General features: G+C 42.0%; 2 protein-coding genes across 2 annotated transcripts in view; both read left to right on the forward strand.

Annotated features, from left to right (window-relative positions):
* The first annotated feature begins 10,058 nt into the window (after nucleotides 1–10,058).
* Nucleotides 10,059–42,899, forward strand: LOC133422260 (uncharacterized). Its single transcript, XM_061712210.1, has 12 exons — nucleotides 10,059–10,236; nucleotides 11,890–12,207; nucleotides 19,604–19,888; nucleotides 20,052–20,342; nucleotides 20,850–20,972; nucleotides 26,382–26,478; nucleotides 27,754–27,927; nucleotides 28,838–29,011; nucleotides 36,257–36,433; nucleotides 39,404–39,580; nucleotides 41,127–41,300; nucleotides 42,570–42,899. Exons 1-12 carry the CDS (start codon nucleotides 10,161–10,163, stop codon nucleotides 42,580–42,582), a joined length of 2,079 nt encoding a protein of 692 aa, XP_061568194.1. The 5' UTR covers nucleotides 10,059–10,160; the 3' UTR covers nucleotides 42,583–42,899.
* Nucleotides 42,900–71,980: 29,081 nt separating this feature from the next.
* Nucleotides 71,981–72,089, forward strand: part of LOC133421374 (sodium channel protein type 4 subunit alpha B-like) — an 82,022-nt gene continuing 81,913 nt past the window's right edge. The window contains exon 1 of the mRNA XM_061710919.1: nucleotides 71,981–72,064. The gene's annotated coding sequence lies outside the window, so the exon portion shown is untranslated. The remainder of the gene's footprint in view (nucleotides 72,065–72,089) is intronic.

Genomic DNA, 72,089 nt, shown 5'->3' on the forward strand with positions numbered 1-72,089 from the left:
TCAAAAGTTATAGCAGAAAATCGGGACAACCAATCAGAAGAAGGGGCGGGGCTAATTAAGGCCAACGAAGCTCAAAGACTCCATACAGAGTCCCATGACACCACCCACAACTTCCTATGTCAAACCATTCAAAAGTTATGACAGAGAAAAGTATTCTAGGGGGCGCTGTTGAGCTGTTAGGCCACGCCCATTAATGCAAACCATGAAATATCAAATTTATCGCCAAGTCTGTCTTGCATGCCAAATTTGGTGACTTTTGGAGAACTATCAAATATGGACCAATCAGATTTCAAAATGGCCGACTTCCTGTTCGGTTTCGGCCATGGCTCCAAGAGACTTTTCTTTAAGTTGTGCCATGATACAGGTGTGTAGCGATTTTCGTGCATGTACGTCAAACCGTATTGTGGGGCTTGAGGCACAAAGTTTTCCGGGGGGCGCTGTTGAGCCATTTTGCCACGGCCATTAATGCAAACCATGAAATATCAAATTTATCGCCAGGCCTGGCTTGCATGCCAATTTTGGTGCGTTTTGGGGAACTATCAAATATGGACCAATCAGATGAAGGGGGGGCACGCTTTTTGGCGTCTAGCGTCGCCACGGTAACACTTTTGAAAGAGAAAAGTAATGCGTGTAGTCGCAGGATGGAGACGCACATTTGTACGTATAACACATCTGGGTTCACGATACGGTTCGGGCCGTATTAATTCTCGAAGGAATGGCATATATTGCTCCAAAATTACGTGATTAATTCAGAATGTTCAAAATGGCCGACTTCCTGTTCGGTTTCGGCCATGGCGCCAAGAGACTTTTCTTTAAGTTGCGACATGATACAGGTGTGTACCGATTTTCGTTCATGTACATCACACCGTATTCTGGGGCTTGAGGCGCAAAGTTTTTTCGGTCTGAACCAACCAGATGAAGGGTGGGCGCGCTTTTTGGCGTCTAGCGTCGCCACGGTAACGCTTTTGAAAGAGAAAAGTAATGCGTGTTGTCGCAGGATGGAGACGCACATTTTGATGTATAACACACTTGGGGGCACGTTATGGTTCGGGCCGTATTAACTGCCAAAGGAATGGCATAAATTGCGCCAAAGTGACACGATTAATTCAAAATGGCCGACTTCCTGTTCGGTTTCCGGCATGACTCCAAGAGACTTTTCTTTAAGTTGCCCCATGATACAGGTGTGTACCGATTTTCGTGCATGTACGACAAACCGTATGGTGGGGCTTGAGGCACAAAATTTTCTAGGGGGCGCTGTTGAGCCATTTTGCCACTCCCATTAATGCAAACCATAAAATATCAAATTTTTCGCCAGGCCTGGTTTGCGTGCAAAATTTGGTGACTTTTTGGGCACGTTTAGGGGGGCAAAAAGGCCTTCCTTTTGTCAGAAAAATAATAATAATAATTAAAGCTGCAAGCAGCGATGAACGGGCCCTCGCACTCACGGCCACCGCCCCCCATAAGCATATCAGACATGACACCACCCACGACTTCCTATGTCAAACCATTCAAAAGTTATAGCAGAAAAAAGGGACAACCAATCAGAAGAAGGGGCGGGGCTAATTCAAGCCAATGAAGGTCAAGGACTCCATACAGAGTCTGATGACACCACCCACGACTCTCTATGTCAAACCATTCAAAAGTTATAGCAGGAAATAGGGACAACCAATCAAAAGAAGGGGTGGGGCTAATTTTCACTAATTATGGTCAAGGACTCAATACCGAGTCCCATGACACCACCCACGACTCTTTATGTCATACCATTCAAAAGTTATGGCAGAGAAAAGTTTTCCAGGTGGCGCTGTTGAGCAATTTTGCCACGCCCATTAATGCAAACCATGAAATATCAAATTTATCGCCAGGCCTGGCTTGCATGCCAAATTTGGTGCCTTTTGGGGAACTATCAAATATGGACCAATCAGATGAAAGGGGGGCGCGCTTTTTGGCATCTAGCGTCGCCACGGTAACACTTTTGAAAGAGAAAAGTAATGCGCGTAGTCGCAGGATGGAGACGCATATTTTGATGTATAACACACCTGGGTGCACGTTACGGTTCGGGCCGTATTAAGTCTCGAAGGAATGGCATATATTGCTCCAAAATTACGTGATTAATTCAGAATGTTCAAAATGGCCGACTTCCTGTTCAGTTTCGGCCATAGCGCCAAGAGACTTTTCTTTAAGTTGCGACATGATACAGGTGTGTACCGATTTTCGTTCATGTACGTCAAACCGTATTATGGGGCTTGAGGCGCCAAGTTTTTTCTGTCTGAACGAATCAGATGAAGGGTGGGCGCGCTTTTTGGCGTCTACCGTCGCCACGGTAACGCTTTTGAAAGAGAAAAGTAATGCGTGTTGTCGCAGGATGGAGACGCACATTTTGATGTATAACACACTTGGGGGCACATTACGGTTCGGGCCGTATTAACTGCCCAATGAATGGCATAAATTGCGCCAAAGTGACACGATTAATTCAAAATGGCCGACTTCCTGTTCGGTTTCGGCCATGTCGCCAAGAGACTTTTCTTTAAGTTGTGTACTGATACAGGCGTGTAGCGATTTTCGTGCATGTACGTCAAACCGTATTGTGGGGCTTGAGGCACAAAGTTTTCAAGGGGGCGCTGTTGAGCCATTTTGGCACGCCCATTAATGTAAACCATTAAATATCAAATTTTTCGCCAGGCCTGACTTGCATGCAAAATTTGGTGACTTTTTGGGCACGTTTAGGGGGGCAAAAAGGCCCTCCTTTCGTCAGAAGAAAGAAAGAAAGAAAGAAAGAAAGAAAGAAAGAAAGAAAGAAAGAAAGAAAGAAAGAAAGAAAGAAAAATTCCTACAGATACAATAGGGCCTTCGCACTGAAGGTGCTCGGGCCCTAATAATGAAAAAAATAATACAAAGAATTCCTGCAAATACAATAGGGCCTTCGCACTGAAGGTGCTCGGGCCCTAATAATAAAAAAAATAATACAAAGAATTCCTGCAAATACAATAGGGCCTTCGCACTGAAGGTGCTCGGGCCCTAATAAAAATTCCTGCAAATACAATAGGGCCTTCGCACTGCAAGTGCTCGGGCCCTAATAATTCCTACAGATACAATAGGGCCTTCGCACTGCAAGTGCTCGGGCCCTAATGAATAATAATAAAACATAATTTTCGAAAGAATAGAAATAAACTAATGGAAATTGTAAATTACCTTTAATATGAATATTTCTATAAATATGTTTTTATGTCTCATTAACGTTATTTAAAGCCAGGCTTTTATTTTATTTATTAAGGAGACCGATATTTAGTGCTTTTATTTTGAAGGCGTCTCGCCGAGACATTGTAAACATCCAGTGCTTCGGACTTTAATGGTAAAAGTTTACTTAACTTATATGAATGTAGAAAGACTAACTCTATTTTATTGTATTCCTTTATAGCTCTTACAGTGTGTTTGCAGTGTATTTATTGTACATCCAAGGAATAAAAACATCGTGAACCATCAGTTTGAGAGTCATCCATCATCAGTCAGGGCTACAGAAATTATTTTTTCTCTCTGTGCGGCCCGGTACCAGATGACCAACGGCCCGGTACCGGGTCGGGGCCCGGGGGTCGGGGACCACTGGTCTATAGGATCAAAATAGTCTAGAGTCAAGTCAGAGCGTAGGGAAGTCGCTAAGGCTGAAGAAACGCCCACAGCCAGCTGGTTGATTTCTTCTCTAATTCTCGTGATTTTACTGTTAAAGAAGCTCATAAAGTCTTTACTACTGAGAGCTGCAGGAATGCACGGCTCCACAGAGTTTTGACTCTTGTGAACGTGGGTTACTTTTGTCATCCTCTATTAACGTTGAATAATAAGCTGTTCTGGCTTTGCGAATGCCTTTTTTATATACTATTACAATATCTTTCCATTCACGATAGGAGTCTACAGACTTACAATAGTACCACTTCCTTTCTGTGGTAACTTCACATGAAAAAGGACCAAAACTCAGTCATCATATTTTGATTTTTTATCTCAAAAACTGGCAGGAACCAACCAAGTGGGCCTTTTCAACCTGGCCATAAAAGACCATAGGCACCTGCCCACAGCGCCATCTCCTGACATGATGCATCAAGGTCAAGGTTTACTTTATTAATCTCCCACGGGAGAAATTGGTCTCGGAGTAGTGCCCACAAGCTGCAGTACAGACAGACGCAGACGACACATTAACGACATCATCAACACCATTGTATAAAACAGCAAACAAGTCCAAATTGTTAAAAGACAATGCTAGCATCATCAGTATTTTTAGCTTCACTGTACAAGATCACATAATTAGTTCTTAATCAATCCACATGGGCCCGCTTCTCTCAGCCCCCTATCTTCCCCCCCAACCATTCGGGGGAGCTTATTAATAAGTTTGACTGATTGTGGAATGAAGGAGTGCTTGTACCTATTGTATTTACACAGGGGGAGCCTGTATCTCCTACCAGAGTTCATCAGCTCATACACAGGGTTCAGCACATGGGATGGGTCAGACAGGATCTTGTTGGCCTGCCGAATGGTAGGCCAACAGCGTACGATGGACTCTATCGTCGCTCTATAAAAAATCAGCATGATGTTTCTGCAGACCCCAAACACTCTGAGCCTGCGTAAAAAATGGAGGCGCTGGTGGATCCTAACACAGACATTTGTCACATGCGTGCTCCAGCTAAGATCCTTGTCAATATGGACGCCCAGGTATTTATAGGACGTGACCTGCTTGATGTTATCCTGTGATCCCCAATTGACTTTGGGTCCACCACAATCTCCTTGGTTTTCTTAATATTGATCTGCAGGTGGTGTTCATCACACCAGCCCACAAACCCGTCCACTCCAGCTGTATGACTGCTGATGTCAGAGCTGCTTGTGAGTAGACTGAGGATGGCAGTATCATCAGAGAATTTCACCACATACTGGTCGGGTTGGGAGCTAACACAGTCATTTGTGTACAGAGTAAACAGAAAGGAGGAACTGACAGATCCCTGGGGGGCCCCAGTACTGCTTACTGTTGTATCTGAAAGTGCAGAGTTGAATCTCACCTGTTGCGGCCTGTCAGATAAAAATGAGAAATACCACTTAATTAAAAAGGGATTTGCATTTAACTTAACTAGTTTTCTAAGAAGGATGTCTGGATGGATTGTGTTAAAAGCAGAGCTAAAATCAATGAAGAGCAGTCTGGCATATGCAGCTGGACTCTCAAGATGCTTCAACATAAAGTGCAATAAAGTAGAGGCCGCGTCACTGGTGCTGCGGTCTCTAGTATACGCAAACTGAAACTGATCTAGAGATGGCTCCACCTCCCTCCGGAGCTCCGGAGCTGTTACAATCCTCTCTAGTGACTTGACTACATTTGAGGTTAGGGCCACTGGCCTGTAATCATTATTCTCTAGGGGATGGGCTTTTTTGGGGACTGGGATTATGATCGACTTTTTCCAGAGCTCTGGCACAGTGTGTGTATCCATAGAGAGTTGGAAAAGACGATGCCAGGCTGGTGTGAGCTCCTCAGCAAAGGATTTTAAAAGAAAAGCACACATGCCGTCTGGTCCTGTCGCTTTATTAGTGCGTATGGTTTTAAAAACCTTAGTCACAGAGTCTTGGTCTATAACCATTCTGTCATCACCCCCAATATATATATATATATATATATATATATATATATATATATATATATATATATATATATATATATATATATATATATATATATATATATATATATATATATATATATATATATATATATATATATATATATATATAGCATATATAGCTAAACCTATAAAAATCCCACAGCAAGACCCTTACATAAATACATATAGGCTACCACACTTTCCATTTTACGTACGTTTTGTTTCAACATGCGGATATCTGAATTATACCAGGGAGTTAAGCTCCTGTGGCTAGAAACCCTCCTTTTCAAAGGAGAAGCTTCATCTAAAGCTTAATACAAGAAATCAGCAGTGTTACTAACAAGAAAATCAACATCAGAGGTAGAACCCAGGTCACTGGCCTCTACTGCTTCACTATTTTCCACTGTGGTAAGATGAGCAATGGCCTCTTTAAATTTAGTAATAGCTTCATCAGAGAAACATCTGCTAAAATAATACCTCCTATTTTGCACTTCAACATCGACAACATTAAATTCAAACGTTATTAAATAATGGTCGGATAAAAGGGAGTTTACAGGTGACACCAACAGATCATCAGTTTCAACACCGTAGGTGAGAACGAGATCGAGAGTATGATTAAAACAGTGCGTCGGTTTGTCCACTTTTTGTGAGATACCCATTGAATCTAGAAGAGAATCGAAAGCTAATTTAAGATTGTCGCTTTCAACATCCATATGACTATTAAAATCACCCACTATGATGAATTTATCTGTACTGATCAATAATCCAGAAAGTAAATCTGAAAATTCAGACAAAAACTCTAGATATGCACCAGCAGGGGGCCGGTACACTACCACTAACACAACTGGCTTCTCTGATTTCCAGCTTGGAAATTTCAGACCAAGCGTGAGGAGAAAAACATATGGAGTCCGACATGCTTTTGGCGTAGTTACACACCGAGACAATATTCATTTGGGTCACTTCCAACTGGCGAAGACGGGAGTCATTAGCTCCTACATGGATGATAACTTTACCATATTTACGATTACCCTTTGCCAGTAGCTTCAAATTTGCTTCTATGTCGCCCGCTCTGGCCCCCGGGATACACCTAACTTTGGTCGCTGGAGTCGGCCTCACATGTCTGACTATGGAGTCGCCAATCGCCAGGGTCGGCTTCTCAACGGGTGTGTCGCTGAGTGGGGAAAATCGGTTAGACACATGAAGCGGGTGGTGGTGTTTTGTGCGCCCTATAGGACTACGCTTCCTCCGAACCGTCACCCAGCCGCCCTGCCTGCCGGCTGCTCAGGAGCTGCAGGGGAGCGGCTGCTACAGGCTGGTCCGCCGCTAACTTAGCCTGGTTTGCTGACGTGTCTATCGGACTATGGTCAAATTGGCCCAACCAGACCTCTAACTGACTGAGCCTCGTCTCCAGCCCTGCAAATAAACTACACTTTAAGCACTTACCGTCTTCACTAAAGGAGGCAGAGGAATAGCTAAACATTTCACACACTGAGCAACAAAGAGGTGAAACGGTGGGAGAAGGAGAGTCAATGCTAAGATGCTAACAGAGGCTAATGGACAGAAAATGTATCGGTGATTGGTGACAGTGAAAGTTGCGGGAAAGAAAATGAGCGAGTGTTGAAAAAAAGACAGAGATTCACCAGATATAGCGCTTTTTTAACAGAAAACAATCTAAGTTTAGACAAAAAAGGGGCCTCATCTATAAAGCTTGCTTGCGCAGAAAAAGCGCCTGAAAGTTGCGGAAGCTGCCATCTACGCAAAGCCTCGGGTCTAAAAAGAAAAAACTAACCGAAAAATCTGCTTATCTTTACGGCAACTCGGACCCTCCCGTAAGAATTTACTTAAGACACGGGGAACTGGCGACGCAGGCTGTGAGGTGGTGAAATGAAGCCAGATTCATGTCATACTCTTAATAATGTCATCACATATCACAACATATATCAGACTTAAAATAATAAAATAATAAAATAAAATAGCGCTGATCGTGTCCCTCTGTGTGTGAAGCTCAGTCAGGACTCTGCTGCTGCTGGAGCTGCAGCCGCGGTGACACGCCGGGAACCTCCTCACACCCACCGCTTTAGGACAGAACAAATGAGGGGCTGCGTTTACGGAGCCCCACGGAGCCCCTAAAGGGACTCAGATTTTTTTTCATATATATGAGTTTTACGCGCGCGTGAAACCTTTACGTGCGGGTGTATGGTGCCTAAATTAGGGTCCCACGTTAAAACGACGCAGAGCCTACGGCGTAGGGTACGCGGCGACGCACACCTACGCCGTAGGCTCTGCGTTGGTGTAACGCGGAACCATAAACCCGCCCTGAGCAGCTCTGAGGGGAGGGAGGAGGAGGGGGAGCGGGGGGTGAAGCGGGGCTGCGGGGCCGTTTTCGTATCGCTTTCATACAGTGTCTTGATAATTTGCAATTTAAGGCTGAGCCTACCGTTAGTTTTTAAACTGTAAAAAGTCAGGGAAAAAAAAACATGATTTTGAAAAGACGGGGGGACGTGTGTCCCCCTGTTGCGCCGGGGAACTCACGGCGTTTAGCGCAGCAACGGCATGCTGCCACTCACTCGCTTTATTTTATTGTATACTATTTATATACTTATTCTAACTTTTACTGTGACCACCAAATAATGTGGTTTTCCTGTCCTCCACATCATCTACAACATCTAGGTCTCCGTGAAAGTCAGTGTCACGGTGGCTGACACCCTCTCATTCATTCTGACACCAAACAGGCTGCAGGAAGCCACTGCGCATGCTCAGTAGGCTCATCCATATGCATTTATGGGCGTGTGGAGGGCGGGATATGAGGCGGATTCAGCTGCGCAGCCTTCCAGCTGGACTGTGATTCATAAAGGAACGTTGCTTGCAAATCTGCGTGCACATGGTTTTATTGATCCGGATTTTTTTTTGCGCCCGGCATTTTCGGCTTTTGAGTGTACGTGCACTTTTAGTATGACTCCTACAGTGTTGTGCAAGTTCATACTTCTCATGAGCTAATTCAAAGTTCAGTTCACATAGTTTAAAAATGAACAGTTCACGTTCATAGTTCACCATTTTCATTTTGAACTAGTTCAAATTCAGTTCATTTCAATATTTTTAGGTGAGAAGTACAAATGAACCCCCCCCCGCCCCATCCTAAAAGTGTTCACCGTATACCAGTGGTCTTCAACCCTGCAACCCTGTCCTGCATGTTTTAGATATTTTCCCCCAGAACCCTGATATAAATGACTGTCATTACCAGACTTGTGCAGACCTGGATTACAACCTGATGACGGCCATTAATTAGAATCAGGTGTGATGATGCAAGGAAACATGTAAAACATGCAGGACAGGGGTCCCGAGGACCAGGGTTGGAGACCCCTGCTGAATACAATCATGTATTGTCCTAGTGGCGTTTCAACTTTATTCAGAGGCTGTAAATCTCCAACATTGTATTGCATTATCAATTTGTCTACCTGTTACTGGGAAATCAGACCTCTTGGTCTTTCTGGGAACTTTTTTGATTGTTAAGGACTCGCAGATATTTTCTCCCACTGGACTGATGCTTTAACTCCACATGACGTTTCAAATTTGAAGTTGACGAGGCAGACAACTTGTTTTCTCAGCGCAGGTGGACATAATTTGCACAGAAAGGTTAGTTTCCGTCAGATTCTTTGGGAGACGATGTGTAAAATTCCCGCAGATAAAGATAAGCGGATCATCATCTGACGGCTCGCTGACGCTGCGACTGCAACGTCTCTCTTCACCCGTCAAGGCTGATTTATGGTTCTGCGTTAAATCAACAGCAAAGACTACGGCGTAAGCTACGCAGCGACGCGAACCATACGGTCCGCACGCCGCGTACCCTACGCCGTAGGTTCCGCGTAGGTGTAACGCGGAACCATAAATCAGCCTACATTCGTAAAGACTGCACAGGGCTCGTCAAGTATTTTAAATGTGCGCGCTGGTGAAATGAGAAGGATTATTCCGTAATAATTGGACCTAAACAGTGAAGCTGAAACTCACATAATCTGAACAGTTCAAATTCCAGTTCATGATCTGCAGAATGAACAAGTTCACATTCAAGTTCTTTATGTGTAAATATGTTGCGTTCAGTTCAACGTTCTCACAGAAATGAACGTGTTCAATGAACGCGTTCATTTGAACGCGTTCATGCACAACACTGGACTCCTACGCAATCCATTTTAAATGAGGCCCCTGAGCCTGCAAACTATGTGCAGCGGCAAAAGACCGCAACACCAGGAAGTGACGCTATGCGTGACGGAGTACGTTACCCAATCAGCAAGCCAGCAAGAGCCAAGCTACAACAGCAGTTAATAATTAACTCTAGAGTCTCTCACGGCGGCAACAGCACATCTCAGGTGAGGCTCAATCTGATGAGTCGCCATGGCAACGGACACACCCACCGCTCAAAGTCCACAATGATAACGATAGAGACAAACTCTGTCCATCAGGAGTGTGAACTTACTGATCAAGCAGGCAATAATCAGAAATACTTTTGTCCAGAATGAACCGTCCAACTGAAGCAGAGAGATGAAGAACATGAACAGAATCATCAGTTTTATGCTTTATGGTCTGTTTTTGTGCTCCTCGGTTTTCTCTAATGATGGTGAGTAAGCAGTTAACTCCGATATCTTTTAAAGGACTAATATATAAAACGTCTAATATCCAACAATTGTCAGTTTGAATATAAAGTACGGGTAAACATCCGTTAAATCCATAAATGTGTCTACGGTGCAAGTAAGTTGAAACTTTAGTGACGGGATTCTTCAACCGTCGACAGCAGGAGGAAGAAGCTTCTCTGGACCTGAATCAAAGTCCAAAATAACCTACATATACGACGATGTTGGTTGGTTATTTTAAACAATTTAGCAAAAACATGGGCATAAAAATCAACAATACAAATTACAAAAAAACGTAGTACTAACAAAAATAATACTAAAATGTACCTTTTTATGTATTTAAGTATTTTTATTAGTGTTTTGATCAGAAGTCCTTCGTGTTGTTTTACTGATGTAGTGTTTGGTTTTCACCACAAGGTGGCGGTGAAGACGTCAACATGGAGCTTGTTTGTCACAAGGTTTGAATGTAGATTTATTTCAGTTTGGTCGGAAAAAAGGAGTCATTATACCTTTACTGGAAAAATGTGAATCCTGCTCATCACTTATTTATTTATTGTCAAGTACAAATTGGAAAAAAATGGGATGGGATGGAAAATGCAAAGTAATAATAATAATAATTATAACTGTCAAGATAAACAATTACAGTAAAGTTACGTTAACAGATACAATTGTAGTTATTTCCCTTCAGAATTAATAATTAACTCTAATTGCCAGACTTCTGTCAAGCTCCTCTTCAGAAAACTTATGAGAGCAAAGTGTTGTGTTAATAATTTAAATATGGAAGGGTTAAGTCTTTAAAGTCAGAAGGAGCTCGGCTCTTAAAGGTTTTATATGGAAGGAGAAAATGTTTATGATTTAAAGGAAACCACCAAAGGGAAGATGGTTGATTAAATATGAAGTCTTCTGCTGATCATCACAACTCTGGCTGCAGTAATTTACATCAGCTGGAGGTTGTTAAAAGTTATTTTAGGACAAACATTTAATAAGAACTAGAGTGGTCCAACCTTCAAATAACAAATGTGTTTTTCTGTTTCTATATTTTTAAACGTGTCTTCAGTCACCAGAGACGTCTGAACTCACCGGCCTGAAGAGAAGGATCTTAACAGAAATCAGTGATATTTTATGTTGAGTTCATGTTTGGTAGTCAGGACGATTTACTTGGATGTTCTGTTGAATGTTTTGATCTCTTCATCTATGTCGGTGATGATGCTGTTTTAAGTTCTGGATCACATTTGTTCCTGTGTGGCTTGTTTTTACGTTACACATCTGGATATTCTGAATTCACAGTGAAAACGTTTCACATGGAAGTCGTGTTTGTTCAGACGGGAAATATATTGTCACTGGCTGATGGATAAATGATTTCTCTCAGGGATGGATGGAAACAAACGTATAAATAAAAACAGAATATTTGATTTCATCAGTTGGACAAATAGTTGTTATGTTTATAACTGCATGACAATATTTTATGTAGGTAAAATAAAACCTTATTAAAGTTCATAATTATGACCGGTCATTTTTTATTCTATCAGCTTTTTTATATGCAGATATTTAATGAAGACATAACACAACTGCATCTTCCTCAAAGTGGCTGAGTTTCCTGTTAATGTCTTCTTCTGAGTCTTCCTCTGATGTTTCTGCAGATACACAGGTCTCCTGTCAGGTCAGCAAGACTTGTATCTTACCCTGCAGTTTCACAGCTCATGATGACGTTATCATCCACTGGATTGAAGAGACTCCACCAGAGTCCCGGGTTCACTCCTACTATCACAAACAAGACCAACTAGGAGAGCAGCACCAGAGGTTCAGAGGAAGAACATCTCTGTTTAAGGACCAGATCTCCAGAGGAAACGCTTCCCTGCTGCTGAGAGGAGTGAAGGTTCAGGACCAGGGCAGATATCTGTGTGACGTCAGCACCATCACTGGAAATAAGGAGAACTTCATCAACCTGAATGTGAACGGTATGTGGAGAATAAAAACCTCAGCAGATTCAGATGTTTGAGTCTGTTGCTCAGGTTTGTTTTTTTGTAATAAATAGAATAGAACAGATATTTACTGTTGCAGGAACAATACAACACAGTTTAGCAGTTCTTCCTTATTAACATATTGTAACGGAACATCATTAACTCACTGAGTTTGTCTCAGACATAAAATAGCTGAGACAAAGTTAAAATAGCTGCTAAAGTGGTTGTTAACTCGTAATGCAGTACCTCAACTTCCAGTTGTACGTTCTTGACACGTCTGTGACTGACATTTACTTCCTTTGTTTGTAAAGTAGGATGGTCTTATAAAATATAAATAAAAATAAAAAGCCACATCAATCAAACATATGTACACTATATACAAGACAGAAACAATGTTTACAGACATGAAAATATTGCACAAATATCTGAGACTCTGACCACTGACAGCAGAGTGACGATCTGAGGGAAGAAAGTGTCTCTGTGACGGAGGTTTTGGTGAGCAGTGATCAGCAGCTCCTACCATGAATGTTTGAAACGTTTGCGTACCGGATGTGAGGATCTGCAGAGATGTTCCTAGCTCTTTTCCTGACCCTGGACCGGTACAGGACCTGGATGGAGGGAAGGTCGGCCCCGATCATTTACTTTGCAGACCTTATTGTCGGTTGCAATCTGTACCGGTCCTGTTTGGTCTCCGATCCAAACCAGACTGTGATGGAAGAGGACAGACTGGATGATGGTGGTGTAGAAGGTGATCACCAGCTCCTGGGGCATTGATGAATGCAATCAAAGATACGTCAACTGTACAGCCAATGTGACTCTGGAAAGACTTACTTTCATCCTGAAATGTAAACGCTGTTGATGTTGATAGCAGAAACATCCATCCATCCATCCATCCATCGTCCGCCGTTTATCCGTTACCGGGTCTCGGGGGCAGCAGTCTCAGACTTCCTTCAAACCAGACACTTCCTCCAGCTCTTCCTCCATCTCTTCCTCCATCTCTTCCTCCATCTCTTCCTCCAGCTCTTCCTCCATCTCTTCCTCCATCTCTTCCTCCAGCACTTCCTCCATCTCTTCCTCCATCTCTTCCCCCGGCTCTTCCTCCAGCTCTTCCTCCATCTCTTCCTCCAGCTCTTCCTCAATCTCTTCCTCCATCTCTTCCTCCATCGCTTCCTCCAGCTCTTCCTCCATCTCTTCCTCCAGCTCTTCCTCCATCTCTTCCTCCAGCTCTTCCTCCAGCTCTTCCTCCATCTCTTCCTCCAGCTCTTCCTCCAGCTCTTCCTCCATCTCTTCCTCCAGCTCTTCCTCCATCTCTTCCTCCATCTCTTCCTCCAGCTCTTCCTCCAGCTCTTCCTCCATCTCTTCCTCCATCTCTTCCCCCGGCTCTTCCTCCAGCTCTTCCTCCAGCTCTTCCTCCATCTCTTCCTCCATCTCTTCCTCCAGCTCTTCCTCCATCTCTTCCTCCATCTCTTCCTCCATCGCTTCCTCCAGCTCTTCCTCCATCTCTTCCTCCATCTCTTCCTCCAGCTCTTCCTCCAGCTCTTGCTCCATCTCTTCCTCCATCTCTTCCTCCACCTCTTCCTCCAGCTCTTCCTCCATCTCTTCCTCCATCTCTTCCTCCAGCTCTTCCTCCATCTCTTCCTCCAGCTCTTCCTCCATCTCTTCCTCCATCTCTTCCTCCATCTCTTCCTCCAGCTCTTCCTCCAGCTCTTCCTCCATCTCTTCCTCCATCTCTTCCTCCATCTCTTCCTCCAGCTCCTCCTCCAGCTCTTCCTCCATCTCTTCCTCCAGCTCTTCCTCCATCTCTTCCTCCAGCTCTTCCTCCAGCTCTTCCTCCAGCTCTTCCTCCATATCTTCCTCCAGCTCCTCCGGGGGGAGTCCGAGGCGTTCCCAGGCCAGCCGAGATACATAGTCTCTCCCGCGTGTCCTGGGTCTTCCCCGGGGTCTCCTCCCGGAGGGACATGCCTGGAACTCCTCCCCATCTTTAAGGGAGGAAACTCATCTCTAAGGGAGGAAACTCATCTCTAAGGGAGGAAACTCATCTATAAGGGAGGAAACTCATCTCTAAGGGAGGAAACTCATCTCTAAGGGAGGAAACTCATCTCTAAGGGAGGAAACTCATCTCTAAGGGAGCGTCCAGCCACCCTGCGGAGGAAACTCATCTCGGCCGCTTGTATCCGCGATCTTGTCCTTTCGGTCACTACCCAAAGTTCATGACCATAGGTGAGGGTAGGGACGTAGATTGACCGGTAAATCGAGAGCTTCGCCTTTCGGCTCAGCTCCTTCTTCACCACGACGGTCCGGTACATCGACCGCATAACTGCGGACGCTGCACCGATCCGTCTGTCAATCTCCCGCTCCATCGTTCCCTCACTCGTGAACAACGAGATACTTGAACTCCTCCACCTGAGGCAGGACTTCTCCACCCACCCGGAGAAGGCACGCCACCCTTTTCCGGTCGAGAACCATGGCCTCAGTTTTGGAGGTGCTGATTCTCATCCCTGCCGTGTCGCACTCGGCCTCAAACCGCCCCAGCACATGCTCAAGGTCCCGGTCCGATGAAGCCAACAGGACAACATCATCCGCAAAAAGCAGAGACGAAATCCTGTGGTTCCCAAACCGGATCCCCTCCAGCCCCTTGCTGCGCCTAGAAATCATGTCCATAAAAATTATGAACAGGACCGGTGACAAAGGAGGGTGTAGAGCTGGTCCAGTGTTCCGCGACCGGGACGAAAACCGCATTGTTCCTCCTGAATCCGAGGTTCAACTATCGGCCGTAATCTCCTCTCCAGTACCCTGGCGTAGACTTTCCCGGCTGAGAAGTGTGATCCCCCTATAGTTGGAACACACTCTCCGGTCCCCCTTTTTAAACAGAGGGACCACCACCCCCGGTTTGCCACTCCAGCGGTACTGTCCCCTTCCCTTCGGAAGTGACCAAAATGAATATTGTCTCGGTGTGTAACTACGCCAAAACCATGTCGGACTCCGTAGGTTTCTCTGGTCCCCTCCCCAATCTGACCAGCGATGACATGTTTAGTCGCATGCTCTCGCTCCGTCGCTGGTTGTATCGGTGGTGTTCAGAAAACGACGTGGCCTTTATTGACAATTGGGAAACGTTCTGGGGAAAGCCCGGTCTGATTAGAAGAACTGTTTTCAGAACTGTACGAGCCGCCTGATAACATCAAGGACATTGGCTGTGCAGCTCTGAGCGAAGGTTCACAGACAGACTCATTGCACACACACACACTAACTGATAAGGCACACATCTTCAACGCCTTGGCTGTCTCTTATCAGCCCCCCTGACACGGACGCCGGGTTTGAGCGCCAGCTGCCGCGGCCCTCACTTGGATGAACTGTGCCGGGCCCCCACCTCACCCCACCCCCCCGACCTGCCCATACTTTACATACCCATAAGCTTATGATGTTGTTTTGTTGTGTGTATGTTGCTTTTCTGTGCTAAGGTGTTTTTTTGCACCTTGACACTAGGTATTAAAACACAGTGTGAAGATGCCTTTTTTTCCCTCCTCCTCCATCCCAGTGTTATCCTTCCTCTAAAAATGGTGTCCGTATTAATGGTGCCATCGGAAAACAACACCAAGGTTTCTCACAGTTACACTGGAAGCCATCGCAACACCATCTCGTCCCTTCCTACGATGCTCTGGACCAAGAATGATAACTTCTTTTTTATCTGAATTTAGAAGCAAGAAATTTCTGGACATCCAGTCCTTGATGTCCCTAAGACATGCCTGAAGTTTAACTAACGGTTCTATTTCATCCGGCTTCATAGACAAATAGAGCTGCGTATCATCAGCATAACAATGAAAGTGTATGCCGTGATTCTGGATTATACTTCCCAATGGCTGCATGTATAAACTGAACAAGATTGGCCCTAGCACTGAACCCTGCAGAACACCATAACAGACCCTTGACTGTTCTGAAGAAATCTCATGTACATGAACAAACTGGAACCTGTCAGATAGATATGATTTAAACCAACGTAGAGCTGTCCCTTTATTCTCAACAACATGCTCTAACCTGTGCAGTAAAATGCTGATCTACACTGTCAAAAGCAGCACTGAGGTCCAGTAGAACCAATATGGACACTAATCCCTTATCTGAGGTCCAGTAGAACCAGTATGGACACTAATCCCTTATCTGAGGTCCAGTCGAACCAGTATGGACACTAATCCCTTATCTGAGGTCCAGTAGAACCAGTATGGACACTAATCCCTTATCTGAGGTCCAGTAGAACCAGTATGGACACTAATCCCTTATCTGAGGCCATAAGAAGGTCATTCGTGACTGGAACCAGTGCTGTCTCTGTGCTATGATGCATTCTGAACCCTGACTGAAAGACTTCAAACAGATCATTTCTATACAAATACTCACATAACTGGCTTGAAACTGCCTTTTCCAGAATTTTAGATACAAATGGAAGGTTGGAAATTGGTCTATAATTAGCTAAGGTGTCTGGGTCAAGAGAAGGTTTTTTAAGTAAAGGTTTAATTACTGCCACTTTGAAAAGCTGTGGTACATATCCTAAACTTAGGGATAGGTTGATTTGGTCCAGTATTGTCGCACCAATAAGAGAAAAAACATTTTTGAATAGTCAAGTCGGGATGGGGTCTGACATACATGTGGTAGACTTAGCTCTATCGACGAGTGAGGTCAGCTCAGGGAGGTCTATAGGATCAAAACAGTCTAGAGTCAAGTCAGAGCCTAGGGAAGTCACTAAAGCTGAAGAAACATCCACAACCGGCTGGTTGATTTCTTCTCTAATTCTCGTGATTTTACTGTTAAAGAAGCTCATAAAGTCCTCACTACTGAGAGCTGCAGGAATGCACGGCTCAACAGAGTTGTGACTCTTTGTCAGCCTAGCTACAGTGCTTAACAGAAAACGTGGGTTACTTTTGTTATCCTCTATCAACGTTGAATAATAAACTGTTCTTGCTTTGCAAATGGCTTTTTTATATACTATTAGAATATCTTTCCATTCACAATAGGAGTCTACAGACTTACAAGAGTGCCACTTCCTTTCCATTTTACGCACGTTTTGTTTCAACATGCGGATATCTGAATTATACCAGGGAGTTAAGCTCCTGTGGCTAGAAACCCTCCTTTTCAAAGGAGCAACTTCATCTAAAGCTGAATGCAACAAATCAGCAGTGTTACTAGCAAGGAAATCAACATCAACATCAGAGGTAGAACCCAGGTCACTGGCCTCGACTACATCACTATCACTATTTCGCACATCGTAAGATGAGCAATGGCCTCCCTAAATTTAACAATAACTTCATCAGACAAACATCTGCTAAAATAATACCTCCTATTTTGCACTTCAACATCAACAAAATTAAATTCAAACGTTATTAAATAATGACGGATAAAAGGGAGTTTACAGGTGACACCAACAGATCATCAGTTTCAACACCGTAGGTGAGAACGAGATCGAGAGTATGATTAAAACAGTGCGTCAGTTTATCCACTTTTTGTGAGATACCCATTGATTCTAAAAGAGAATCGAAAGCTAATTTAAGATTATCGCTTTCAACATCCATATGAATATTAAAATCACCCACTATGATGAATGTATCTGTACTGATCAATAATCCAGAAAGGAAATCTGAAAATTCAGACAAAAACTCTAGATAAGCGCCAGCAGGGGGCCGATACACTACCACTAACACAACTGGCTTCTCTGATTTCCAGCTCGGAAATTTCAGACCAAGCATGAGGCTTTCAAATGAATTATAATTGCACTTAGGTTAAATTTTTGTTTGGAGACTGGAGTTATAAATTGCTGCGACTCCTCCGCCTCGGCCCGTGTTTCTAGGAATGTGATGATTAAAGTAGCCGGGCGGAGTCGATTCATTCAAACTAACATACTCTTCCTCCTGTAACCATGTTTCTGTTAAGCAGAAAACATCACTCCTACTCTCTGTAATTATATCATTTACTAACAGAGACTTGGAGCTTAACGATCGTATATTTAGTAGTCCATCTAATTTTTCGGTCTCTTATTGGTACCAAATGTGCATTGGTTTTAATTTTTACAAGGTTATTTTGGTTAACGCCTCTATAACGCCGCACCTGGTGAACTTTTGGAGGGTGGGGAACTGCAATCACTTCTATTTTGCTAGGCACCTGGTTAGAGTCGCCAATGTCATGTAATCCTACAGTTTTAGAGTCGCTAATTACATAATGCAATCCTACGTTAAGTATGGAGGAAGGCGTTTTAATTGAATATCTTTTTGAAAATATTTTGTTTTTTTCTGAATTTTTATTTAAAGCCTGGGATAGAAGGAGAAAGGTAACTTATATGGGATAAAATCCTCAATTTGTGTGTGTTTCTCTGTGACATGGACTGCATATTATTATTGTATGGATTGGTTCAATTGTCTGTAAGGGCTGGTATTGGCTGTTGTGGAGTGAGTTATATGATCTAATTATGGACTTGGGTATGGGGGGGCTGTCTGCGTGTGGGTCGGTATTTCTGTGGGTGTATTCTTTTTGTATTTTTGGTTTATGTAATTAATGTGTCTGTGTAATCCCATGAGGGATGGGTCATTTAAATGTCCGGACACGAAAATAAAATAATTCATTCAAAATAATTCATTCCTACAGTTTGATTGGCAGGCGTTGGTCCTCGAGAAGCAGCAGAGAAGTGTGTTAAACTACAGCTCTGCATCCTGGCCTGGACCCTGCGATGTCAGGGGGAGTGTCTAATAAAACAGGCCAAATTACTAGTAACAAGAGCAGCACCAACCCGGGTGGGATGAATGCCGTCTCTTCTAATCAGACCGGGCATTCCCCAAAACGTCTCCCAATTGTCAATGAAGTCCACGTCGTTTTCTGAACACCACTGAGACAACCAGCGGCGGAGCGAGAGCATGCGACTAAACATGTCATCGTTGGTCAGATTGGGGAGGGGGCCAGAGAAACCTACAGAGTCCGACATGGTTTTGGCGTAGTTACACACCGAGACAATATTCATTCTGGTTACTTCCGACTGGCGAAGACGGGAGTCATTAGCTCCGACATTGATGATAACTTTACCATATTTACGATTAATTTTTGCATTTAAATCTCTGCTGAAAACTCATTTCAACTCGCTGGCATTAAATTCAAGTTGAGATTTGGACTTCTTCTCTTTATATATTTGCACTTTAGTTGTGCTTTAACTGATGTAGTTTGAGGTGGATTATTTACAGGATATTGTTTTATTTTAGCTGTAAAAGCAGTTTGTAAACCTTGGTTGTTTTTAATATAAATACATTTGACCTTAACTTTGAAAGAATAACCAGAAAAGTCTGTTTGCAACCGAGACTGAAGCGTGTGAAGTAAACAGGGTTTCAGTGACATGAACAACATTAACAACTGCATATTTGTCCTCCAGCTCCAGTCCAGCACGTCAACATAGAACAGGTACAAAATAAAATCACCTGCAGCTCAGAGGGGATCTATCCTGAACCTGGACTCATCTGGACCACCGATCCTCCGTCCAGCATGAACCTGCAGAACCTGCAGAACCTGCAGAACCCACCAACAGTCCAGCAGACTGAACAGCAGCTTTACAGCATCAGCAGCTCTCTGGTCCTTTCAGACGGAGATACTGACCTGGACTACATCTGCACCGTCAGCACTCCAGCAAACAGCAGGAGATCCACTTTGCTTCAACCAGGTAGAAATTACATTTAAATGTTCATGTGGTGGCTCTCAGTGCCACGGAGACCTTAATGAGATGTTCATGTCGTCTACCAAAGCTTTTGTCCTTTACAACTGATGTTTAGTTTTCTTTTGTTTTGGGTTTTCATCATTCCATGTCATGTTTACTGTCATTTCAGCTGTTATAAGTGGATCAAACACTGAAAGAAAAATCTCCTGCTCAACCGCCAATTATCCAATAAAGTATCTCACCTGGACATTTAACCACAAAGAGATCATTCTGACCCAGAGCGGAGATGAAGGGCTCTATATAACTTCAGAGAGGTGGAAGCAACACGTGATGACTGTATCAAGGACAGGAAGTCTCACTCTGAAGCATTTAACTTCAGACCAGACAGGAACATACAAATGTGAACTCAGGGATGAAGAGGAAACATACGTGAAATACACCTTTCTTCACATACCAAAAGGTAAAATGGTTAAAAGTGGTCACACAGTGTCAGAGCCAGAATGAAAAAAAGCTATTAAGAGTATTTGAATATTTAAAAGGAAAGAGTGCTGCCTGTTTGTTTATGTTCATGTCCAAAGTTGAACTGATGGTATGAACATCTGCATGACATCAGTCTGCTGCAGCAGTAAGTTGTCGGTGACGTAGATCGTCAGAGCAACAGTCTTTGACCGTGAGTCACAACTGCATCCATTTCCTGCTATAGATGGAGACTTTTAATGTTGCTAAATTATTCTGAATTATTTGTTTTAGTAAATAGTGGAAACCTTCAAAGAACTCCTGTGTCACTGACTTTAGCTCAAGAACTGGTCATAAATCAATGAAACAGATTTAAGAAACTGCAGCTACAAACAGTAAGAGAGAGTTGTGAAGGTTCATGTGTGCTGTGATCTGTTGAGATTCGGGTTCAAATCACTGACATCAAAAACACTTAAACTGTCATTTGAATTCTTGTGTTTTTCTGTTGCAGACCGGACTGGAGTTATTGTAGGAGTGGTGGGTTTGCTGCTGGTGGTCTTGGTTTCTGGAGGCGTTGGTTACAAATACAGGAAAAGGAAGAAAGAAAGGAAGAGGAAGAAAAAAAGAGATGAAGGTAAAGATATTGTTTGTGTAAATACGAGAGATGCAGGATATTGAATATTTGCTGATATCTGATATGCTGGTACTTTAAATGAAGTTTTTTCAGACTGTTGACACCAGTACTGATATATACAGCTAAACTTCTGCAGCGATACTTGATACTGACATTAAATCTGATGTAGTGGAATTGAGACTTGCCATGTCAGCTGTATTTGTTTTTAATCTTAAAGAGCACAAATAGTCTTCATTACTAGTAATTAATTCCAAGTTAGTGGGCTTCCTCTGATTCACACAGTCTTGCAGTAACTTATTGAAAGTGATCATTTCAAAAACCTGGAGTCCATCTATGTTTTTACAGATTATAACTCGCAGGTAACGCCACGTCTGGAAACACCAACTGGGAATTGCGTTGTGAGGCTCAAAACCCAACATCTGTAACAGCTGTAAAAGGCTGGTTGTCCAGAGCAATAAGATGTTTGTTAGTGATGTCGTTAGGTTGGTCCGCTCGTACTTTCCTGCCTTTGTTAAAGGAGCGATGTGTAATATGAAGCCAGAATTAAATTCATACTCCAATAAAACAGGGGCAGTACAGCTGCACCAAGAGAGTTGATCTTCTCTCACGAAAGAAATGAGGGAATGCACGGTCCCTCCTCATCACTTCTGTTGTCAACTCAACGCCAGATACCTGAAATAAACTCAAAATCTGAGAATAAAAGCACAGAATCTGTAAATAGGAAATTAAAATCTCTGACAAGGATACAATCATTTTTCTCAGTTAAACTTTTCTTTTAACTTCAAACTTCAAACTTTATTTATTTATATACAGTGGGGAGAACAAGTATTTGATACACTGCCGATTTTGCAGGTTTTCACACTTGCAAAGCATGTAGAATTATGTAATTTTTATCATAGGTACTCAACTGTGAGTGACAGAATCTAAAAAAAAAATCCAGAAAATCACATTGTATGATTTTTAAGTAATTAATTTGCATTTTATTGCATGACATAAGTATTTGATACATCAGAAAAACAACTTAATATTTGGTACAGAAACCTTTGTTTGCAATTACAGAGATCAGACGTTTCCTGTAGTTCTTGACCAGGTTTGCACACACTGCAGCAGGGATTTTGGCCCACTCCTCCATACAGATCTTCTCCAGATCCTTCAGGACTTTCAGCTCCCTCCAAAGATTTTCTATTGGGTTCAGGTCTGGACACTGGCTAGGCCACTCCAGGACCTTGAAATGCTTCTTACGGAGCCACTCCTTAGTTGCCCTGGCTGTGTGTTTCGGGTCGTTGTCATGCTGGAAGACCCAGCCACGACCTATCTTCAATGCTGTTACTGAGGGAAGGAGGTTGTTGGCCAAGATCTCGCGATACATGGCCCCATCCATCCTCCCCTCAATACGGTGCAGTCGTCCTGTCCCCTTTGCAGAAAAGCATCCCCAAAGAATGATGTTTCCACCTCCATGCTTCACGGTTGGGATGGTGTTCTTGGGGTTGTACTCATCCTTCTTCTTCCTCCAAATACGGCGAATGGAGTTTAGACCAAAAAGCTCTATTTTAGTCTCATCAGACCACATGACCTTCTCCCATTCCTCCTCTGGATCATCCAGATGGTCATTGGCAAACTTCAGACGGGCCTTGACATGCACTGGCTTGAGCAGGGGGACCTTGCGTGCGCTGCAGGATTTTAATCCATGAGGGCGTAGTGTTTCACTAATGGATTTCTTTGAGACTGTGGCCCCAGCTCTCTTCAGGTCATTGACCAGGTCCTGCCGTGTAGTTCTGGGCTGATCCCTCACCTTCCTCATGATCATTGATGCCCCACGAGGTGAGATTTTGCATGGAGCCCCAGACCAAGGGAGATTGACCGTCATCTTGAACTTCTTCCATTTTCTAATGATTGCCCCAACAGTTGTTGCCTTCTCACCAAGCTGCTTGCCTATTGTCCTGTAGCCCATCCCAGCCTTGTGCAGGTCTACAATTTTATCCCTGATGTCCTTACACAGCTCTCTGGTCTTGGCCATTGTGGAGAGGTTGGAGTTTGTTTGATTGAGTGTGTGGACAGGTGTCTTTTATACAGGTAAAAAGTTCAAACAGGTGCAGTTAATACAGGTAATGAGTGGAGAACAGGAGGGCTTCTTAAAGAAGAACTAACAGGTCTGTGAGAGCCGGAAGTCTTACTGGTTGACAGGTGATCAAATACTTATGTCATGCAATAAAATACAAATTAATTACTTAAAAATCATACAATGTGATTTTCTGGATTTTTTTTTAGATTCTGTCAGTCACAGTTGAAGATTACCTATGATAAAAATTACATACTTCTACATGCTTTTCAAGTGGGAAAACCTGCAAAATCGGCAGTGTATCAAATACTCCCCACTGTAGCACCAAATCATACAATATAAATGCAACACATGGTGCTTTACATGCAGAATGAAATAACAATCAAAAACACAATTTAAAACATCCCATACGACCCCACCCCCCACGCGTACACACACACTCACTCACACTCATACACATGTGCACACACTCACACGCCCACACACACACACACACACACACACACACACACACACACACACACACACACACACACACACACAGTAAGTGGACTGGTGACATGGCTTAGCACTAACGATCCAGGTGAGGAAACACTACCTATGGGTGGCCGTCCACACCGAGAGGCTCCACCGGCCACGACCACAAGGAGCATCGCCACAGAGACCCCCCCAACCCGGACAGACCAGGGCAGACCCCACACAGAAGGTGGAGCCCCCCCCCAGCTACCCAGGTCTGAGGGACCCCCATGACGACACCCCCATGGGCAGAGCAGGCACACCTCCCAGTGTGGACGACCCCCCTGAGGAAACACTGGAGCTAAAACTAAAAGATTAAAAGAAAGTAAAAAATGCCTAAAAGTGTAAAATTTTAGAGAAATCTATACAAAACTTAAGATGAATAATAAATAACATAAAATAGAATAAAAGTCATTAAAAATGGATTAAAGGTTTAAAGATAATAAAAGAGCTAAATAAATAAACACAATAGATGAAAAGACTAGGTAAATGAGATCAGATAAAAGCCAAGCTAAAAAGATGTGTCTTGAGCCTCCTTTTAAAAATATCAACGTTCTCTGCGGCCCTGAGGTTCTCTGGCAGGCTGTTCCATAGATAAGGGCCGTAATGGCTGAATGCAGCCTCACCGTGGGTTTTGGTCCCGGTTCGGGGAATGGTTAAAAGGCCGGTGCCAGAGGACCTCAGGGTCCGTGAGGGTTGATACGGTAAAAGCAGATCAGATAAATAAGATGGCCCAAGACCGTTAAGACACTTAAAAACCAGTAAAAGAACCTTAAAATCAATCCTGAAGCGGACGGGGAGCCAATGCAGCGATTTTAAAACAGGTGTAATGTGCTCCCGCCCTCTGGTCCTCGTCAGCACACGAGCAGCTGAATTCTGTAGTAGTTGTAGGTTCTTAATACTCTTTTTAGGAATACCAGAGAGCAGGGCATTACAATAATCTAAACGACTAGAGATAAAAGCATGCATCAGCACCTCCGTGCTGGCCTGAGAGAGAAATGGGCGGACTCTGGCTATGTTCTTAAGATGGTAAAAACCTATCTTCGTAATATTCTTTATGTGTGGAATAAAAGTGAGCTCAGAGTCAAAAATAACACCCAGGTTCTTTACACATTGCGAAGGTTTAAAATCTTGTAGTTTTGGTAAAAGTTTCTCTCTCTGGCCTTCAGGACCAATAACTAAAACCTCTGTTTTGTCCTGGTTGAGCTGTAGGAAATTATCTGCCATCCATGACTTAATATCTAAAATACAGTTTTAAAAGGGCATCAAGTGGCCCAGTGTCATCAGGAGACACGGCCATGTACAGCTGTGTGTCATCAGGAGACACGGCGATGTACAGCTGTGTGTCGTCAGGAGACACGGCGATGTACAGCTGTGTGTCGTCAGGAGACACGGCGATGTACAGCTGTGTGTCGTCAGCGTAACTGTGGAAGCTGATGCCGTGTCTCCTGATGACGTCCCCCAAGGGAAGCATGTAAAGGTTAAAAAGGAGCGGAGCTAAAATTGACCCTTGGGGGACCCCACACTTAATTTCATGCATTCTGGAGGAACATGTATCCAAACTTACAAAGAAAGATCGATCTGTGAGATAGGAGCGGAACCAGTTAAGAACAGTACCAGAGAGGCCGACCAGGTGCTTCAGTCTGTTTAATAAAATGTGATGGTCTACTGTATCGAAGGCGGCACTAAGATCCAGTAGAACCAAGACTGTCAGTTTGCGGTTATCTAAATTGCACCTGATGTCATTTAAAATCTTTAAAAGGGCTGTCTCGGTGCTGTGGTTCATCCTAAAGCCAGACTGAAATTTCTCTAAAATATGGTTTCTTATTAAAAAATAATTTACTTGGTTAAAAACCAGCTTTTCTAAAATCTTACTTAAAAAGGATAAGTTGGATACAGGTCTGTAGTTATAAAAAAATGCTGTGATCTAAATTGCTCTTCTTCAGAAGGGGCTTCACCACCGCCATTTTAAAGGCAGCAGGGAAGACACCCGTCTGAAGAGAGTAATTTACTATATTTAAAATATGTTCCTCAAAGAATTCATAAAATATCTTTAAAAGTGATGTGGGAATAGGATCTAAAAGGCAGGTTGTTGGGTTTGCCTGGGAGAAAACTCGACCAAGGGTCCTCGCATCAACCAGGGCAAAACTCTCCAGTGTTTCCTCGGATAAAAGCAACTGTCCAGATGTGTTAAAAATGACATTTTGATGTGGTAAAAGACTGGACCTAATGTTGTCAATTTTACTTCCAAAGTGGTCTGCAAAATCCTCACAAAGATTGTCTGTTGGTGGTTGTGAGGATTTCTTAAAATGTACATTGGTTAAAAGATCGAAGGTGGAGAAAAGAAATTTAGAATTGTTTTTATTGTCTGTAATGAGTTTTGAGAAATGAGCAATTCTTTTCTCCCCATCATTTCTAAAACCATCTCTGTGTCTGAACCGTCTTCCTCAGTTGGTGTTTTTGTTTCTGTGGTTGCAATTCTGAAACGAGTCTAATCTGTGCCGTCAATCTGCTGCAAGAAGACGGGACATCGTCAAGATCAATACATTTGGCATTGACTTAAGGCTTAATCATACATATGGATTTACTTGTGTGTGAATATACAGTATATATATGAAATGTCTGCTCCATGTTCAGCGTTTGAACACCATGACACCAAACAGCAGTCAGCACTTTTAACCCTTTAAACATTCAGACTGACTGGTTAAAGATTGAAGACACTTCTCATGTTAATTACAGGTCACACTTTAGTTTAATACGTCCCAACAGTCATAATATAATTCATTTTTCGGCAGTTTCATTAGTGTTTTTATTGTTGTTATTGATATTTTCAGAGAAGGTTCTGGTTGACTTGGGCATGGAGGAGCACGACTCAACAGAAGGGGTTAAACAGAAACTGATCTCTGCTATGAAGGACCGCAGAGAAGTTCGGTGAGTCCTGATGTGATCAATTTTTTTTCTTTTTTTTTTTTTTTTTTTCTTTTTTTCTTGGTGCAGCATCCTCTGCCGGTGGCTAAGAGCATCTCTGAATGCAAAACACCGGATCCTGCAGTGTGGGAGTGAGAGGGGCAGGGTAACGGCCCCTTTTGGGCGGGGGAGAAGGTTCGTCCGTCAAGACTCCTCTCCCTGGCCCTGCCCCTTTTCAACCTTTCCCCGACCCTGCACCCCAACCTGGGACTTGATGATTGGGCCGGAGCTTCGGGAGCTGCGTGCTGGCCTGCGGTCCCCACCCCTGGTCATCCCGTTGCTGCTTCCACCTGCCTGCTGTGCTGTTGCCGTCCCTGACCCACCAGTCTGGCCCTCGGCAGGAGGGTCCCCCCTTACGAGCCTGGTCCTGCTCAAGGTTTCTTCCTCCTAAAGGGGAATTTTCCTTGCCACTGTTTGGCTTACGGTTTTTCTCCCACTAGGGGAGTTTTTACCTGCCATTGTTTATGTAATAATTGCTCGGGGGTCATGTTCTGGGTATGGGTCTCTGGAAAGCGTCTAGAGACAACTCTGTTGTATTAGACGCTATATAAATAAAATTGAATTGAATTGAAATCAATAACACAATCAGTCTATGTAGATTAACAGTTTATTTCCTTTAATATAGTTTTTGTCGCTAAAATGAGAATGTGGCAGGGTGGAGGAGCAGCCACTCAGCTGATTGGGCTCAGGTGTGCCCAATCAGCTGAGTGGCCCTGCCTGGCTACATAAAAAGTGTCTTCTCACCAGCAATGGGTCTCTGCTGGGAGGAAGGAGAGCTGCTGAAGGTGCTGGCACGTGTGTCTGGGTGAATAAAATGTTTCCAGCAAGAAACCCTGTGTCCTCTGTCCTGTCGGGTGATCCCAAGTAGAAAGCCCTTGGTTAACACCGTTGGCACCATAGTTGTTATAAGGTGTAATTTTTCCAAAAGAGGATGACACTGGGATGGAGGAGGGAAAAAAGGCATCTGTGCAGTGTGAAGATGCAAAAAACACCTCAGCACAGAAAAGCAACGTAATCATAACAAACATGACATCATGATGAAGACTTGCAGGTGGGTGTGGGGGGGGGGATCCCGGCACGGTTCATCCAGGTGAGGGCTTTGGCCTTCGTGGCTCCAACCTGGAGACTGTGTTGGGGCTGATAAGAGGGAGCCAGGGAAGGAGTTGAAATGATGAGACGTCTGTCTGTTTTGTTTTGTTTTGATTTTATTAGAACTGACATCATATTTTCTCATCACAGATTAATTGAATGTGAACTCTCAAAGTCTCACTGTAAAGTCATTGCGTCCAGTCTGAAGTCCGACCCCTCCCGTCTGACAGAACTGGACCTGAGTAAGAGCCGCCTGGAGGATTCAGGAGTGAAGATTCTGTCTGGTGGACTGAAGAGTCCAAACTGTAGACTGGAGACTCTGAGGTCAGTTCATGGAGACGTTTACACATTTATCCAGTTGTAACAAAATAACTCTAATCACAAACATTAAAAAAAAACATCAAAAATCTGTCTTATTTAGCTTCTTTTTTAAATGTTCTGATTGAACATCTGAAGAATTAATTTAAAACCCCTCAGAATAATCAGCTTATTTTACTATGTTTTAGTAAGTTTTTTATTCTAACTCTTCTCGGGTTGTAAACAGGAAGAGAAACCAGTTTAGATCAGACATGAAGATGAATCAGCTCAAATGTGATTTTCTAAAAGACATTTCTGGGCTTGTGTGAGATCTTCCATCAGTAGTTTCAACAGCTGGAACAGCTGGATCAGCTGGAACAGCTGGATCAGGAACAGCTTTATCAGCTGGAACAGCTGGAACAGCTGGATCAGCTGGATCAGGAACAGCTGGATCAGGAACAGCTGGAACAGCTGGATAGGAACAGCTGGAACAGCTGGATCAGCTGGATCAGCTGGAGCAGCTGGAACAGCTGGATCAGTATCAGCTGGAACAGCTGGATCAGCTGGATCAGCTGGATCAGCTCTCCTCCCTTCCTGAAACTCCAGAGAACTTCATCCAGAGGTTGAAGCTGCTGTATGTGACCTTTACATGTCAGCTTCATGACGGCTCACCTGCTCCCTGATCACACGTATCTTTGCTGCTTTCTGCTGTGTTTTCCTCCCCTGAGTTTCAGACAGTTTGTTGTCTTAATCCGACCTATATCGAATTTTTAAATGTATACACCTTAGCCGGGCTGTAGATGAACCAAACTGCAGCTCTTGAGATCGAGCTTTTGGTGCCAGATAAAGCGTCCTAATCCGAGTTATTTTAGCACGTATACACAACCCACGCTTAGCCGAGCTACTGACTGACTGATTTTCTTGTTTCTTTATTCAGATTGAAGAGCTGCAGGTTGTCAGGGATCAGCTGTTCTTCTCTGGTCTCAGCTCTGGAGTCCAACCCCTCCCATCTGAAAAATCTGGACCTGAGTCTGAACTACCTGAATGTTTCAGGAGTGAAACATCTGTGTGGATTTCTGGAGAGTCCAGACTGCAGACTGGAGGATCTGGGGTCAGACATGTTTTAGTTGTGTGTGCAGATGAATCTGATGTGAAAGTTGTGTTGACACTAACCTGCAGACATCAGGCTGATCTTCTGCTGATCCACACTGACCATCTGACTGCTCTGAGTTCTTCTTCTCTGCTTTAGTTTCATCTTAAACTTCCTCTTCTGATTCATTACATAAAACTAAACATGTGAATGTGTCAGACAGGAACAAATGAAGAACCAGAGATGTGTCTGAACCTGGAATAAAACATCTTCACCAACAAGAATTAACTTTACAGCTAATACGTTCAGAAATGTCATCCAGATGTTAATAAACTTAATAGTGGACAGACTGAATGTGTAGTCGTCCAATATATGAGTTATAGAGCTCATTTACTAAATAACGTCTTACTGTGGCTGAAATCAGTCAAACCAACATTGGCTTCCTTTGACTAACATTAAATTTCACATTAACAAATACAAGTTTACCAAAAATGAAACTCTAAACATATTTTTCATCAGCAACAAAACATCCAACAAGAACATCAGAAACTTTGTGTGGAAACTATGTCGTCACTCAATCAACTTTTTCAGAGAAAACTAGACGAGGACAGAGACGTTCAGACGAGGACGGAGACGTTCAGACGAGGACGTTCAGACGAGGACGGAGACGTTCAGTCGAGGACAGAGACGTTCAGACGAGGACGGAGACGTTCAGTCGAGGACAGAGACGTTCAGACGAGGACAGAGACGTTCAGACGAGGACAGAGACGTTCAGACGAGGACGGAGATGTTCAGACGAGGACGGAGACGTTCAGTCGAGGACAGAGACGTTCAGACGAGGACGGAGACGTTCAGACGAGGACGGAGACGTTCAGACGAGGACGGAGACGTTCAGACGAGGACGGAGACGTTCAGACGAGGACGGAGACGTTCAGTCGAGGACGGAGACGTTCAGTCGAGGACGGAGACGTTCAGACGAGGACGGAGACGTTCAGTCGAGGACGGAGACGTTCAGACGAGGACGGAGACGTTCAGACGAGGACGTTCAGTCGAGGACAGAGACGTTCAGACGAGGACGGAGACGTTCAGACGAGGACGGGAGACGTTCAGACGAGGACGGAGACGTTCAGTCGAGGACGGAGACGTTCAGACGAGGACGGAGACGTTCAGACGGAGACGTTCAGACGAGGACGGAGACGTTCAGACGAGGACGGAGACGTTCAGACGAGGACGGAGACGTTCAGACGAGGACGTTCAGACGAGGACGGAGACGTTCAGACGAAGACGTTCAGACGAGGACGGAGACGTTCAGACGAGGACGGAGACGTTCAGACGAGGACGTTCAGACGAGGACGGAGACGTTCAGACGAGGACGTTCAGACGAGGACGGAGACGTTCAGATGAGGACGGAGACGTTCAGACGAGGACGGAGACGTTCAGACGAGGACGGAGACGTTCAGACGAGGAAGGAGACGTTCAGACGAGGACGGAGACATTCAGACGAGGACGGAGACGTTCAGACGAGGACGGAGACGTTCAGACGAGGACGGAGACGTTCAGACGAGGACGGAGACGTTCAGACGAGGACGGAGACATTCAGACGAGGACAGAGACGTTCAGACGAGGACGGAGACGTTCAGACGAGGACGGAGACGTTCAGACGAGGACGTTCAGACGAGGACGTTCAGACGAGGATGGAGACGTTCAGACGAGGACGTTCAGACGAGGACAAAGAAGAGGACGTGTTCAAGGACAACATTCCTACATGAACTCTCGTCTCTTTTCAGATTCAGATTCAGACGTTTTATTGTGATGAAGAATTTTGACAGCTTGGCCCCCTGCAGGGGGAGGTCGCCCCAGTCCTACCTCCTGCAGGGCTTTGAACTGGACTCAAGACCTTTTGAGGAAGCTCCAACTTGCTACTCAACTTCCTACCCCCCGGGCAGATCCCGACACCTGGAAGTTGGTTCAAACAGACAGGAATCAAGAGAGCACCCCATGGGGTGATTTGGAGGTCTGTGTCAGTCATGCCAAATGTCTGATAATGACATTTGGCCCGATTCACATCCGACTGTAAATTACTTTTTGTCTCTTGCCTGATTCGTGTATTCCTGCATTTGTTAAACTCCTTGTTGTATAAGAATCTGATTACAACCTCACTCGAGGTCAGCATTTCTACCAGACCTCTGGCCTGTGTAGATGTGCTCACCGCCGGCTCAATAAAACCTCATAAAAACCACAAAGCGGACTTCTGAACTGGTTTGATAAATTCCACAACAATTTGGCGCTGTGACCCGGATAACAATAGACTTTCGATGGGAACTCCTTTTTCCAGACCAACGACACAACCAGCGACTTCTATCTAAATTTAATCAGAGGTAAGGGGTCCATTTTTTCAAAATCCCAAATTATTGTTTCTGGGCTGTTGTCGAAAGTCTGTGAACTGGAGTGCCAGAGAAAGTTGACGTTATCTTGAAATTTAGGTAAGTCCGCTGTGTGGTTGTGAAGGTTATATTTTATTATTATTTTGTGTTATTGGGAAGGTTATTGTAGAGATGTTTTTTAGGAATGCTGGCAATTTCATAACACTTGAATTTGATTGTGTTGTGAGAATGTTCTGCTTCTCCTGCCTTAAGAATCTGACTCGCTCTTCTAAAAAAAGGTTTAATATCTCGGGTAACATTAAAGAGAGAAATGGCGCCATGGTTGGTCTGAGTACCAATAAAAAGATAGTCCAGGGGGACTATTCTTATGCATGCAGGACGTGGGGTCCGTAAGTGTTGGAACACTGATATATTTGTGAGAAATAGACATACTCTATGTAGAGAAACTGTTTTATTTTATAAGTCGGGATGACACGCTCTCCCAAAATGAGGTATATTTCATTTCTGCAAGAATCGACTTGCTCTTCTTGCACCAACAGGAATGATTTGTATGCTCTGTCAAGTGAAGTTTTTCAGTTCTTTAAATACATGTATGGTAATCACGGTACCGATAGTTTTATTTGTTAGTTTTGTTTGTTACTCAGTTAGTATTAAATATTGTTAAAATAACTAAAAAGCACTTCAAACTCCCTCAGATTTTTGGAGGGATGAAGGTAGACGCCGTAATGCAGAATCTCAAATAGCTTCGCTTACTGATCAAAATAAAAAGCTGATGGCTAGAAGGATTTAAAAACACAACGCAGACGAAAAAGAAATTAGAGAACCAGTTAAATGATAAAATCAAAACCTTTATCCGGTGAAACTGATTAAAGAATCCAATGACGATGACACTTCTGATGACGACTGGATTTTACAAAAATCCAAGATCTGTTGCCTACAAAATTTGGAGCCAAATAATGGTAAGAGATTTTAAATTAATAAACAAAATGGCTAGAGGAAACAGCGGTTAAACTAACTTTGCCACATGATTTGAAAAGTAAAGTACTTGATGCGCAAAGTACTTGATGCTTGTAGAATTCCCTTTTAATCCCACAGCTGTTGCCAAAATCACACCAGAGCAAGCTCAGACTTTTTTTCACAGTATTTATTGCCTTAACAGTTCAAAGGGAAAATTGATAATCCCAGGGAACTTTATGCTAAAACAATTTTGACAGCAAAAGAGAATTGTGGTCTGTCACGAGATCAGATTGATGGATTCCCTCCAGGGTACATGCAAAATATATATTTGCTAATTGCCCTCCACAAAGGGTAGGCCTGGATAACGCAAAAAAAAGAATCTGAAATGTATGAAAATACTAATGTCTTTTTCAAAAGTGTTTCCTACACAGGTTGAGCGCTGAGAGGAGGCGCAGAGGAAACAGCCAATGATCGGCTCCCATTGGGGTGAGCCAAATCAGAGCATCCCAATTTACATAATCGTATCCTGCCTATGGTAACTTCATCATGTAAGTGCATGGAAATCTGTCTGTGGCCTACTACAACGTCTCTGAATGCATGTATAACTAATCTCTAACTAGAGGTGTCAAGTAACGAAGTACAAATACCTCATTACCTTACTTAAGTAGAACTTTTGGTTGTGTATGCTTCACAGGAGTAATTATTTTTTAGACGGTTTTTACTTTTACTCCTTACATTTTCACGCAATTATCTTTACTTTTTACTCCTTACGTTTTAAAAACAGCCTTACTCTACTTCATTTCGGCCTTTAAAAAAAACTATCCAGTTAAATTAAGCCATCCGGATAGAGTGAATTTGGTTGTGGTTGGATGAGAAGTATAAACATATTTGGTTTGTACGTGTCTGGTCTCTGAAACACATGTTAATGCTCAATAATGCACATATATGGTTCTTTAATATATTTGCATTATACTAAGATGCATTCATTTTCAATGGCTTTTAGTCTTAATGGTTTTTCCCCGCTTATATTACTTTTACTTTTATACTTTAAGTACTTTTGAAACCAGTACTTTATACTTTTACTTGAGAAAAATAAAAATAAATAAATTTTGAGTTGATACTTCAACTTCTACAGGAGTATTTTTGAACTCTAATATCTATACTTCTACCTGAGTAATGAATGAGAATACTTTTGACACCTCTGTCTTTAACACTCGTCCTGACTTTTCCTGTTTTCCTCACTGACGGCTCTGCTTATAAAAATGGAATACCATACGCAGGTTATACAATTTGTGATAATTCTTAATTGTTGAAAGCGCCCTCCTGCTCCAGCTCCACCCAAGTAGATGAAACTATATACTGATCAAAAGGTAAAACTGTTACAATCTATACAGATTCCAGATATGCTTTTGGTTGTGTATATTGTATTTTATAGATTTTATATATTGTGGGCGAACCAAGGATTTATTTCATCCTCGGAGATAAATGTGGTTAATTGATTGGTGAACTGTTACAAGCCTGTCAACTACCTTCATCTATTGCTTTGTTAAATGTGAAGCCCACACCCAGTCCATGGACCCTGTTTCACTAGGCAATGCTTCAGCTGACCATGCAGCAAAAGAAACTGCCAAATTTGGCTTACCTGTCTATGTAAAACTTTGCCCTTCTATACCCGCTAACGACCTGGTTTCTCCTAATGATGTAGCCCTCCTACAAGAAGACTACTGAGGTGAAGGAAAAAACGGATTGTAGCATTCCCATGGTTGTAAAAATGTAAATAATTTGTGGGTCAGCAACGACGGCCGCGTTGTGAAACCCACATCCTTTTACGCGTAAATAGCATGCATGTCGCATAGCTGATCACAGTTAGCAATCACAGATGAGAAAAAGGGGGAATGTGTCAGATAGTGTTGAAAGACTGATAAGCTCCAAGATTTGCATCCTATAAAAATATTGCAAACATTATCAACACTTCCCCCCACCGTGACTTTTTTTGAAGCTCTGCAAATAGACATTATGTGAGGGATATGAAATTATTCTTGTATGAAAATGTTCATGTATGAAAATGTTTTTGTATGTGCAGAGAATTTTAAACTGGACTTAAATGGACAATGTTGACACCTGTTAACACCCATTAGGAAGCACAAAACTCACGCCCCATGAAAGGATTATGGGTAGACCTATGACCATACAAAGCAATTCAGTTCTGTATATATGAAGAAGATGGACTTCCATGCCATGGATGAATCCATGATATCATTCTGTTGTACTCTAAACTTCTGCTGTTCAGTCAATCCACAGAAAAGTAAAAGCTGTCCAGTCTCTTCTTAGTGGCAAACCATGCCACAACCCGGAGACTGGGTTTGTGTCGGAGAGGGCCTCGGTGGTCCAGGGCTCAGCACGTCCTGCACCACCGACACTCAAGGGTGGGGGTGCTGGCCTGGTTCCACGCGTCCCACTGCGGGAGCATAGCTCCTCGACCATGCACCGGAGACCGGCCGATTCCTTCTTCTTTCTGTGGTAAAGAGAAAGCCCAGCTCCAACACCCAGGACCTCCACGACTGGTGGAGGAGCGGAGGAGCAGAGGAGCAGCACAGGCCCCGCAGACCCCCACAAGCGAGACAATTATGGTGTAGCATCGAGATGTGACTCCACATACTCTCCTTCTGAAGAACCGCTTGTTAAGCCTAAAACAAGCCAAAAACCACTACCCGATTCCATTGAGGATTCGGCAAGGACCGCTACAGGGGGCATGCCGATGCTCTCACGGGAGATGGCTGCTCTAGGGATGATGGCCTTGTGGAATCGTGCTGCATTGGACTACTTACTAGCTTCTCAAGGGGAACTTGTGCTGTCATTAAAACTGAATGTTGTACATTTATACCCGCAATGCCACAGTCCAAGAAATAACGCATCACTTGAAAGACATTGCTAAAACGTTACATACAACTGTCGCAACTAGTTTTTTGATTGCTTTAAAGAACAGTTAGGACACGTTGGTTACTTGATATTTGAATTTGTTTTGTTGGCTTGTTGTTATTTGACTTCTGATCACATGTTTAAGGTTCACTTGCAAAATATGTATCACTACTCCACTGTAATTCAACAAAAAGAAAAAAAAAAAAAAAATTGTGAATTGATGAAGAATTTTGACAGCTTGGCCCCCTGCAGGGGGAGGTCGCCCCAGTCCTACCTCCTGCAGGGCTTTGAACTGGACTCAAGACCTTTTGAGGAAGCTCCAACTTGCTACTCAACTTCCTACCCCCCGGGCAGATCCCGACACCTGGAAGTTGGTTCAAACAGACAGGAATCAAGAGAGCACCCCATGGGGTGATTTGGAGGTCTGTGTCAGTCATGCCAAATGTCTGATAATGACATTTGGCCCGATTCACATCCGACTGTAAATTACTTTTTGTCTCTTGCCTGATTCGTGTATTCCTGCATTTGTTAAACTCCTTGTTGTATAAGAATCTGATTACAACCTCACTCGAGGTCAGCATTTCTACCAGACCTCTGGCCTGTGTAGATGTGCTCACCGCCGGCTCAATAAAACCTCATAAAAACCACAAAGCGGACTTCTGAACTGGTTTGATAAATTCCACAACAATTGTCATTATCGAGGGCACCACGAAAGTAAAGGCAGGAAGTTTCTAGAACTTTAAAAAGTTCACTGGATTTTCCGGAAGGACGGGAAAATTTTCACAAACTGCTGAAAGAGCATTAAAATTGATCAACATAAGTTAATTGATGAAAAAGCAGACGGAATATGATATGATGAATAAATGAGGTAACATCCAGTCAGCGGCTGGTAAATGAACATAAATGTTGTAACGTCTCCGTCAGAAACCACATGTCTTCATGTCAGCTGGACTGATGTAAAAAACAACCATACCATAGATTTTTATTTCCTTGTTTCTTTATTCAGATTGGAGAGCTGCAGGTTGTCAGAGATCAGCTGTTCTTCTCTGGGCTCAGCTCTGAAGTCCAACCCCTCCCATCTGAAACATCTGGACCTGAGTGGGAACAAGAACCTGCAGGATTCAGGAGTGAAACATCTGAGTGGATTTCTGGAGAGTCCAGACTGCAGACTGGAGGATCTGAGGTCAGACATGTTTTAGTTGTGTGTTCAGATGAATCTGATGTGAAAGTTGTGTTGACACTAACCTGCAGACATCAGGCTGATCTTCTACTGATCCACACTGACCATCTGACTGCTCTGAGTTCCTCTTCTCTGCTTTAGTTTCATCTTAAACTTCCTCTTCTGATTCATTACATAAAACTAAACATGTGAATGTGTCAGACAGGAACAAATGAAGAACCAGAGATGTGTCTGAACCTGGAATAAAACATCTTCACAAACATGAATTAACTTTACAGCTAATACGTTCAGAAATGTCCTCCAGATGTTAATTGTGGCAGGTTGGAGTGGCTGCAACCACTCAGCAATCACACAGGTGTGTCCCATCAGCCTCTCCAACCTGCCAGCCTTGATAAAGAGGACTGAGAGACTCAGGAGGAAGCTGCTGCTGAGGAGCTGTGTGTGTTTCTGCACGTTTTGGGTGAGAAATAAAAGGGTCTGAACGAAACTCCTGTGTCCTCTCCGTCCTTCGGTCGGGCCCCCGTGGCACGCACCTTGCCACACTGGCGCCCAACGTGGGGCTTCGAAGGACGGACGAGGGGGGGGCATGGAGCGGGCCCTGGACGCGCTCGCCCGGGCCATGGCGGGCATGGCGGCCGCCTTCCGGGACCAGGGCGAGTGGCAGCTGGCCGCGATAGAAGCCCTGGTGGCCGCGGGGCGACCCATCCCTGCACCCCGTCTGAGGGCCGCCGCAGCAACGCGGGAGGAGCTGGCGGCGCCGCAGCTGAGAGGCCGGGAGGCAGAAGCTGCGGGCCGCCAAGCGACGGCTCCCGAGGCGGCGGGACCCGCGGAGCGGCCCATCCCTGCACCCCGTCTGAGGTTTGCCGCGGCAGCGCTGGTGGCGCCGCAGCTGGGAGGCCGTGAGGCAGAAGCTGCGGGCCGCCAGGCGACGGCTCCGGGGGCGGGGGCGGAGATGGAGGCGGAGGCGGCGTTGGCTGGGAAGGCGGCTGCGGAGGCGCAGCCGCAAGCGACGGCGGAGATGGGGCCGGACCAGCAGCCCGTGCAGGGCTGCGTCGCGGAGGGGAAGGAGGCGGTCGTGCGCGCGCCGTGTGGCCCGAGGCCACCATGGGCCCGGCCCCGAGCGCATTTTCCACGGCGGGAGAGCCGACGCCGGGGACGACCCCCACGACGGGACCGCAGGTCAGGCCGACGCCGAGGACGACCCCCACGACGGGACCGCAGGTCAGGCCGACGCCGAGGACGACCCCCCGACCAGGAAGGCCCGGGGGGTTCTGGGCTTCCTCTCCCGCTCCGAGGGGGCGGGGGGGGGGAGTATGCTCGGCCGGACAGACCCCGGCTCGAGGTTGGCGTTGGGGGTGTGTGGCAGGTTGGAGTGGCTGCAACCACTCAGCAATCACACAGGTGTGTCCCATCAGCCTCTCCAACCTGCCAGCCTTGATAAAGAGGACTGAGAGACTCAGGAGGAAGCTGCTGCTGAGGAGCTGTGTGTGTTTCTGCACGTTTTGGGTGAGAAATAAAAGGGTCTGAACGAAACTCCTGTGTCCTCTCCGTCCTTCGGTCGGGCCCCCGTGGCACGCACCTTGCCACATTAATAAACTGAGAGAGTCTGACAGACAATAGTGGACAGACTGAATGTGTAGTCGTCCAATATATGAGTTATAGAGCTCATTTACTAAATAACTTCTTACTGTGGCTGAAATCAGTCAAACCAACGTTGGCTTCCTTTGACTAACATTAAATTTAATTTCAACAAATACAAGTTTACCAAAAATGAAACTCTAAACATGGAAAAACATAATTTTCTGTGTTTTTAATATTATTCTTTAATATATCTGTTAAGATCATTTCATCCAGGTGACATCAAGACATAAGGTGCAACAAATGTATTTTTATGGTTTTCAGTGTGTAAAACTAAATATAAATCCATGTGTGTTGAAGTAAGTAAACTGAAATAAAGCTGCTGTCTAGACGATGAGTTTCCTTCATCAGCAACAAAACATCCAACAAGAACATCAGAAACTTTGTGTTGAAACTATGTTGTCACTCAATCAACTTTTTCAGAGAAAATTTTTGAAAAAACTCCTAAACAGACAAATATGTTCTGATTGATGAAGAAATGTCTCCTTAAAAACATGGAGATGATGATATTGTTCATTTATTCATGATTATTGGGAAAAAAACACTTATTATTAGTTATAATTTTTATATCAAAATTCAGCTCCAATAAACTTTTACCTTCTTTTTTATATTTACATGGAAAGACTGATATTTGAATTCAAATTCCATCAAAACTGTTTCTTCCATTAAAAACTACATTAAACCCTGGAGCATCAATTAGTTTCCATATTTTGACGAGTATTTGGTTCTAGTTTCCCTGTAAGGGTTCAGATTTGTACGTTTTTGTACCATCGTGCATCTGTTCTTGATCAATCAAATGTATTAATCAGACAAAAGTTTTCTGCACCAGTTCCAGATCCATCACTGGAGAAGAGATGTCTTTCATGAATGCTGAATAAACACAGACGTCCTCCTGTCCTGGAACTCTTTCTCTGCTCACAAAGTTCTTCTAGGAATGAAAACTTTATCGTCCAAAACATCATTTATAAACAGACGTGTTATTGGGACAGAAACACGTGACATGAATGGACTTTACATGGTCTAGACTGTCGTCCTCATCACTGACTTTATTGAAATCAGCACAAACTCAGACTTTTTCTAATCATCAAGTCAATAATACTGAAGAGAAATATACGCAGACTATTGATCACATGTGTGACATCAATATGAACATCAGCCTTCATAAAGTCCATCACCTTTCTAATTCTCATCTGTACGGAGCATTGATGATGATGATGATGATGAAGATGATGATGATGATGATGATGATGATGATGATGATGATGATGATGATGAAGAAGATGAAGATGATGATGATGATGCTGAATGGTAATCTATCTTTTATTCTTTATTCAGATTGGTGTTCTGCGGTCTGTCAGAGATCAGCTGTTCTTCTCTGGTCTCAGCTCTGAAGTCCAACCCCTCCCATCTGAAACTTTTGGACCTGACCTGGAACAAGAACCTGCAGGATTCAGGAGTGAAACATCTGAGTGGATTTCTGGAGAGTCCAGACTGCAGACTGGAGGCTCTGAGGTCAGACATGTTTTAGTTGTGTGTTCAGATGAATCTGATGTGAAAGTTGTGTTGACACTAACCTGCAGACATCAGGCTGATCTTCTACTGATCCACACTGACCATCTGACTGCTCTGAGTTCTTCTTCTCTGCTTTAGTTTCATCTTAAACTTCCTCTTCTGATTCCTTACATAAAACTAAACATGTGAATGTGTCAGACAGGAACAAATGAAGAACCAGAGATGTGTCTGAACCTGGAAAAAAAACATCTGAACAAACATGAATTAACTTTACAGCTAATACGTTCAGAAATGTCATCCAGATGTTAATAAACTGAGAGAGTCTGACAGACAATAGTGGACAGACTGAATGTGTAGTCGTCCAATATATGAGTTATAGAGCTCATTTACTAAATAACTTCTTACTGTGGCTGAAATCAGTCGAACCAACGTTGGCTTCCTTTGATTTCAACAAATACAAGTTTACCAAATATGAAACTCTAAACATGGAAAAACATATTTTTCTGTGTTTTTAATAGTATTCCTCAATATGTCTGTTAAGATCATTTCATCCAGGTGACATCAAGACATAAGGTGCAACAAATAATGTATTTTTATGGTTTTCAGTGTGTAAAACTAAATATAAATCCATGTGTGTTGAAGTTAGTAAACTGAAATAAAGCTGCTGTCTAGACGATGAGTTTCCTTCATCAGCAACAAAACATCCAACAAGAACATCAGAAACTTTGTGTTAAACTATGTCGTCACTCAATCAACTTTTTCAGAGAAAATGTTTGAAAAAACCTTTTTTATTTTAATTTTAGTTTTAATATTGTTGCTGGTTTTTCTATGTAATATATGCTGAGTCATGTTTGTTACACCCAAATATGTAATTTAAATTCTGATTAAATGAAAAAAATTACAAACAAGTGGATTAAACTTGAATAATTCATGTATTAACAAATTGAAAACTACAATTAAAATAAATAAATTAAAACATTTTTTTAAAAGCAAATCCTTAAAATATATAAAAACTAAACAATACGAAGGTTTAATTACTTTAAATCTGGATTAAATCCGTTTTTATTTCATTTTTTTAAATATTTTTCCTGGTTATTCTATGTAATTTGTGCTGCTTTCAAATATGTACAGATTGATGAAGAAATGTCCCCCTAAAAACATGGAAATGTTTTTACATGTAAACCAAGTTCAAATTTTAACATCAAAACTCAACTTCATTAAACTTTTACCTGCATTTAATATTTACATAGAAAGACTGATATTTGAATTCAAAGTCTACCAAAGCAGTTTCTGCCATTAAAATCCACATTAAACCCTGGAGCATCAATTAGTTTCCATATTTTCACGAGTATTTGGTTCAGCACAAACTCAGACTTCTCTAATAATACTGAAGAGAAATATACGCAGATTCTTGATCACATGTGTGAGATCAAAATGAACATCAGCCTTCATAAAGTCCATCACCTTTCTAATTCTCATCTGTATGGAGCATTTATAATGATGAAGATGATGCTGAATTGTAATTTATTTTTTATTTTTTATTAAGCTTGCAGTACTGCAGGTTGTCTGGGATCAGCTGTTCTTCTCTGGTCTCAGCTCTGAAGTCCAACCCCTCCCATCTGAAACATCTGTACCTGAGCAGGAACGACCTGAAGGCTGCAGATGTGAAGCAGCTTTCTGATCTGGTGGACAGTCCAGACTACAAGCTGCAGGATCTCAGGTCAGTGGAGGTTTGACTCGGTTCTGCTGCTTCCAGCAGTTTTCTACTAAAACCAGTTGGTATCAAAATTCAATTCAATTCAATTCAATTTTATTTATATAGCGTCTAATACAACAGAGTTGTCTCTAGACGCTTTCCAGAGACCCATACCCAGAACATGACCCCCGAGCAGTTATTACATAAACAATGGCAGGTAAAAACTCCCCTAGTGGGAGAAAAACCTTAAGCCAAACAGTGGCAAGGAAAAACTCCCCTTTAGGAGGGAAGAAACCTTGAGCAGGACCAGGCTCATAAGGGGGGACCCTCCTGCCGAGGGCCAGATAAATAAAGACCAGTGTTTCCAGTAAAGCTGCAGCTTCTCAGCAGCTGCTTTCCTCATGAAGCTGGGAGAGGAGGATGGTGACAGGCTGCAGGATTGGACAGAAACACAGAGACAGCAGTCGGCCAAACAGAGGGTCCAGATGTTTGTTGTAGACCAGTGTTGTGCTGGTGTTCACGTGTCCAGAAATAAAGGAGTATTCCAGCTGACAGCCTTCCAGGATGTTCAGACACACAGCTGCTCCACTGCAGCTCTGAACTCTGAAGTCCTGGATGTGCTGATGGAGGGATCTCTGCAAACACTCCTTCATCTGCTCTCTTCTTTCTTCTTCCCTCTACAGCTGATGGAGGGATCTCTGCTAACACTCCTTTATCTGCTCTCTTCTCTATTCTTCCTCTACAGCTGATGGAGGGATCTCTGCTAACACTCCTTTATTTGCTCTCTTCTTTCTTCTTCCTCTACAGCTGATGGAGGGATCTCTTCAAACACTCCTTTATCTGCTCTCTTCTTTCTTCTTCCTCTACAGCTGATGGAGGGATCTCTGCTAACACTCCATTATCTGCTCTCTTCTTTCTTCTTCCTCTACAGCTGATGGGGGGGATCTCTGCAAACACTCCTTTATCTGCTCTCTTCTTTCTTCTACAGCTGATGGAGGGATCTCTTCAAACACTCCTTTATCTGCTCTCTTCTTTCTTCTTCCTCTACAGCTGATGGAGGGATCTCTGCTAACACTCCATTATCTGATCTCTTCTTTCTTCTTCCTCTACAGCTGATGGAGGGATCTCTTCAAACACTCCTTTATCTGCTCTCTTCTTTCTTCTTCCTCTACAGCTGATGGAGGGATATCTGCAAACACTCCTTTATCTGCTCTCTTCTTTCTTCTACAGCTGATGGAGGGATCTCTGCAAAAACTCCTTTATCTGCTCTCTTCTTTCTTCTTCCCTGTACAGCTGGAGATTGTGAGAGTGTCCAGGACGGATGAGTTGTGTCCTGATCGTCCTCAGAGTGGAAGCAGCACCAGTTTGTGTGGACAGACTCTGAATGGACCGTGATGAAGATGAAGATGAAGATGTACATAGTTTCAGCTCAGTTTGTTTCTGATTTCCCTGGTTTTACAAACTTCTCAGATATTCATGTATTTCAGTGGCAGCTGGTGTAGTTTTCTCCAGGGGGGTTTATACCAAACTCCTAAATAGACATATACCAAAAAGCAGGCAAATGATGTACTAAAGTATCACTTCTGTATTTGAATAAATAAAATCAACAATGGCAACATTATAATGACATGCAGTGTTTTTTTATTTGTACATAAATGTTGTAGTTTTTATGACAAGTTTCTTCTCCATAGAGAGCAGGGCCGATGCATTAAGACAATGCTGTGCCGTTATGTTCCTGAGGAAGGTCTTGATTCTCTTCAGAAGTCTCTCAGATAAGAAGAGCCACAGTCTCTGAGAAGTTTCCTGAAGATTATTCCCCATGAAGAGCTGCTACAGAGCCACAGTCTCTGAGAAGTTTCCTGAAGATTATTCTCCATCAAGAACTGCTACACAGCCACAGTCTCTGAGAAGTTTCCTGAAGATTATTCCCCATGAAGAGCTGCTACAGAGCCACAGTCTCTGAGAAGTTTCCTGGAGATTATTCACATGAAGAGCTGCTACAGAGCCACAGTCTCTGAGAAGTTTCCTGGAGATTATTCACATGAAGAGCTGCTACAGAGCCACAGTCTCTGAGAAGTTTCCTGAAGATTATTCCCCATGAAGAGCTGCTACAGAGCTACAGTCTCTGAGAAGTTTCCTGAAGATTATTCCCATGAAAAGCTGCTACAGAACCACAGCACTCATCGCTGCTGTCGGTGAGGGCCAGTTCAGTTTAATTCAATAAATCAGCTTTACAGTATGTTGGAGCCATATTTGGAAAGAGTGATTATATAATTTAGATTTTGTAATATTTGATTCAACTGTATGGTAAGTAATACGCCGTTTTTAATATCAGTCCACAACGTGCTTGCTTAATTTGGATTTTTGATTTGAAGATTTTATTTCGAACATGCATAAGAAAGCGTATATATATATATATATATATATATATATATATATATATATATATATATATATATATATATATATATATATATATATAATATATCACATATTAATCACACATGTATTCACATATTTTTGCTGTTCTAAATTACCGTAAGGTATTTTTTTAATTGTTCTTAATACTGTTAACTACAAATATGCTGCTTTAAGCCAATGTTTATTCAACTTTCCGCAAAAAAAAGCTTTTGACCTGAATGTAACATTCCTTCATAAATACAAACACAATGTCGTCCCCAACTTTACACTTGTAAAGACTAACTTAAGATTCCTTGTTTTTTTAAGCAGCTCAGAGTAAAACAATGAACCACATGCATCACGAACATTGTACAAGAAGTGCATTGGTCAGTTAAATTTTCCATGCAATTATTTCAGACGTCATATGGAGGAAATAAAAGGCTCAAGAAATATCCCCTTCTCCTCAGTGGGATCAAAACAGGGGGATACAAAACAAAAGCACAAACAAATAAAGTGCACATGTAACAGCAGGGAGTAACTCAACCTATAAAGTGCAGACCGTTTCCTCACCTGGATCCTCAGAGCTCAGCCATAAACTTATGGCTACAAATAAAGTTTGATTTGACTTGTCCTTTTTTGTTGCGTTGTCTGCTTTTTTTACCTTGTCTGCACATATTAATGGTTAATACCAGGCTGGTAAGAACCTAAGGCATATATATGTGCATTGTTAAAATAAAGTACGTATGATACTTTTTTTTTAATATGTCAAATATATTTATCTTATTAATATACATATATACATATACACGCATACATACGCATACACATACATGCATATATACATATGATAACCTGGATAAATCCAGTAACTGCTGTGGAAGTGCAACAAGGGAAAGACAATGTGACGGTTTGAAAGACTGCTGACTGGAGGGAAAGACTCCAACGGGGCTGTCTGTGGACTAGCGATCCATGATGGCCCCGTCGCTTGATAAGTGCACAAAGGCCACCCCTGATTGCTACGAAAAACCTAAAGAGGAAAACACCCCTCGAGTGTGCAGGCCGTAGGTCGAGTCTGCGAGCATTCATGACCTACGGCCTGGATGCCTGAGCACCGTCCACTCGGCTGCAGTACGCCAACAGGTGGAAGTTGTTTTCCGACTGGTGTAGGGGTCGAAGTGAAGATCCGGTACATGGTTCCGTGCCTACTGTCCTTGAGTTCCTGCAGTCCCTTCTGTTTTTTTTTTTTTTTTACCTTGTCTGCACACATATTAAGGATTGATACCATGACGGTAGAAACCAAAGGTATAAGGTATAGCGTCTTTGAGTGCCCTGAAAAGCGCTATATAAATAAAATGTATTATTATTATTATTATTATTTTTAATAATAATAATAATAATAATAATAATAATAATAATAATAATAATAATAATAATAATAATAATAACCATCTTTGTATAATATAATATTGATAAATTATTAAGTTTTGTTGTCCTGCCAATCGAGGCCCAAATCCTCCATGGCAGGACCCTTCTACACCAAGAAAACCTACAGGTCATTACAGGTCACTCTGTATAAAAGTGTCTGCTTAACGATTGTCATGTAATGTAAAACAGTTTTAATGATTTGTAATGATATAGACTGGTGTCTTACATTTCCGAGTCTTTAACTTGTGTGTATGTCTGTAAATTTCTACACTGAAAAAATCAATCTAAGCGCATGTAAATATAACATATTTAAATCTGTGATACTAACAGTTAAAAATGAAGTTTGTTGCTTTACATGAAAACATCTGGTTTTGAACTTAATCTGCATTTGTTCAAAAAACAAGACATTGTGCATTTTTCCCTGAACCAGCAGTTTTTCTGTAATCCCAGTAATCTTTACATTTACACACAAACTACATATTTACTTTTCCTTTAACAGTTTTAATCTATTGGGCAGATTGACCAGCGTTTAGATGAATCATGTTTTATTTGTTTAAGTAGAAACCACAGTAAAAAAATCTTGCTTGATCTACTTTAAAAAAATTAAGGCAACTTTTTCGCATGAGATTTTTATGTAGATCAAGAAAGACTAGTCTTTGTATAAACTACTTCATTTTTACTATGTACAAAATTCATTTGCAAGTAAAGTCAACTTAATTTTGATAAATAAAGTAAACTTAACACAATTAAGTTGACTGTACTTGCAAAATGTATTATTTACATACAAAAATCAAGTAGTTTATACAAAGACTAGTCTTTCCTGATCTACATAATAATCTCATGCAAAAAGCACAATATTTGTATCAGTAAACACACATTTTTACACCATTTTCAGCTAAATTAATTATTATCTTTTATCCCTGTGTCATTGAGGATTTTAATTAATTAATTATGTATTTATTTATTTAATTTTGGCACAAAGAATACTCCATATTACACCACTAGAGGTCGCTGTTGCTGCGGCGTCTTAACGCTGCAGTTGAAAGGTGTATTTTAGTCTTATTTGATTAAATTAACACCATTTTTAGGTTTTATTACATTAATTAGGAGAAGGAAACGCCTCCTTTGGCCCTTGATGGAGTTTAAATCCCAGTCAGGAGCAGGATTTACATTTAACTCAAACCTTAACGTCCTTACAGTCGACTAAACAACTGAATAGTAAAAATAAAATAAAAATAGAATAATAATGATATTAATAATCTCATGCGAAAAAGTTGCCTTATTTTTTTAAGTAGATCCAGCACAATATCAGTGTATAAACTGAAACAGTTTAGATGAGAAGTAACGAGGTTTCACGTGTGTGTGTGTGTGTGTGTGTGTGTGTGTGTGTGTGTGTGTGTGTGTGTGTGTGTGTGTGTGTGTGTGTGTGTGTGTGTGTGTGTGTGTGTGTGTGTGTGTGTGTGTGTGTCCATGTGTGTGTGATACTGCATGACACTCTCAAGTTTCAGTCAGGGAGCCGAAGAAGCAGATGGACGGAGCAGACGGGGCAGACGGATAAACATCAGGGTTACGCTGAGGGTCAGACTGTTTACTGGACTAACTGGGAACGAACCAGCAGGACTAACTGGGAACGAACCAGCAGGACTTACTGGGAACTAAACTCAACAACCAGGTAAGAACCATCACGGATTCACTTCAGACCAGCCGTGGTTGTGTTACGGTTAGGGTTAGGGTTAGGGTTAGGGTAAGGGTAAGGGTTAGGGTTAGGATTTGGGTTATTAGACTAATCCTACGCTGAGGGTCAGGCTGTTTACTGGATTAACCGGTTAGGGTTAGGGTTAGGGTGAGGGTTATTAACCGTACGCTGAGGGTCAGGCTGTTTACTGGACTAACTGGGAACTAACCACAACCACCAGGTAAGAACCATCACGTATTCACTTCAGACCAGCCGTGGGTCTGAGAAACAGCTCGTATCAAGGTCATGTTTTCTTCTGTTGCACCTGTAACCCAGTGTTAAAATGTGGTGGTGCCACTGCACTACAAAAAAAGTGTGCGTTACCCCCTCTACTACATTCACCAGCTCCATAACCCACACGGCCCCTCCATCACCGCTCCAACCAACACAATGGAGAGCTAAGCCCAGGGAGCATATGAACTATGAACTATGAACTATGAACTATGAACTATGAACTATGAACTATGGCCAATGACTGACTGAGTCACTTTGGGCTTTTGATTTTTTCTCAACTGTTGCTGTTTATTTTATTTTGGTTTATTTAATAATAATATCGTTTCAAGCATATTTACAGTGTCTGAGGTTCTTTATGTTCAATGTAATTCCTTCTCATAACCACCTACTTCTGAAAGAAGTCAAACTACCTATTCCCATATGGTATATGTTACATAATTGTGGCGAGCCAGCCAGGAGAAGGTTATTGATTAACTTATAGATACGCTCCACTTAAAGATGGAAGTATTTGAACATTTCAAAATTCCAAATGCAGTGTTGGTAAATGGAGTGGAGGAAATTGATTATGATGAGGTTGTGGATTTTCTGAAACAATATGGTCTCATTAATAGGACTAAAATTATCAAGACAACTCAATCACAATTTAATATATGGTTGTTGAATATGCCTCAGGATCTGCAATGCTATCTCTAGAGATATTGCCACATACATATATCACAACTGACGAAGAAAACACGTTCATCATTCAAAACTTGTCCGAATTGTACACAAAAAGAGTGGGAGGTACAAAGACCAAATCCTACTTGGATGATTTAAAAACTTTGGCTCAAGGAAGCGGAAAGGACTATAATGAAGTTCTCAAGGACATGATGTCCCAAATTGGTTAATCCATTTCTTCCTGATTTGTGAAGCTGCTTCAAAACAACTCGAACCGTTTTCATCAACAAAAAATTTATATAAATGAGCAGCACATTCATCTCTGAACTCAGGTTTCAGTTGAGGATTAAACATAGATTTGTGACGTCATGTTTTATTTCTGTATTAGTCAAAATGTAAAAATCATAAACTAGACAGTTTTTTTGACTTCATGACGGTAACATGTTTGAATGTGTGCGTGTTCTGATTTCAGCTCATCAGACTTTCTACTCAGTAAAACAGTTTATCTTCGCTGAAACTTTTACTATTGTTAAAGTTTTCACATTCACAGTTGGTTTTGGTTTATTTATCTATTTAACCCCCTAGCAGAGCCGTTTCTGTGGACATCCAGACCACAGTTGTATTTACACCTGCAACCACCAGGAGGAGCTAAACTACAAGCTTGGCTGCTGCATCAGTGCAGGAACAACATGAGTGTCTTCATTTGATGCAATGTGAACATTTAAGGTCTTAACCGTGAGGAAATTATACTTTAGATACAAAAACAAATACTTTACAAGTTTATGATATGAAATACAGGAATTATCATTCATTTACACAAGTTCTCCCCATTGAGACACAGGGTCTAAAGAGAACTGTTTTACGTAATAATAACAATCCGGTGTAGATGATAGATAGATAATCTGAAATATAAGCTTTATACTGAAATCTGACTTTATTTAGAAACTCTGGTTTATTTTATTTTTTTTAAACATTGTTTTTTATGGATTTTTCTAATTTTGCAAACATCACTTCACAATACAAAAACCAAACTGCCACACTGGAAAAGAAAAGTCCTGTTGGGAGTTGCTTTCCTTCTTGGTCATTTGTTAGTTCTCTGTTTCATCCTCTGTATCTAATAATCCTTCAACCGTCTTTGTCGCTGTTCCAGGTCTTGAAAAATTTCCATTTCAGCCATTTGTCCTCCAGCTGCGTCTCTTGCATGCGTCTTAAACGATCTGTACATTTTTCCATTATATACATTTCCTGTATTATCTCCATCCATTGTTCCAGATTCGGAGACTCCACTCTACCCCATTTCCTTGTGATAGCTTTTTATCCCACTATTAACAATATTTTTACCAGGTATCTATCCCCTACATGCACATTTCCCTCTGTAGAATTACACAAATATAGAACCTGGCAGCACACAGGGATCTTATATCTTAACAGCTCTCCCAGAGTTTTATGTACCATCTTCAGAAACAGTTGTACATTATCAAATTTCCAGAATACATGAGCCTGATCTGGGCTTGCTGTTAACTATCGTTATCCCTGAACGCTATCGTTATCCTTACTGCTTCCTGCTCCGCTACTCCCTCCAGTAGGGAAGATTCATATTCATATTTTTAGGGCCCAAGCACTTACCGTGCAAGGGCCCTATTGTATCTGTAGGAATTGTTCCTGTTCTCGTTGTTTTTATTTTTCAGACGAAATGAGGGCCTTTTTCCCCCTAAACGTGCCCCAAAAGTCACGAAATTCTGCACCAAGCCAGGCCTGGTGAAAAATTAGATATTTAATGGTTTGCATTAATGGGCGTGGCCTAACGGCTCAACAGCGCCCCCTAGAAAACTTTGTACCTCAAGCCCCACAATACGGTTTGACGTACATGCACGAAAATCGCTACACACCTGTATCATGTCACAACTTAAAGAAAAGTCTCTTGGCGCCATGGCCCAAACCCAAGAGGCAGTCGGACATTTTGAAGATTTTGAATTAATCATGTAATTTAGTGCAATTTATGCTATTCCTTCGGCAGTTAATACGGCCCGAACCGTAACGTGCACCCAGGTGTGTTATACATCAAAATGTGTGTCTCCATCCTCTGACGATGTGCATTACTTTTCTCAGTCAAAAGCGTTACCGTGGCGACGATAGATGCCAAAAAGCGCGCCCCCCCTTCATGTGATTGGTCCATATTTGATAGTTCCTACTTTCTACCGTAACTTTTTAATGGTTTGATGTAAAGAGTCGTGGGTGGTTTCATCCGCTAAATATCCAGGCCTGAAGAATCTCCATCAAGTCATACAAGCTTCCAGTGCAGCCTGAACCTGCACAAGTGGTGGAGGACCGTTCATCGCTGCTTGCATCTTTAATTTCCAATTGGTCTTTTTCCCAGAGCGGGTGTGAATTTCAGTTATATGTCTAGATGCCTCAGATACTCTTATCTGGAGTTCTAGTTGTCTTCCTATCCTATCCCCGTGTTCATGGTAGTTAGGGTTAGGGTTAGGGTTAGGTTATGTTTGGAACGTTGTATTCATTTCGTAGTTTCAGATGTGGAGAGAAGATTGAATACAGTTTCTAGACTCGTCCTCTTCGTAAGCAGGCCAGGAGTAAGAGACTCATATTTATCCACTTCAATGAGCTGAATTTTTTTGTGGAGCCTCATGATGCTTAATTTGTTCTTTTTGCATATTCTATTTTGTTAAAAGGTGGGCAAGATAAGCTTTATGCTTCAAGCCCAGACCTTTTTGGTAAAAATAATCACAATGTTGACAAAAGAAAAACCTGTGTGATCTTGTTTGTTGATTTTTATGCTTGTGATTGACCGAAATAAATACTAACTAACTAACTAACTAACTAACTAACTAACTAACTAACTAACTAACTTTTAGGGCTTCCCATAATATGCTTTTCGATATGTCTGGGGTGTCGTTCGTCTGCATATAAAAACTATTTGGGAATAAAGTGACCCATTATCCATACGCCATATTTAAGGAGAATGTTTACAGGGAAAATTTAAATGTAGCTTTAGTGGGGCGGATAAAACAATGACCTCATAATCTACATATTTCACTGACCTAAAGTTGTTTTGAGTCTAAAAAGAAATATTTGATCCTGGAAAAGGGCTTGTGCGGCTGGGAGAAAGGAATATGTTCATTGGTTCTGGTTAGTTATGTCCTTATGAGTCACGGGCAGAAAACCCGACTGAAAAACATCAAAGCGGCTCGTCAGAGTTAAGAAGGTATTTAATTGTTGGCAACTTGTCCAGATCGGTCCATCTTCAAGTTCTGGGGAAACACCTGCCAACAGGGAAGAGTTCACTATGTCAGGTTTCAAGTTTCAAAGCTTTATTGTCAGATATATGTTCGACATCCAGCACATGAAATCACACTCCTCTCTGACGCTCGGTGAGAAATATCTGGATAAGATCAGATGCCACGCCGGGTTAAAATGTCTTTCCTAACCCTGATTTTACAGCGTGGCTGGCGTTGGAAGAAACAAAAAGGAACCTTTTTTCATATGTTTTGGTCATGTGATGCACTTTCCTTGTTTTGGAATTCTGTTACCAAGTTGATATCTCCATGTTTACATGTATTTGTCTCTCTGTCACCTCGTTTATGTCTTTTGGGAACTAGTATGTCAGACCAGTGGAACAAATATCAATGCAGATATATATCTGCATTGATCTAGCTGTGTTGGCAGCCAGGAAATGTATAACTTTAAACTGGAAAGAATCTAAACCCCCAGTATTAGTCCGCTGGTGGAATGAACTCTCAAGCTCCTTAAACTTGACCATATTTATTACAAGAGTAAAGGCAGATCCTCAGACTTTTTTTTTAATCTTTTTTTTATTGATTTTTTTTATTTTTGCACAACAAACATTAACAGTGGAAATTATCATATGATTTATAATGCCTAGAAATAAAGAACAGAAAAAAAAACCAAAAAAAAACACACACAACAAAAAAAAAAAAAGAAAAAACAGCACAACAATACGCCTTGATTGAGTAACCTACAGTACGACCAGATAAAATAACGGAATCCTCCTAACCAGACTATTCGCCATTTAGATGTATATCACGATATTTATTAGACTGTCTAATCCTCACATCCATCCGGCAGAGTGAAAGCAAGTAAAACATATACATATGTAAATAAAAAATTAAATACTAATAAAAATAAAATAAAATAAAAATATCCGCACACAGCTAGGAGAAATAACAATACTATGGAACTGCAGGGAAATCAAGCTTCTTAATATATGAGAAAAAGGGGGCCCATGTAGCATAGAATTTGTCTGTACACCCATTCAATGTACATCTTATTTTTTCCAATTTTACACAGTGTAGAATAGATCTGATCCAGGAGATGTGAGTAGGAGCTGCAGAGGATTTCCGCATAAGCAAGATTAAACGTCTTGCTAATAAAGAGACAAAGGCAATTACGTCCTTATTTGCTCTAGAGAGTTGTGGTGTGGCTGAAACTTCCCCAAACAGTGCAATGACGGGATCTGGTTCAATGTGCACATTACATATTTCTGACAGCGTGTTAAAAATGTCTTTCCAGAAAACAGCTAAAGATGGGCAACTCCAAAACATATGTAGGTGATTTGCGGGGGACTGGGCACATCTCAGACATTTAGGGTCCACATCTTTATAAATCAGGCAGCACGGTGGCTTAGTGGTTAGCACTGTTGCCTCACAGCAAGAAGGTCCCCGGTTCGACTCCCAGGCCCGGCAGGGGCCTTTCTGTGTGGAGTTTGCATGTTCTCCCCGTGCTTGCGTGGGTTCTCTCCGGGTACTCCGGCTTCCTCCCACAGTCCAAAAACATGCATATTTAGGTTAATCGGTGATTCTAAATTGCCCGTAGGTGTGAGCGTGAGTGTGATTGTGAGCATGGTTTGTGTGTCTATATGTGGCCCTGCGATGGACTGGTGACCTGTCCAGGGTGTAACCCCTGCCTCTCACCTAAAATAAGCTGGGATAGGCTCCAGCAGACCCCCGTGACCCCGCAAGGGATAAAGCGGGTAAGATAATGAATGAATGAATGAATCTTTATAAATCTTGGCTGGCACAGATAGAGGAAGTGTGCACCTTTTTAAGTGCCCCTTCCCATATTTCATCAGATAGAACTTCACCCAGCTCCTCCTCCCATGAAGCTTTAACATTGTTTAATGAGGTAGTTTGTAAGGAGCAAATGATCTTCAGACTTTTTAAAAATATGGCAATCTCATATAGAATTTGACTTAAATAATTCCGTAGGTCAATGTAAGACTTACTGACGATGATGAGATCTGAGTGCAATGGTTTGGGTTGTTTTGTTGTCTTGTTTGTTTTAACTGGGTTTTTCCACCGTTTGTCTGTTTGTTTTGTCAGGTTTTTGGTTTTGTTTCCGTTTTGTTTTGAGAGTTTATGTTTGGACATAATTTTGGTTCTTTAACGGACCAGCCCCAACTTAGGAAAGGAAAATTATGACATTAAGTGTTTCCTACTTTATTTGATAAGTCCCCTTCATCATGAAGTATGGTAGCAAGACTATTTAACTACTTAATTATTATTTCAGAGGCATTGATATGGAAGTACTATCTGGTACTTTCAATTAGTGCAATGAGTAGAATTTTTGGTTAGAATATTTGGCAGAATTATAGCACTAGGAAATATGTCTTGGTGTGTTTGGACTTTGACTGACTTAATTCTTTATTGGAAGTTGAGATGTGGAGGTTTTGTGTTCTATGTATGTGCAGTATAGCCCTCTTGTTGTGATCGAAAATATAAAAATACAATAAAAAAAGAAGGTATTTAATTGTTGGTAACTTTTCCAGATCGGTCCATCTTCTAGTTCTGGGGAAACACCTGCCAACAGGGAAGAGTTCACTATGTCAGGTTTCAAGTTTCAAAGCTTTATTGTCAGATATATGTTCGACATCCAGCACATGAAATCACACTCCTCTCTGACGCTCGGTGAGAAATATCTGGATAAGATCAGATGCCACGCCGGGTTGAAGTGTCTTAGCTAACCCTGATTTTACAGTGTGGGCCACTTTTTGAAGTTGGTATTAAAGCTTTGCGCTCCTGGATATATAGATAAAATATAAAGATATATAGATAAAGATGGATCTAAACTACAGCTAAATAATTCTACTGTAATCAGCAGATCTGGGGCCTCATGTACTAAGAGTGCGTGGATTTCAACGTGAAACCGTGCGTGGAATTTACACGAACGCAAAAATTCTGATGTACAAAACTGTGCGTTCGCCCAAATCCACGCAGGTTTCTCTGTACATCCCAATCAGCGTGGATTTGAGCGCACATGCGGGAGCACAAAACTCCGCCCGGTCTCTTCCCTCAAATAGTTTGAATATGATAATGAAGATAATTATCCATTAAAAACCGCTCATCCTAACAAGAAATGTACAAAAACAGGCAAAACATAATAAAAAAAACATCGGCTCTGAGCTGGAATACATTTATTTGGGGGCATTTCTTCCGATTTCAGCTGCATATGGGTAATGATGTTCTTTGCTTTGCGTTGCGTTCCGTGAAGAGTTTTGGTTTTATAATGATCGTATGAGTTTGTGACTGCGGTCACGCCATCTCCGCTTCGGAGAGGCGCAGTCGCGCTATCTACACTTGGAAATCAGTTGCCCGTCTACATCGCGTTGTACGGTAAAGCGTGTTGACGGCTTCAAAACGGTTATTATTATTATTTTCATGTCTTGAAATACATACATATGTCATTACTTTTTGTAGTTTTACTAAAGTCTAACAAAATGATAAAAAAAGCAAAACCAATCGCCCATTCAGAATCCCATTCATTTCTATATAGGCAGATTTTAAATATTCATTAAAAAAAAAATCTAATTGTTTTCAGCAAACTGCAACGTATTCTTGTTCATCATGTCCCCAGGTACCTCTGGCATCATTTTCAAGTTATTTTACTGTAGCATTTTCTAATAATTACATGCTAAAATCATACCCAATACACAGGTAGCCTATATAAGCAGATTAAAAAAAATAATTACTATTAGTATTATATTGGGTATGAATTTAGCATTAGAAAATGCTGCAGTGAAAGAACTTGAAAATGATGTCAGAGGTACCTGAGGACTGAGGACATGATGAACAAGAATATGGTGCAGTTTCCTGAAAACAATTTGATTTGTTTTTTTAATGAATATGGCAAATGGCTTACACTTATATAGCGCTTTCTAGCTGTATTTCTACAGCCCCAAAGCGCTTTACACTGCAAACATTCACCCACACACGCACACATTCACACACCGGTCGTCGGCGGAGCTGCCATAGACAACGGCGCTGGCCTGACAACCGGGAGCAATCGGGGGATTCAGTGTCTTGCCCAAGGACACTTTGGTGGACACAGGCGGAACTAGGGTTCGAACCACTGACCTTCAGGTTCATGGGCGAACACTCTACCAACTGAGCCACCTTCCCCGTATATTTATAATCTGCCTATAAATGAATGGGATTCTGAATGGGCGATTGGTTTTGCTTTTTTTTATCATTTTGTTAGACTTTAGTAAAGTCTAACAAAAAGTAGATCGAGGTGCAAACGTGAGAAATAAAGAGCAAGATTGCTTAAACTCGGAGTGTTGCATCCGCAGGAGGAGAGACCGGTCTAGATCCCGGTCCATCACCTGGGAAACAGTGTCAGGAGTCCTGCAGCACTTGCAGCCGACTCCATATCAGACTCTGAAAGTTGCCTAAACATTCAATAAAAACTTTATTCATTCATTGGATCCTGGACCAGCAGATCAGTCTGGTCCCTGAAGACTCGCTCCTGATCCTGCATCAGCAGGTTCCTCTAACGGAGCCAAAGCTCCATCGGGATTTGCAGGTTCCATCGTTGAGCTCCTGCCTCTAGTTTGTTCAGATCATGTGGTTGATTGTGAGATTGTTGCAGCTCCACTCTTGTGTAATTTATCTGATGATGTCGGGACTGTCGTGTCCTTCACGTGGTCGTGAACTTATTGTTGACGTTAAGTTTCTTCATATTCTGCACTTCACTGCATCACCAGTGAGTGTCGCCAACGGACAAAACCTCGGAAAAGTGCGTACAACAGCCTTAATGTGTGAGTGACGGACCGCAGCTTTCTACGTTCACGTCATTCTTTGTACATCCGACCGTGAGCGTTGAAAGTGGCGTACGCACGTTTTTTGTGCGCCGCACTCTTAGTACATAAGGCCCCTGGACCTGGACCTGGGGTTAATGGAATCATTTTAGATTAAAAGCCCGATAAGCAACAAATTCAAAGTTCTGTTACTTCTATATAAAGTCCTAAGGGGCCAAACTACTGGTTCCTCCAAGACTGAAAAGAAAAAGAAAAGTCTCTTGGCGCCATGGCGGAAACCGAACAGGAAGTCGGCCAGTTTCAATTAATCGTGTAATTTTGGCGCAATTTATGCCATTTCTTCGGCCGTTAATACGGCCCGAACCGTAACGTGCACCCAGGTTTGGTTTTATAAGACACAGATCAGCAGTATTTACCTCAGGTTTGGTTTTATTTAGATCTGCAGGATTTACCTCAGGTTTGGTTTTATAAGTAAGATAGTAGTAGTTTATAAGTTTGATAGTAAGAAACATACAATAGGTGTATTAATCGACTTAAAAAAGGCATTTGATACAATAGATCACACCATTTTAATTTCCAAGTTACATATGTATGGAGTGAGAGGAATAGTTCTGGACTGGTTAAGAAGCTACTTAGAAAACAGACAACAATATGTACAGTTTGCTGGTAACACTTCTAAATATATGAAGATTGAATGTGGAGTCCCACAAGGCTCGGTTTTGGGGCCTAAACTTTTTATTTTGTATATTAATGACATATGTGAAGTGTCTAAAATATTACAGTCTGTTTTGTTTGCAGATGACACAAATTTCTTTACTTCTGGTTATGATTTAAAGGTGTTAGCAGAGACCATTGCACAAGAAATGATTAAACTTAAAGGATGGTTTGATGAAAATAGGTTATCATTAAACTTACAAAAAACAAAATTTATGATTTTTAGTCATCGAAAAATTTAAAATGTGTCACTGTCTATAGACGGAGTAAATATCGAAAGAGTAAGTGAACTTAGATTTTTGGGTGTTGTACTGGATGACAAATTGACATGGAAAGCTCATATATCATATGTTAAAAAAAAGATTTCTAAGAGTATTTTTGTTCTGAACAAAGCAAAATATGTATTGGATTATAAGGCATTGCGAATTTTATATTGCTCACTGATTTTACCTTATTTCAATTACTGTGTGGAAGTCTGGGGCAACACATATACTAGCAATCTACATCCATTGTTTATCCAGCAGAAAAGAGCGGTGAGGATTATTCATAAAGTAAATTAAAGAGACCACACCAATAGATTATTTATTAATTCAGGATTTATTAAATTTAAAGAAATAGTTGAGTTACAGACATTATTAGTTATGCATAGGGCAAAAAGAAAATTATTACCAAGTAATCTACAGCAGTTGTTTGTTTTTTTTCCAGAAGATATAGAACATAGAAGGAAATATAATTTCAAACATCAGTATGCAAGGACCACTCTGAAGCAGATGTGTACATCGGTTGTGGGAGTAAAACTGTGGAACTCCTTACAGAATGATTTAAAGGAATGTACAAATTTACTTAGGTTCAAAAAAATGTATAAAGATAAAATATTTAAGTTATATGATCATGAATAGACTGGGATTTAAGCAGTATTATTAATATATGGTTTTATTTAAGTGTATATTTTTGTAAATATTGGTTATATTGACTGTTTTTTGTTTTGGTATTAATAAGGGGCAGGTAAAATAAGACTTGTCTTCATCCTGCTCCTTTTTGGTCATGGGTGGGTAGATTGACCACCATGCACGAAATAAATAAATAAATAAAAAATAAAAAATAAATAAGACACAGATCTGCAGGATTTACCTCAGGTTTGGTTTTATAAGACACAGATCTGCAGGATTTACCTCAGGTTTGGTTTTATAAGACACAGATCTGCAGGATTTACCTCAGGTTTGGTTTTATAAGACACAGATCTGCAGGATTTACCTCAGGTTTGGTTTTATAAGACACAGATCTGCAGGATTTACCTCAGGTTTGGTTTTATAAAACACAGATCTGCAGGATTTACCTCAGGTTTGGTTTTATAAGACACAGATCTGCAGGATTTACCTCAGGTTTGGTTTTATAAGATGCAGAGCTGTAGGCCAACACACGGCCAACGTTCCGGGGGCCGAGCTCGGGACTTGGCCGACCGGCAAGAAAGCTCCGGGGGTCGCCCACGAGGCCGGGCAGACCTAACCCGGAACCCGAGTCCGTGGTGCTGGCTGCGGAGGGTCCGGGTCGCGAGCTGCGGGGGGTCCGGGTCCATCACCGGAGCAGGGGCTGATGCGTCCGGGACCACCACCGACGACGTGCCCGAGACCACCGCCGGAACAGTGGCTAGCTGGGGCTGGCGCCGATGCTGTCGCTCCAGAGCCTGGATGCTCCGGGGCCCTCCCCGAGCCAGGCGTGTTCCCCAGAACGGCGACTCCTGCTCCTTGAGCCACCTCCTGTTTTCCCAGAGGGAAATCCAGAGGGAAATCCACTCTCCCGCTGGGTCCATCTTAGGTCGGTCCATTCTGTCACGTCTGGTGTACGGTGTGGACCCAAACGCAGGAGGCAGGAGGCAGGAGTTGCAAAAACCAAGGATTTATTCAGAAAAGGCAAAAACAAAGCGCTGCTTGGCAGGATCAAAACAAACTAAACATGGATAAAAAAACCTGAGGAGGAAAAACGTGGCAGGAAACATGGGGAACAAAACAGTACGGACCGACAGGGAACAAGGGATTGACAGGACCAGATATACACAGGAGATAACGAGACACGATGAGACACAGGTGCAGACAATCAGGGCAGATGGGACACAGGCGGGGCAAAACAGAAACTGAAAAGCTGGGGGGAATGTCAAACCCTGACATCAGGTTTGGTTTTATAAGACACAGATCTGCAGGATTTACCTCAGGTTTGGTTTTATAAGACACATATCTGCAGGTTTGGTTTTATAAGACACAGATCTGCAGGATTTACCTCAGGTTTGGTTTTATAAGACACAGAGCTGCAGGTTTGGTTTTATAAGACACAGATCTGCAGGATTTACCTCAGGTTTGGTTTTATAAGACACAGATCTGCAGGATTTACCTCAGGTTTGGTTTAATAAGAAACAGGGGCCTCATTTAAAATGGACTGCGTAGGAGTCATACTAAAAGTGCACGTACGCTCAAAAGCCGAAAATGGCGGGCGCAAAAAAAAATCCGGATCTATAAAACCGCGTGCACGCAGACTTCCACGTAAGGTTCTCTTTATAAATCACAGTCCAGCTGGAAGGCTGCGCACGTGAATCCGCCTGGTATCCCCGCCCTCTACACGCCCACTTTCTACCGAAAATGGAATCATTTTGCATATGAATGAGCCTGCTGAGCATGCGCAGTGGCTTCCTGCAACCTGTTTGGCTTCAGAATGAATGAATGAACGTGTCGAGCCACCGTGCCACTGAATTTCACTGAGATCTGAGATCTAGATGTTGTTGATGAGGAGGAGGACAGGAAAACCACATTATTTTGTTGTCACAGTAAAAGTAGAAAAATAAATAGTATAAAATAAAGCGAGTGAGTGGCAGCACGCCGTTGCTGCGCGGAACGCCGTGAGTTCCCCGGCGCAACAGGGGGACACACGCCCCCCCGTCTTTTCAAAATCATGTTTATTTTCCCCTTACTTTTTACAGTTTAAAAACTAACGGTAGGCTCAGCCTTAAATTGCAAATTATCAAGACACTGTATGAAAGCGATACGAGAACGGCCCCGCAGCCCTGCTTCACCACCACCCCCCCCTCCTCCTCTCTCCCCTCAGAGCGGCTCAGGGCGGGTTTATGGTTCTGCGTCACCAACGCAGAGCCTACGGCGTAGGTGCGCGTCGCCGCGTACCCTACGCCGTAGGCTCTGCGTCGTTTTAACGCGGGGCCATAATTTAGGCACCATATACAAGCAGCACGTAAAGGTTTCACGCGCCGGTAAAGCTCATATATATGAAAACAAATCTGAGTCCCTTTAGGGAAGAAATGAGGGGCTCCGTGGGGCTCCCTAAACGCAGCCCCTCATTTGTTCTGTCCTAAAGCGGTGAAGGAGGTTCCCGGCGTGTCACCGCGGCTGCAGTTCCAGCAGCACCAGAGTCCTGACTGACAGCTTCACACACAGAGGAACACGATCAGCGCTATATTATTTTATTTTATTACTTTATTATTTTAAGTCTGATATATTTTTTGATATGTGATGACATTATTAAGAGTATGACATGAATCTGGCTTCATTTCACCACCTCAAACCCTGCGTCGCCAGTTCCCCGTGTCTTAAGTAAATTCTTACGGGAGGGTCCTAGTTGCCGTAAAGATAAGCAGATTTTTCGGTTCGTTTTTTCTTTTTAGATCCGAGGATTTGCGTAGAAGGTGGCTTCCGCAACTTTCAGGCGCTTTTTCTGCGCAAGCAAGCTTTATAGATGAGGCCCCAGATCTGTAAGTTTGGTTTTATAAGACACAGATCTGCAGGATTTACCTCAGGTTTGGTTTTATAAGACACAGATCTGCAGGATGAGCCTCAGGTTTGGTTTTATAAGACGCAGCACTGACTGAAGTTACACTTCCCTCCCGGCCAATAGATAGTATTTATAGGCGAGCTGACTCCATGGGACCAGCGGATCTGGGATCAGATATTAACAACTGCTGCAGTTTAAATTAGCTCAGCGGCTGCAGCTAACCGCTAACTGAACAGGTCAAGCTGAAAGGTTAAGCATCTGCTGCAGGAAACAGCGTTTAGATATTCAGATTATCACTGCCAGGGACGGTTCAGGAGTGCATGTTAGCTTTAAACTGAGCCGACGACTCCTAGCATGGGAATACTTTAATACAACCGTCATCGGCGTCGCCAGACAGATTTTACTGGGGCACGTGCCCCAGTATTGATCTGCAGTGCCCCAGTAAAAATTTCACCAGTAAAAAATTTTAAAAAAAAGTTTTAACTCCACATAGCATACACCAGTGTTGTGCATGAACGCGTTCAAATGAACGCGTTCATTGAACACGTTAATTTCTGTGAGAACATTGAACTGAACGCAACATATTTACACATAAAGAACTTGAACGTGAACTTGTTCATTCTGCAGATCATGAACTGGAATTTTAACTGTTCAGATTATGTGAGTTGCAGCTTCACTGTTTAGGTCCAATTATTACGGAATAATCCTTCGTAGACAAATTGATAATGCACTAAAATGTTGGAGATTTACAGCCTCTGAATAAAGTTGAAACGCCACTAGGACAATACATGATTGTATTCAGCAGGGGTCTCCAACCCTGTCCTGCATGTTTTACATGTTTCCTGCATCATCACACCTGATTCTGATTAATGGTCCTAATTAGCTTGTCATCAAGGTCTTGACACTTCTGTTGATGACACAGCCACTTGTATCACGGTGTGCTGAAGCAGGGAAACATCTAAAACATGCAGGACAGTGTTGCCTCGAGGACCAGGGTTGGGAAACACTGATTTAAAGCACCATTTCAGCTTTTTTATTATAAATAAGTGCTAAAAAAATTTTAGCACTTAGAGATAAATTCTCTGTGCCCCAGCTGTGCCCCAGTACAGTCTTAAGTCTAGTGACGCCCCTGATAACCGTGTATGTTAGCTTTAAACTGAGCTGGTGACTCCTAGCTGAGGTTCAGGAGTGCATGTTAGCTTTAAACTGAGCTGGTGACTCCTAGCTGAGGTTCAGGAGTGTATGTTAGCTTTAAACTGAGCTGGTGACTCCTAGCTGAGGTTCAGGAGTGTATGTTAGCTTTAAACTGAGCTGGTGACTCCTAGCGCGGGAATACTTTAATCCAGAAGGATTAACACGCGGATCCGGTTGCTCAAGTTTCTGCAGCTGTGGAGCAAACAGGAGCAAAACTTACAATACACTTACAATACACTACACTATACTACACTATAGTACACTATACTACACTATAATACACTATAGTACACTATACTACACTATAATACACTATTATACACACTAATGCTTTTAAAAAATGGGCTGAGGCAGGAAAAAGCAGGCATGGTCCTCTCTTTGAAAATAAAAAAGTACTAATGCTAGATTTAAATATGCACTTCGCTACATTAAAAGAAATGAAAATACTATGAAGTCAGATTCATTGGCACGGAAGCTGCAAAAAAATAATGTTAATGACTTCTGGAAAGAAATAAAAACTATTAACAACTGCAAAACATCTCTTCCATCTAATATAGATGGTGTGAGTGGTCTTGATGAAATTGCACAGCTATGGCGGAAACAATATTTTGAACTGTTAAACTGTGTAAAGAGTAATTTGTTTGTAGTCGATAATGTAGAGTTTAATGATGATGCTATTGTCACTTCTGATGAGGTACATGAAGCAATACTGAAGTTAAGAGATAATAAGGCCTGTGGTCTCGATAATATTACAGCTGAACATATTAAGTTCGCGAGTAAGAAAATGTGCCCTCTGGTGGCTATGTGCTATACAGGTTTTTTTGTTCATGGAGTGTTACCTGATTCTATGATTTCTGTTGTGCTAGTGCCAGTTATTAAAGATAAAGTGGGGAAGCTGAACAGCTCAGATAATTACAGGCCAATAGCTCTGGCCAGTGTCATGTCCAAGGTGCTGGAGACAGTTCTACTGAGTAGACTTGAGAGATACATCATGTCTACAGACAACCAGTTTGCTTTTAAACAAAAGCATGGCGCTGATCTATGTATTTTTGCACTAAAGGAAATCTTAGAGAAATATAATAGTCATAACTCTACCATGTTCTTGTGCTTCATTGATGCTTCTAAAGCATTTGACCGTGTTAATCATGTGAAATTATTTTTGAAATTGTCTAAAAGTGGGGTCCCTGGTTTTTTAATTAGAATCCTGGTCTACTAGTACTCGCATCAGACAATGCGAGTGAGATGGGGGAATGTAACATCTGATCCCTTCCATGTGACCAATGGTGTCCGCCAGGGCGGAATCCAGTCTCCCTTTCTTTTTAATGTGTACATGAATGATTTGTCTCTGATGTTGAATACATGTGGTACAGGTTGTAGAGTTGGTGACCTACTAATTAATCACTTTATGTATGCAGACGACCTGGTCATCTTCAGCTCTTACAGTGCTGGTCTCCAACAGCTATTGAGAACGTGCACACAGTATGGTGCTGACTTTGACATAAAGTACAATGCTGGTAAGAGTAAAGTTATGATTATTAGAAGCAGAGAAGACAGAGAGTCAACCTTCCTTGACTTCCATCTGACTGGTACTGCACTCAGTGTGTGCAGTGAGATCAAGTATTTGGGGCATATTATTGTTAATGACTTGTCTGATGATAAAGATATGTACAGGCAGGGTCGTAAGCTCTATGCACAAGCAAACATGCTGTGTCGTAAGTTTAGCATGTGCTCTGTATCTGTAAAAATTGCATTGTTTAAAGCATATTGCACACCTTTGTACACAGCCCACCTGTGGTGCCGCTACAAACAAGTGTAGTATAGTGTACTATAGTGTAGTATAGTGTAGTATAGTGTACTATAGTGTAGTATATTGTAGTATAGTGTACTATACTGTACTATAGTGTACTATAGTGTACTATAGTACACTATAGTACACTATACTACACTATACTACACTATACTATACTATAGTGTAGTATAGTGTACTATAGTACACTATAGTACACTATACTACACTATACTACACTATAGTACACTATACTACACTATAGTACACTAGTCAAGTCAACATTATAATCTAAAATCTAAAATCTAAAATAAGATTTAAGTTTATTTTTAAATACTTGTTTACTTTCTATAAGACAGAGATAGTGAGGCAGATTATTCCATAGGGTTATTGCTCTATAGGTAAAAGATCGTGATAAGGCATTTGTTCTTGGGTGAGGCAGCTCCAGCTGACCTTTAGAATATAAAACAGGTAAAATACAAGAAAATATTGATGGTGGCCAAACTAATTGTAAACACAGGTGTCACTCATGAAGCTGGTTTCTGTTGCATAATATGACGCTCTGAAGCCTAAATCTCCGTTTTCCTCTGTTTAGACGCAAACGTGAAAACTGAGTTTTTGAAAATCTCCACCTTGGCCGGAGTTTTCAGAAATTATCGTTTTTGGTGACGAACGGCCAAAACGCATGAAAACGCCTCAGTTTTTGCTCCGTGTAAACGGGGCCTCAATGTCAGCCTTCAGTTTTTTCAACAAAGTTCAACTTGAAAAGCTATCACTCTTTAGCCTAACCATCCATCAAGTCCCAGATAGTGAAGCTATCACTCTTTAGTCTAACGGTCCATCAAGTCCCAGATAGTGAAGCTATCACTCTTTAGTCTAACGGTCCATCAAGTCCCAGATAGTGAAGCTATCACTCTATCACTCTTTAGTCTAACGCTCCATCAAGTCCCAGATAGTGAAGCTATCACTCTATCACTCTTTAGTCTAACGGTTTATCAAGTCCCAGGTAGTGAAGCTCTCACTCTTTAGTCTAACGCTCCATCAAGTCCCAGATAGTGAAGCTATCACTCTTTAGTCTAACGGTCCATCAAGTCCCAGATAGTGAAGCTATCACTCTTTATTCTAACGGTCCATCAAGTCCCAGATAGTGTAGCTCTCACTCTTTAGTCTAACGGTCCATCAAGTCCATAGTGAAGCTATCACTCTTTAGTCTAACGGTCCATCAAGTCCCAGATAGTGAAGCTATCACTCTTTAGTCTAACGGTCCATCAAGTCCCAGATAGTGTAGCTATCACTCTTTAGTCTAACGGTCCATCAAGTCCCAGATAGTGTAGCTATCACTCTTTAGTCTAACGGTCCATCAAGTCCATAGTGAAGCTATCACTCTTTAGTCTAACGGTCCATCAAGTCCCAGATAGTGAAGCTCTCACTCTTTATTCTAACGGTCCATCAAGTCCCAGATAGTGAAGCTATCACTCTTTAGTCTAACGGTCCATCAAGTCCCAGATAATGAAGCTATCACTCTTTAGTCTAACGGTCCATCAAGTCCCAGATAGTGAAGCTATCACTCTTTAGTCTAACGGTCCATCAAGTCCCAGATAGTGAAGCTCTCACTCTTTAGTCTAACGGTCCATCAAGTCCCAGATAGTGAAGCTCTCACTCTTTAGTCTAACGGTCCATCAAGTCCCAGATAGTGAAGCTATCACTCTTTATTCTAACGGTCCATCAAGTCCCAGATAGTGAAGCTATCACTCTTTAGTCTAACGGTCCATCAAGTCCCAGATAGTGAAGCTATCACTCTTTAGTCTAACGGTCCGCCCAGGAAGTCCTTCGTAAGACGACCTGCCAGGGGCATACATTAACTCTTGCCAGTAGTTTTTGTGGCTCGCCACCTAGTTTGAAATGTCTCTACTTAATGTTGAATTTAGCTAATTTAGTCCCCCAGAATTGAGTTATAATCATTTTTCAATTTACGAATTGTATTATAATCTGATTGCAGCAATGAACTCCAATAAATCTGTTCTGCAGCTGATAATTCCTTCCCAATGTCTTCTAGTCTATAGCTTGATTCAGTGTTGCTCCAGATGATGTTGAACATGAACATAAAACCCTGAGCAATTATTACAGAAACAATGGAGGTAAAAACTCCCCTAGTGGGAGAAAAGCCTTAAGCCAAACAGTGGCAAGAAAAACTCCCCTTTAGGAGGAAGAAACCTGGACCAGGATCTGGACCTGGACCTGGACCAGGACCAGGACCAGGACCTGGACCTGGACCTGGACCAGGACCTGGTCCTGGATCATAAGGGGGGACCCTCCTGCCGAAGGCCAGACTGGGGAGTCGGGGACGTCAACAGCACACAACAGGCAGGTGGAAGCAGCAACGGGATGACCAGAGGGGGGTGGGGACGGCAGGCAGGTGGAAGCACCAGCTCCCGAAGCTCCGGCCCAATCATAAAAGGCCCAGGTTGGGGTGCAGGGTCGGGGAAAGGTTGAGAAGGGGCAGGGCCAGGGAGAGGAGTCTTGACGGACAAACCTCTCCCCTGCAAGACTTGGAGCTTAACGATCATATATTTAGTAGTCCGCATCTAATTTTTCGGTCTCTTATTTTTATTTATTTTATTTTATTTTATTTAACCTTTATTTCACCAGGAAACAAAAACTCTTTTACTCTTTACTCTTTTCACTTTTACAAGAGGGTCCTGGCCAAGACAGGCAGCAACACAGTAACATGACATATGACACGACACATAACAAAACAAAACACTGTTGACATTACTCATAGCATTTGCAGGCAGAATTGGACATCTCCAGATCTGTCAGGAGCGATTTAAAAGCATTAAGTGAGACCAGTTCTCTGAGATTCAAGGTGTTTTGCAGCTGGTTCCATGAGGAAGGCGCAGCAAACCTGAAGGCCTTCTTTCCCAGCTCGGTATGCACTCTAGGGACAGATAGTAGCAGACGCTCCTGAGAGCCTCCTGATTCTTTACGGTCAATGTAGGACTGTAAATATATTGGAATCAGACCAAGTATAGCCTTATAGACGAAAATGTACCAGTGGTTGAGCCTGCGAGTGGACAAGGCCGACCAACTTGGTATTGGTACCAAATGTGCATTGGTTTTAATTTTGGGTTTAATTGGGTTTAATTTTTACAAGGTTATTTTAACGCCTCTATAACGCCGCACCTGGTGAACTTGTGGAGGGCGGGGAACTGCAACCACTTCTGTTTTGCTAGGCACCTGGTTAGAGTTGACAATGACATAATGCAATCCTAGAGTTTTACTGGCAGGCGTTGGTGCTCGGGAAGCAGCAGAGAAGTGTGTTAAACTGCAGCTCTGCATCCTGGCCGGGACCCTGCATTGTCAGGGGAATACAGACTGCAACAGGAAATACAGAACACTTCTGCATAAATCCAGCAGCATTCTGACGTCTAACGTTACAAACTCTCACTCTAACAGCTGCTACATGTATCTGTGTTGTCACCCTAGAAGAGTTGGTACAGTGATAGAGGAAGGTCTTTCCACTTTAATGCAGCCTCTGGTTTATGATGTTATTTATTTATTCTTTATTTCATTAATTGATGAAATAAAACAACAAACTATTTAATATAAACACTACGTTCCTAAATTCTGAATGAAAGGAAGAAGAAGAATCTTATTTAATCTGGCCCTTTTTCCCAAGAAATCAATTTACAAAGAACATAAATTAAAAAAACAACAACAAAGTAAACAAAAAACTAAAATAAAATATCTGCCGGCCGACACAGAGTCACATTCGTTTTTAGTTCCCAAGTTACAATTGATTTAATACCATTCAACAACAACAAACAATGTTTTCCCTTTCATAGCGATGGGGACGTCAATCAAACGTAAATATTTCATTATATTTCCTTAACATACTGGCTTTAATTGTTCTTTTGAAAGTAATGTTTGATTTGGATTCTTTGGTTTTTTTGTTCAGATTGTTCCATAAACTGATGATTATGATGATCCTTTAAATCTTAAAACCAGATTAAACCAGATCTTTTTAGAAATGTTTACATCCTTCATCCAGACTGACAAACACAAGAATTATTATAGTTCATTAAAACTAGGACTAAAACTGAAACCAACAAGCAAATGGTAAAGAAAACAGGACAACGTAAAACCTGAAACAATAATTACTGCTCTTTATCCTTTAAGGAGGAACTATTAACTCTGTCAGTTACAGTAGCATCATTAACAATACAGGATTTAAATTCATTATGATTATCAGTAGCTTTGATCACTCTCCCAAATTCATTAGGGTTGTTTACATTTTTCATTATTGCACAAAGATAAAGAACTGGACTTTGCTTTTTTAATGACAAAGATAATATGATTTCTGAGTTGCCCTGATATAAGTTTATCAGTTTATCAGCCTTAAACCAGGTACGATTTCTGTCCTGCAGTAGATCAGCTACATGGGTTTATGTATGTCTCCCCTTAACCTTCTATCTTCTGAAGGGAGCATGCATAACGTAGTATTAGTTGGGAAGAGAAGGATTACCATAGAGTCCCCACATAAATCATTTAAATACGGTCCCAGTTCAAACTATATCAATCATGGAAAATCCCCCGTTCAACAAAAGGCCTTTATACTAAAGCTGCGTCTGAAATTCCCTCCTTCCTTCTAATGAGCAGCAAAAACAGTATGGGAGGTTTTTTAGTGACGCCCAAACATTAGTACGTACACAATATTATGTACTATTCATACTCATTCTGGAGAAATGTATGAATTAATGAATGAATGCACGACCCAGCATAAGCTTTTCACAATGCATGTGCTTGTACATTCTGTGTGACAAATAAACACCTTGAACCTTGAACCTTGAATGAATGAATGAATGAATGAATGAATGGATGAATGAATGGATGAATGAATGGATGAATTAATTAATTAATTAATTAATTAATTAATTAATTTTATTTCGAACAAGTATATAAAAAAATAAATAAATATGCACATAGGTTTGAAAAAGGAGTAGGAAGAAGTATAGACTTTTTCCTAGTTCTTTATAACTCTATGAATTTACATTATTACTATTATTATATCTACACAATATCCATGTAAATATAGTCTATATAAATACTACGTAAACATGCCTATTACTACATAATTATCCATATAAGTTTATAGAAAATATAAATATTACATAAATATTATATCAATTTATAGAAAATACAAATATTATATAAATCTATATAAATATACACTATATAAACTATATAAGTATCCCTATAAATATTGTGTAATATATATAAACATATATTACACAATTATAACTATCCATCTCAACAGATAATATATACTACATAAATATCCACATAAATATCTAAACTTATCTTAAGCAAGTATAAAATACAATTTTTCCCTGTTTTATTTGTTTATCACACTCCTTGTTAACCCATTTCCTGTTCCATTTATCTGTTTATAAATCATTTTTTGTATCTTTTTAAACAGATTTATGTTAGTACTTTGTTTTATTTCCTGCTCCAAACTGTTCCACAGTCTCCACAGTTCGATATTTGTATATTTATGTGAGAAGTGAGTGTTTGTAGGATATCCCCACTTATCTCTTGACAAACAAGCAGAGCGTGAATAGTCGTTGATTTGAATGTTGTTTGTCGCCCTCTGGTGGTGAAAGGAGGAACAGCATGAAGCAGTAATGCAGACTGTGTGTGGCGCCGGTTATCAGAGAGACAAGAGGCTGAGTGACATGTTGGTGATGGACACACACACACACACACACACACACACACACTCACACATATACAGGCTCACACACACACACACACACACACACACACACACACACACACACACACACACACACACACATACTGTGTACACACACACACACACACACACACATACTGTATACACACACACACACACACACACACACACACACACACAAACACACACACACACACACACACACACACACACACACACACACACACACATTTCCAGTTACACTGCTGAGGTGAAGGACCTGACAACAGCTGGAACAGTAAGATCCATTTTCTGAAATGTTTGTTCTCACATGTGTTTCCACATGGAGACACGGGAGTTTCCACAAGTTAAGAGTGTTACGGTTACATGTTTCATTTATTGTGTTACAGTTACATGTGTCATTTAGAGTGTTACAGTTACATGTGTCTTTTAGAGTGTTACAGTTACATGTGTCTTTTAGTGTGTAACGGTTACATGTGTCTTTTAGTGTGTTACAGTTACATGTGTCTTTTAGAGTGTTACAGTTACATGTGTCTTTTAGAGTGTAACGGTTACATGTGTCTTTTAGAGTGTTACGGTTACATGTGTCTTTTAGAGTGTAACGGTTACATGTGTCTAAGTGTGTTACAGTTACATTTGTCTTTTAGAGTGTTACAGTTACATGTGTCTTTTAGTGTGTTACAGTTACATTTGTCTTTTAGAGTGTTACAGTTACATTTGTCTTTTAGAGTGTTACAGTTACATTTGTCTTTTAGAGTGTAACGGTTACATGTGTCTTTTAGTGTGTTACAGTTACATTTGTCTTTTAGAGTGTTACAGTTACATTTGTCCTTTAGAGTGTAACAGTTACATGTGTCTTTTAGAGTGTAACAGTTACATTTGTCTTTTAGTGTGTTACAGTTACATGTGTCTTTTAGAGTGTAACAGTTACATGTGTCGTTTAGTGTGTTACAGTTACATGTGTCTTTTAGAGTGTAACAGTTACATGTGTCTTTTAGAGTGTTACAGTTACATGTGTCTCTTTGTTCATGTTACTGTCTCATGTGAACCTCTGGATGAACGTTGGGGTTAAAAGGAGAGGTGGATTGTGAACCTCTGGATGAACGTTTAGTCGTCCGTCTGTCTGCCGATCTTAGTCTGATGTGCTGATAGGGTTAGGGTTAGTTAGGGTTAGGGTTAGTTATGTTAGGGTTAGGGTTAGGGTTAGTTCTGTTAGGGTTAGGGTTAGTTCTGTTAGGGTTAGGGTTAGTTAGGGTTAGTTATGTTAGAGTTAGGGTTAGGTTTAGGGTTAGTTAGGGTTAAGGTTAGGGTTAGTTCCTGTGAGCTTGTTTTTAGGGTTAGGGTTAGGGTTAGTTAGGGTTAGTTCTGTTAGGGTTAAGGTTAGGGTTAGTTATGTTAGGGTTAAGGTTAGTTATGTTAGGGTTAGGGTTAGTTATGTTAGGGTTAGGGTTAGTTATGTTAGGGTTAGGGTTAGTTCCTATGGGTTAGGGTTAGTTATGTTAGGGTTAGGGTTAGTTATGTTAGGGTTAGGGTTAGTTATGTTAGGGTTAGGGTTAGTTATGTTAGGGTTAGGGCTAGTTCTGTTAGGGTTAGGGTTAGTTATGTTAGGGTTAGGGTTAGTTCCTGTGAGCTTGTTCTTTCTTGACCTCAGGATTACTTCTGGTAACTGTGAGGTCGTGACCTCTGAACCTGCTGGTAACTGTGAGGTCGTGACCTCTGAACCTGCTGGTAACTGTGAGGTCGTGACCTCTGAACCTGCTGGTAACTGTGAGGTTGTGACCTCGGAACCTGCTGGTAACTGTGAGGTCGTGACCTCTGAACCTTCACCTGCTAGAGTATCTTCACTCAGTGAGAGCTTTCCACAACTACTGGGTCGGTCATCCTGCCTCTGACACCAACACTGACTACGTTTCCCAGAATCAATAAACCTTTTCTAACCGGAATATTAGTAATAACCCGGTTACATGGCCATGTAAACACCACTGCTGAAAAGGTCGTTGGTATCTAAGCAGCTATGAAGGAGCTGCTGGTGGATCTGGTGGTTCCTTATCTCCTCTAGATCTTTTTAATTCTCTCCTGGTAGATCTGGTGGTTCCTTATCTCCTCTAGATCTTTTTAATTCTCTCCTAGATCTGGTGGTTCCTTATCTCCTCTAGATCTTTTTAATTCTCTCCTGGTAGTCGTGGGGGCAGCAGTCTTAACAGGGATGCCTAGACTTCCTTCACCCAGACACTTCCTCCAGCGGATGATAAGCGGCGGCGGAAGATGGATGGATGGATGGATGGATGGATGGATGGATGGATGGATGGATGGATGGATGGATGGATGGATGGATGGATGGATGATGGATGGATGGATGGATGGATGGATGGATGGATGGATGGATGATGGATGGATGATGGATGGATGGATGGATGGATGGATGGATGGATGGATGGATGGATGGATGGATGATGGATGGATGGATGGATGGATGGATGGATGGATGGATGGATGGATGGATGGATGGATGGATGGATGGATGGATGGATGGATGTTGTTAACTGAGCAAACTAAAACAAACCTGATTATTTTACACATTCAGCTCGTTAACTCATGACAGACTTTATCCCAGAAACTCCTGCAGAGATTCTATCATTCATGTTTTCATTCTTAAAAAGACTGATGGTTCTACGTGAGTGTGGAGCTGTTTTTAGTGGACGCCTGATACCGGTGGGATCCGATAGACGGCAGACAGACGGCTGGACAGATGGACGGAGACGACTGTCTCTGGTTTCAGTCAATAAATCCATCAAACCGTCCATGAGATGACGGTGACGGACGTCACAGACTGATTTATTCCCAGTTTATTCCCTCTCAGCGAGAGTTTGGTGACGAGGCTGGAACGCTCAGAGTTATAGATTGATTTCTTTGTGACTCCGTTAAACCTTCAGCTGTGACCAGATTTTAATTTGTCTGACAGGAAGAAGGAGACGAGGAGACGAGGAGAGGAAACAAGATTCCTGCAGTGATTCCTGAGGAGGAGGCGGCGGCTGATCAGAGGGAGGTGAGAAATACGGCCCTGGGAATGG

The sequence above is a fragment of the Cololabis saira genome, chromosome 21, assembly GCF_033807715.1.
Source record: "Cololabis saira isolate AMF1-May2022 chromosome 21, fColSai1.1, whole genome shotgun sequence".
Lineage (NCBI taxonomy): Eukaryota > Metazoa > Chordata > Actinopteri > Beloniformes > Belonidae > Cololabis > Cololabis saira.

Excerpts from the sequence above, each read along its gene's own strand:
- LOC133422260 (XM_061712210.1), top strand. The coding sequence starts at position 10,161 with ATGAAGAACATGAACAGAATCATCAGTTTTATGCTTTATGGTCTGTTT. Across the intron at positions 29,012-36,256 it reads TGCAGACTGGAGGATCTGGG|ATTGGAGAGCTGCAGGTTGT; the intron begins GTCAGACATGTT and ends TTCTTTATTCAG. Across the intron at positions 36,434-39,403 it reads TGCAGACTGGAGGATCTGAG|ATTGGTGTTCTGCGGTCTGT; the intron begins GTCAGACATGTT and ends TTCTTTATTCAG.